This window comes from Triticum aestivum, chromosome 1B (assembly GCF_018294505.1).
Source record: "Triticum aestivum cultivar Chinese Spring chromosome 1B, IWGSC CS RefSeq v2.1, whole genome shotgun sequence".
In the NCBI taxonomy this organism is placed as follows: Eukaryota; Viridiplantae; Streptophyta; class Magnoliopsida; order Poales; family Poaceae; genus Triticum; species Triticum aestivum.
This window is the reverse complement of record NC_057795.1, coordinates 637,949,862-638,021,950: the sequence shown is the minus strand read 5'-3', so window position 1 is coordinate 638,021,950 and position 72,089 is coordinate 637,949,862. Positions and strand designations below refer to the sequence as shown.

Sequence of the window (72,089 nt, the reverse complement as noted above, 5' to 3'; positions counted from 1 at the left end):
ATTTTGCTAGTTTTTGCTTGCTGTTAGTTATAATAATGTTTTGCATATTTAGTTTCAATAAAAAAAAGTCAAGGATATCCTTTGCCATGCTTATTTTGCTAGTATACATGTTGCTGTTTGAAAACAGAAAGTTTACCGCTGTTATAAAAATTCCCTAGAAAAGTCAGAGAATGGTATAACATTGAATCTTTTTTTCATATTAAGCTCTGATAAATTTATTACAGTGGGAATTTTAGTTCATAATTTTTGGAGTCAGGTAAGTATTGATACTCTTGCATTCTTTACAGACTGTACTGTTTTGGCAGATTGCTGTTATAGTTGCATTGTTTGCATATGTTTGCTTGTATAATGATTCTATTTGAGGATAGGAGTATTAAATATGCAGAGGCATTTAGTATGCAATGTTGAATAATAATGTTAGTGATTTTTTACAGTAGAAGATGTTATGGTTTTGCATTGGTTTATGCTAACCTATCTCACGAGTTCTTGTTGATTTTGTTGTGAATGAAGGTTTTGATAAAAAGAAGAGAAACCATGATATGAGAGGAATTAAGGAGACATAAAAGCTCAAGCTTGTGGATGCCCAAGGCACCCCAAGATAATATTTCAAGAAGTCTCAAGCATCTAAGCTTGGGGATGCCCCGGTAGGCATCCCACCTTTCTTCTTCAATCACTATCGGTTGAGCCTAAGTTTTTGCTTCTTCACATGAGTTGTGCTATCCTTGCAATGTCATTTTATTTTGTTTTGCTTGCTGCTTGAATAAGATACCAAGATCTGAAATTTTTTAATGAGAGAGAGTCTTTGCATAGTTGCATAATTATTTAGCTACTCTTTGATCTTCACTTATATCTTTCGGAGTAGTTTGTTGTTTGCTCTAGTACGTCACTTATATCTTTTAGAGCACGGCGGTGGTTATATTTTGTAGAAATTGCTAGTCTCTCATGCTTCACTTATATTATTTTGAGAGTCTTGAACAACATGGTAATTTGAATGAAAACTATCATAGGAAGTGAATTGGATGCTATGATCAATTTGATACTTGATAATTGTTTTGACATATGGAGGTAGTGATATTAGAGTCATACTAGTTGAGGTGATTATGAAAAATACTTGTGTTAAGGGTTGTGATTCCCGTAGCATGCATATATGGTGAACCGCTTTGTGATGAAGTTGGAGCACAATTTTATTTATTGATTGTCTTCCTTATGAGTGGCAGTCGGGGACGAGCGATGGTCTTTTCCTACCAATCTATCCCCCTAGGAGCATGCGCATAGTGCTTTGGTTTTTGATGACTTCTAAATTTTTGCAACAAGTATATGAGTTCTTTTGATTAATGTTGAGTCCATGGATTATACGCACCCTTTCACCCTTCCACCATTGCTAGCCTCTCTTGTACCGCGCAACTTTCGCCGGTACCATACACCCACCATATACCTTCCTCAAAACAGCCACCATACCTACCTATTATGGCATTTCCATAGCCATTCCGAGATATATTGCCATGCAACTTTCCACCATTCCGTTCATATTACACTCATTACTTTTGTCATATTGCTCTTTGCATGATCATGTAGTTGACATCGTATTTGTGGCAAGGCCACTTTCATAATTTTCATACATGTCGCTCTTGATTCATTGCATATCCCGGTACACCGCCGGAGGCATTCATATAGAGTCATATCTTGTTCTAGCTTTGAGTTGTAGTTGTTGAGTTGTAAATCCATAAAAGTGTGATGATCTTCATTATTAGAGCATTGTCCTAGTGAGGAAAGGATGATGAAGACTATGATTCCCCCACAAGTCGGGATGAGACTTCAGACTTTACAAAAAGAAAGACAAAAAAGAAAAAATATGAGAAAGGCCAAAAAGAAAAAAAAGGAAGGCCAAAGAAAAAAAGGAAAGAAAAAAAGAAAAGGAAAAGAAAAGGAAAAATAAAATGAGAGAAAATGAGAGAAAAAGAGAGAAGGGACAATGCTACTATCTCTTTTTCCACACTTGTGCTTCAAAGTAGCACCATGATCTTCATGATAGAGAGTCTCCTATGTTGTCACTTTCATATACTAAGTGGGAATTTTCATTATAGAACTTGTCTTGTATATTCCAATGATGGGCTTCCTCAAAAATGCCCTAGGTCTTCGTGAGCAAGCAAGTTGGATGCACACCCACTAGTTTTCTTTGGTTGAGCTTTCATATATTTATAGCTCTAGAGCATCCGTTGCATGGCAATCCCTACTCACTCACATTGATATCTATTAATGGGCATCTCCATAGCCCGTTGATACGCCTAGTTGATGTGAGACTATCTTCTCCTTTTTTGTCTTCCCCACAACCACCGTTCTATTCCACATATAGTGCTATGTCCATGGCTCACGCTCATGTACTGCGTGAAAGTTGAAAGAGTTTGAGATTATTAAAGTATGAAACAATTCCTTGGCTCGTCATCGGGGTTGTGCATGATTAAATACTTTGTGTGATGAAGATAGAGCAACAGCCAGACTATATGATTTTGTAGGGATAACTTTCTTTGGCCATGTTATTTTGAGAAGACATGATTACTTTGATTAGTATGCTTGAAGTGTTACTATTTCTTATGTCATTATAAGCTTTTATCTTGACTCATTTGAATCTGAACATTCATGCCACATTAAATAAAATTATATTGAGAATCATGCTAGGTAGCATTCCACATCAAAAATTCTGTTTTTATCATTTACCTACTCGTGGACGAGCAGGAATTAAGCTTGGGGATGCTTGATACGTCTCCAACGTATCTATAATTTTTGATTGTTCCATGCTATTATATTATCTGTTTTGAATGATTATGGGCTTTATTTTTCACTTTTATATTACTTCTGGGACTAACCTATTAACCGGAGGCCCAGCCCATATTGTTGTTTTATTGCCTGTTTCAGTATTTCGAAGAAAAGGAATATCAAACGGGGTCCAAATGACGTGCCAATTTTTGAGGATTTTTTATGGACCAAAAGAAGACCACGGAGCATCGGACTTGGGCCAGAAGAGCTCCGGGCTGCCCACGAGATAGGAGGGCGCGCCCCTAGGGGGGGCGCCCCCCTGTCTCGTGGACGGCCCGGAGACCCCCTGACGTGAAACCAACGCCAATAATTCCTATAAATACTGAAACTTTCGGGAATTAACCTAGATCAGAAGTTCCGCCGCCGCAAGCCTCTGTAGCCACCAAAAACCTCTCGGGAGCCCTTCCCGGCACCCTGCCGGAGGGGGAATCCTTCATCGGTGGCCATCTTCATCATCCCGACGCTCTCCATGACGAGGAGGGAGTAGTTCACCCTCGGGGCTTAGGGTATGTACCAGTAGCTATGTGTTTGATCTCCCTCTCTCGTGTTCTCTCTCGTGTTCCCTCTATGGCACGATCTTGATGTATCCCGAGCTTTGCTATGGTAGTTCGATCTTATGATGTTTCTCCCCCTCTACTCTCTTGTCATGAATTGAGTTTTCCCCTTTGAAGTTATCTTATCGGATTGAGTCTTTTATGAGAACACTTGATGTATGTCTTGCCGTGCTTATCTATGGTGACAATGGGATATCATGTGCCTCTTGATGTATGTTTTTGTGACCAACTTGCGGGTTCTGCCCATGAACTTATGCATAGGGGTTGGCACACGTTCTTGACACTCCGGTAGAAACTTTGGGGAACTCTTTGAAGTACTTTGTGTTGGTTGAATAGATGAATCTGAGATTGTGTGATGCATATCGTATAATCATGCCCATGGATACTTGAGGTGACAATGGATTATCTAGGTGACATTAGGGTTTTGGTTGATTTGTGTCTTAAGGTGTTATTCTAGTATGAACTCTATGATGGATTGAGCGGAAAGAATAGCTTCATGTTATTTTACTACGAACTCTTGAATAGATTGATCCGAAAGAATAACTTTGAGGTGGTTTCATACCCTACCATAATCTCTTCGTTTATTCTCCGCTATTAGTGGCTTTGGAGTGACTCTTTGTTGCATGTTGAGGGATTGTTATATGATCTATCTATGTTATTATTGTTGAGAGAACTTGCACTAGTGAAAGTATGAACCCTAGGCCTTGTTTCCTATCATTGCAATACCATTTACGCTCACTTTTATCACTCTCTACCTTGCTGTTTTTATTATTTCAGATTACAAATACCTTTATCTACTATCTATTTTGCACTTGTATCACCATCTCTTCGCCGAACTAGTGCACCTATACAATTTACCATTGTATTGGGTGTGTTGGGGACACAAGAGACTCTTTGTTATTTGGTTGCAGGGTTGTTTGAGAGAGACCATCTTCATCCTACGCCTCCTACGGATTGATAAACCTTAGGTCATCCACTTGAGGGAAATTTGCTACTGTCCTACAAACCTGTGCACTTGCAGGCCCAACAATGTCTACAAGAAGAAGGTTGTGTAGTAGACATCAAAGATATCCAGGAAGGCCTTTGCGGTTTCCTCCGGCTTCTCCTGTTCATTCGCTGAATGTGACGGAGGTGTCGGCTGTGCAGCAAAGACATCATCTAGCATGTCTCTAACCCCATCGCCCTCATAGCCAGCGACGCGTTGTCATATCACCTCCTCTCTACCATGGTCCCGCTGGGTAAAGTTTATCGGCATATTAAATTGGGCATAAATCCATGTATGCGAAGGTGCTTAGTCATCTCACTCTTATCTCTGCGCATACATCTCTTACATTTGGCACACGGGCATTCTAGCACCAACCTCATTGGACTATGGAATATCTCTTTCAAAAACACATCAGTTTTCTCGACCCACTCTGTTGTTACTTGATTCCGACGGTAAAACCCACTATACATTCACTGATTATCTGCCATCTCTGATTTATTGGAAGCCACACAACAAAATTAAGGATTCATTTAAATTACTCACATCAATATTTTATTTTTTACAAGGTTGAAGAGAAACGACATTTAATCCACTTACATTTCTAATAGGTAAAGATGGGTCCTAATCCCAGCCGAGAATGTGTAGATTGAGTACGTTGTCCATGCTATCCAATTCCGAGACAAAATTTCGGCAGCACCTCCCCGCTGTTCTCCAAATACACGTCTCGGCAAAATGCCGAGAGAATGTGCATCCGGAGACCAACAGGAAGGCGCCGCCGAAATCCTGTCTCAGAACGGGGTAGAGCATGAACAACGTACCCAATCTACACATCCTCCGGCTGTCCATAGAAAGCGCTGGACAATCCGAAAGATCTGTGGTGATAAATATGCAATTGAATGCATATTTATCGATGCAACCCTTTCGGGTGGGAGACGCCTAGGTTACACGACTTGATGTGAAAATATAATCTACTGACATGGAAAAAAACGGACGAGGTCATGGAATTATTGCTCACCCTCGGATGTAAAGGATATAGTCGATCAGAGGAGGGACGACCGTGGACCAACACCTCCAACGTCAAAGATCACTCCACAGAGATGAAACACCACAAATCCTGTAAAATTGACCGAGTGAAAAAAAATAGCTCATCACATATCACATAAAGCATTGACACTATATTATGCACCAACATGAAACAACATCTCAAATTGCAAAAAACAAGCTTTATTAAGTATTTTAGAAACCAAGTGCCTCGATTTGCTTTTCTTATATATGAATCAACATGACCAAAATACTAACTTGACCAAACACTTACTTGACCAATATCCATCCATCTATCACAAACTTGCCCAACATCTATTCATCTATATTCACAAACTTAGTAAAAATTATCTAGTATGTATCTAAATACCTAATAAAACTACACAAAACAAACAAAAAAATACATTTTATCCATCTATCTAGCATCCATCTAGTATCCATCCATCTATCTAGCATCTATCTATTCATCCGGCCACCATGAACACGAGCAGCGGTAACAAGGGTTTGTGGGAGGGGGTGCTCACTGGGGCAGGGGACGGCGGCATCCGGTGGTAGAGGGCAGGGGAGGGTCGGGGCGTAGAAGGCCGGCCAGAGAAGAAGCGGCCGGCGAGCTAGCAGCAGGGCCGGCCGAAGCCGTGGCCACGCAAGCTCGTCGGGGCAGCCAGGGCGGGCTGCAGGAGGCCGAGCTAGGGTCGGGGAGCCCTGCGGCCGGCCCGGGGTGGTGACGGTGCGGGGTAGGGGTGGGGCGGGTGGACGGTGGCGGCGCGAGGAGGACGAGGTAAGGGGAGGGGCGCGGGTGGAGAGGGGCGCGGGTGGAGAGGGCGGCGGGGAGAGGCGCAGGTGGAGTGGCGGCGGGCGGCGCGCTGCAGATGGAGTCGGGGTGGGGCGGGTGGACGGGTGCAGCATGGGCAAGATGCAGAATGAGTGGCCAGTGCCCGCCCCTGAGTGGATAAGGCCGTCTATGCCGACGGCATAGCCGTCGGCATAGCTAAGATGTCACGTGGCAAACTATGCTGACGGCTATGCTGTCGGCATAGATAGTTTTTTTTCAAAACATAGATAGCATCTGAAAAATAGTCCCACATCGCCCAAGGAAGAGAAATTTTACTAGTTTAAATAATTGGCTAATCCATACAAAGCAAGCTCTGGTATTCATTAGACTTTCATTAGGAAAATGGACAATTACTCTGAAACTTTCGGTGCCCGGGCATCAGTCAGGTTTCCGCGCACTGAAGGTTTCAGAGTAATCGTCCGTTTTCCATGATGGATGCTGGTGTTTTTATTTGCCATGTGCATCCGTGTAGACCCGGCGCGTCCGTTTCCCCCCTTCAGGTGCCAGTGATACGTCCATTTTGCATCATGCTTTTATATCAATATTTATTGCATTATGGGCTTTTATTACACATTATATATCGGTATTTATGGCTATTCTCTCTTATTTTATAAGGTTTACCATGAAGAGGGGGAATGTCGTCGGCTGGAATTCTGGCTGGAAAAGGAGCAAACATTGGAAACCTATTCTGCACTCCTCCAAAAATCCTGAAACTCCACGTAACTTATTTTTGGAATTAATAAGAATTATTGAGCTGAAGAAACACCTCAGGGGGCCCACACCCTGGCCAGGAGGGTGGGGGCGCGCCCCCTATCTCCTGGCCCCCTGGTGGCCCTCCGGTCTCCATCTTCTGCTATATGAAGGCTTTTACCCTGGAAAAATCATGGGCAAGCTTACGAGACGAAACTCTGCCGCCACGAGGCGGAACCTTGGTGGAACCAATCTAGAGCTCCGGTGGAGCTGTTCTGCTGAGGACACTTCCCTCCGGGAGGGGGAAATCATCACCAACGATCCTCTCATCGGTAGGGGGTCAATCTCCATCAACATCTTCACCAGAACCATCTCCTCTCAAAACCCTAGTTCATCTCTTGTACCCAATCTTGTATCCAAACCACAAATTGGTACATGTGGGTTGCTAGTAGTGTTGATTACTCCTTGTAGTTGATGCTAATTGGTTTACTTGGTGGAAGATCATATGTTCAGATCCTTAATGCATATTATTACTCCTCTGATTATGAACATGAATATGCTTTGTGAGTAGTTACGTTTGTTCCTGAGGACATGGGTGAAGTCTTGCTATTAGTAGTCATGTGAATTTGGTATTCCTTCGATATTTTTATGAGATGTATGTCGTCTTTTCCTCTAGTGGTGTTATGTGAACGTCGACTACATGACACTTCACCATCATTTGGGCCTATAGGAAGGCATTGGGAAGTAATAAGTAGATGATGGGTTGCTAGAGTGACAGAAGCTTAAACCCTAGTTTATGCGTTGCTTCGTAAGGGGCTGATTTGGATCCATATGTCTAATGTTGTGGTTAGTCTTACCTTAATACTTATTTTGTAGTTTTAGATGCTTGCAATAGGGGTTAATCATAAGTGGGATTCTTGTCCAAGTAAGTGTAGTACCCAAGCACCGGTCCACCCACATATCAAATTATCAAAGTACCGAACGTGAATCATATGAGCATGATGAAAACTAGCTTGACGATAATTCCCATGTGTCCTCGGGAGCTCTTTTCTCATTATAAGAAATTGTCCAGGCTTATCCTTTGCTACAAAAAGGATTGGTCCACCTTGCTGCACTTTATTTATTTTCATTGCTTGTTACTCGTTACAATTTATCTTATCACAAAACTATCTGTTACCTACAATTTCAGTGCTTGCAGAGAAAACCTTACTGAAAACCGCTTATCATTTCCTTCTGCTCCTTGTTGGGTTCTACACTCTTACTTATCGAAAGGACTATGATAGATACCCTACACTTGTGGGTCATTAAGACTCTTTTCTGGCGCCGTAGCCGGGGAGTGTAGCGATGTTGGTGAGTGGAACTTGGTAAGGAAACATTTATATAGTGTGCTGAAATTTTCTGTTACTTTTCACTATGGAAACTAATCCTTTGAGGGGCTTGTTCGGGGTATCTTCACCCTGACCAGAAGAGCAAAGAGTTGCTCCTCAACCTACTGAACCTACTGAAAATATTTACTTTGAGATTCCTTCGGGTATAATAGAGAAACTGCTAGCTAATCTATTTGCAGGAGATGGAACATTGCATCCTGATTTACACCTTATCTTTGTGGATGAAGTTTGTGGATTCACTACTAGAGAAAAGCTTATTAGTGGCGCTGGTTTTTTACATACCAGTAGCGCGGGCACCCGCGCTACTGCTAGGGCGCTACAGCTATTATTTAGCACTAGCGCATTTCTGAACAAGCGCTGCAGCTAAAATACTTATTAGTAGCGCTGCTTCCTCCACCAGCGCTACTACTATCAGCACGTAATAGTAGCGCCCTATTTTCTCCCCACGCTACAACTAGGCAAATAGAAATAAAAAATATAAAAAAGCAGTCAGGTGCAATATTCATGGAAATCAAGACAAGTCCAGTGTAAATAAACTAAGTTCACAGAACCATCTCACAAACATTAACGACAGTACCACATTTAATATAACCACACAATCTCACAAACTCATATAGTAGTCAACAATGCATGGATAGATCATAGTTGATAAGTCTACTAGGTAGTCATACTAGCATATATATGCTTTAACAGCCACACGCATGCGTATGAAGTTCTAGATGATGTCGATGACGACCATCATCCTCAAGCCTGGGTGGTGGGTGTTCCTGATAGTAATTAGGATTGCCTGTCCAACATGAAGATTCTTGCCGACGAGGAAGCTCTTCCACCCAACCAAGTTGAAGTGTGTATGACCGTCCATGTCCACGCCGTACGCACAAGTGGTGACGGAGCCCCTTGCCGTAAGGCGTGTTCCAGCAGAGCCTTCTTCATCAGGCTTGATACCACAACTCTTAGATAGGCTCTTTGGCAATTTCTGAATAAGAAAAACATATCAATTAATAAGTAGCCTCACACATTCTACACGAAGCATATATATCATCAGACTCTACACTAAGCATATATATCATCGGACTCTACACTAAGTATATATATCATCGGACTCTACACTAAGTATAACAATAAAGCATATAAGATTCACTAAGCATATAAGATTCACTAAGCATATATATCATCGGACTCTACACTAATTATAACAATAAAGCATATAAGATTCACTAAGCATAGATTCACTAAGCATATAAGATTCAGTAAGCATATAAGATTCACTAAGCATATATATGATCGGACTCTACACTAAAGTATAACAATAAAGCATATAAGATTCACTATTCATATATATCATCGGACTCTACACTAAGTATAAAAATAAAGCATATAAGATTCACTAAGCATAGATTCACTAAGCATATAAGATTCAGTAAGCATATAAGATTCACTAAGCATATATATGATCGGACTCTACACTAAAGTATAACAATAAAGCATATAAGATTCACTATGCATATATATCATCGGACTCTACACTAAGTATATATATCATCGGACTCTACACTAAGTATAACAATAAAGCATATAAGATTCACTATGCATATATATCATCGGACTCTACACTAAGTATAACAATAAAGCATATCATCAAATTACTCTAAAAACTACAGTAAATGCAACATACCATCATATGCCGATCAACCATGGTACTTGTCAGGCGGGTCACGAATGGCACCCCGACGAAATCAGCACGTGGCGGAATGATGTCCCGTAGGTTGCACACCTCCTCCTCTCTCAACTTCATTCTTTGAGCTACGATGGTATCACCAAGTGGGTCCTCATCATCCTCATCATCCTCATAATCTTCTGCTATGTTGATATAAATCACGGCCAGCTTGGGTCTTTCAGCTCTGAAGGAGAAGCTAATAAACTCACCACCAGTGATACGCATGTTGTCGATGAAATGGACCCATCCATCTCCTCCCACCCACGTCATCTTTCGTCCTTTCTCGATCTCCATAGTGTAGGGGACCCCAGGAGCCTCAAATGTCATAGAGTCTCCAGTCAGATTGTTGAATTCTGACCTCACATTGCATGGGACGATCTGTGTACAAAAAGCAAAATGATATATACACGATGCATTAATGCCAATAACACTAAAAACAAAATAGTAGTTACTAGTTTCATATAATTTATTAACGCCGCATGAAGAAAACTATACTCGAAGTAGATGCCAAACAGCGTGCCAGTTGCAAGGCTGCTGGCGCACCTTGACTTGCACCGTCCACATGGTGGTAGTGGTGGCGGTGGCGCCATTTCCCTAAAGCAATATGATTAAAGGATTAACAATCTAAAAAGTGAACATAAAGTTTTCATAGCTAGAGTTCACATGGCAAGCAAAATAAAAACTAAAAAGTAAACATAAAGTTCAGTCCAACAATCACAAATTGCAAAAGTAGAGTGATTGTATGATAAAACACAAGAGTTTCATGCGCGCCTCAAATCTGTGTCAAACTTATTCTGTCACGGACTCAAACAATATTAGAATCCTGTCAGCAAATTGCCAATGAAGCATACCAAGAAAGCTAGCAATCTAGTAAACTAATGTCCCCAACTCTTCAAATGAAGCATTGCTATCAGCATGAAATTTGAACCAAACACACGGTTAAACAATACCAGTAGCTCAATAATCTAGAGATGTAACAAACAAATATATGGCAAAACATAACAATACTTTGATCTCATCTCATCTTCGTTAATCACAACAAAGCACACTAAATAAACTACCCCCTTCTCATATGAGTAATCCTAAATCTTGATGATTTCTGAGTATAGCACTTACAAATTAACTATTTTTCTATGATAGGAACATGAGCTTGTAGCTTTGTCTCTCACATGAACAACACCTAGTGGCCAAGCCCATACTTTTTTGGCCATGAACATCACCTCAAAAAAATCTACATTTGTTAACCAAACCGAACACTAACCCATCTGACCATCAATATTCATTAGGGTTAATTTGAGAAACAACATGGCGAGACACCGCGGCAAATCGATTGGAGCCCCTACGATGAACCCTAACCGAGAGATCGAGAGGAGCTACTGTGGCACGCGCAGGGAGGAGGAGGTCGAGAGGGGGACTTACGTGGCTGGAGCATCGGAGGAGGCGAGAGGCGACCACGCGTGGTGGCAGCGTATGGCACCGTCGATGGGGGTGAGGCGGCCAGGGACGAACCCTAACCGCGGCGGCGGCATTGTCGGGCGGAGGGGATCGATTGTGAGAGGAGGGGGGTGTGGGGGCGCTCGATTGGGCCGGTTTTCTTTAGCTATAGTAGTAGCGCTGGCTGGAGCACCATGCTACTGCTAAGCCCACTGGCTGTAGCGCCCTTTCTGAACAAACGCTACAGCTAAGTGGGCTACTGATTCTGCCCTGCAGCCCATGTAACAGTAGCGCGGCCCAAGCAAACAAACGTTGCTGTTATACATTAGTAGTAGCGTGTTTTATACACAGCGCTACTGGTAATTACTAGTAGCATGGGGTCACAAAAACTCGCTACTGGTAAACTTCTATCTATAAGCATTTTCCTAGTAGTGATTATTTAAGCTTGCAGGTATTCCCGATGATGTTGTCAAAAGGAAGGTCTTCCCTTTATCTTTGAAGGGAGATGTATTGACATGGTATAGGCTATGTGATGATACGGGATCTTGGAATTATATACGATTGAAGTTGGAATTTCACTAGAAGTTCTATCATATGCATCTTGTTCATCGTGATCGTAATTACATATATAATTTCTGGCCTCACGAAGGAGAAAGCATCGCTCAAGCTTGGGGGAGGCTTAAATCAATGTTATATGCATGCCCCAATCATGCTCTCTCCAAAGAAATGATTATTCAAAAAATTTATGCTCGGCTTTCTCTCAATGATCGCAACATGCTCGATACTTCCTGTGTTGGTTCTTATATGCTGAAGACTATTGAATTCAAATGGGACTTATTGGAAAGAATCAAACGCAACTCTGAAGATTGGGGTTCCGACGATGGTAAGGAGTCAGGTATGACACCTAAGTTTTGTGTTAAATCTTTTATGGATACCGATGCTTTTCGTGGATTTAGCGCTAAATATGGACTTGACTCTGAGATAGTAGCTTCTTTCTGTGAATCTTTTGCTACTCACGTTGATCTCCCTAAGGAGAAGTAGTTTAAATATAATCCTCCCATTGAAGTAAAAGTAGTTGCACCTATTACAGTTGAAGAAAAGACTGTCACTTATAGTGATCCTATTGTTCCTACTACTTATGTTGAGAAACCTCCTTTTCCTGTTAGGATAAAGGATCATGCTAAAACTTCGACTGTTGTTTGTAACAGTAATACTAGGGCTTATACACCTCCTGAGAAAATCAAAGTTGAACCTAGTATTGCTATGGTTAAAGATATCTTGGATGATGATTTAGATGGGCATGTTATTTATTTCTATGGTGAGACTGCTAATATTGCTAGACCCGATACTAAGATACATAGACCTGTTGTAGGCATGCCTGTTATTTCTATTAAAATAGGAGATCATTGTTATCATGGCTTATGTGATATGGGTGCTAGTGCCAGTGCAATACCCTATGATTTATATAAAGAAATTATGCACGACATTGCACCCGTTGAATTAGAAGATATTGATGTTAGCATTAAGCTTGCTAATAGGGACACTATTAGACCAGTTGGGATTGTTAGAGATGTCGAAGTCTTGTGTGGGAAGGTCAAATATCCTACTGATTTTCTTGTTCTTGGTTCCCCACAAGATGATTTTTGTCCCATTATTTTTGGTAGACCCTTCTTGAACACTGTTAATGCTAGGATTGATTATGAAAAGGATACTGTCACAATTGGCTTAGAGGGTATGTCTCATGAGTTTAATTTTGCTAAGTTCTTAGACAACCTCGTGATAGAGAATCACCTAGTAAGGATGAGATTATTGGTATTGCTTCTATTGTCGTACCTCCTACTAATCCGTTAGAACAATATTTGCTAGACCATGAAAATGATATGTTTATGAAGGAAAGAAGGGAAATAGATGAAGTGTTCCTTAAACAGGAACCTATGCTGAAACACAACCTTCCCGTTGAAATTCTTGGGGATCCCCCTCCACCCAAGGGTGATCCCGTGTTCGAACTCAAACCATTACCTGATAATCTTAAGTATGCTTATCTTGATGAAAAGAAAATATATCATGTTATTATTGTTGCTAACCTTTCAGAGCAAGAAGAAGAAAGATTATTGAAAACTCTGAAGAAGCACCGTGCTGCTATTGGATATACTCTGGATCATCTTAAGGGCATTAGTCCCACTCTATGCCAACACAGAATAAATGTGGAGAAAGACGCCAAACCAGTTAGAGATCCTCAACGACGGTTAAATCCCAAAATGAAAGAAGTGGTAAGAAAGGAGATACTAAAGCTCCTTGAGGCAGGTATAATTTATCTCGTTGCTGATAGTGATTGGGTAAGCCCTATCCATTGTGTTCCCAAAAAGGGAGGTATTACTGTCGTTCCTAATGATAAAGATGAATAGATCCCGCAAAAAATTATTATAGGTTATAGGATGGTAATTGATTTCCATAAATTAAATAAAGCTACTAAGAAAGATCGTTACCCTTTACCTTTTATTGATCAAATGCTAGAAAGACTATCCAAACACACACATTTTTGCTTTCTAGATGGTTATTCTGGTTTCTCTCAAATACCCGTGCCAGCGGGGGATCAATCAAAAACTACTTTTACTTGCCCTTTTGGTACTTTTGCTTATAGACGTATGACTTTTGGTTTGTGTAATGCACCAGCTACCTTTCAAAGATGCATGATGGCTATATTCTCTGACTTTTGTGAAAAGATTTGTGAGGTATTCATGGATGATTTCTCCATTTATGGATCCTCTTTTGATGATTGCTTGAGCAACCTTGATCGAGTTTTGCAGAGATGCGAAGACACTAGTCTCGTCTTGAATTGGGAAAAGTGCCACTTTATGGTTAATGAAGGCATTGTCTTGGGGCACAAGATTTCTGAAAGAGGTATTGAAGTTGATAAAGCTAAAGTTGATGCTATTGAAAAGATGCCATGTCCCAAGGACATAAAAGGTATAAGAAGTTTCCTTGGTCATGCCGGTTTTTATAGGAGGTTCATTAAGGACTTTTCTAAAATCTCTAGGCCTCTGACTAATTTATTGCAAAAAGATATTCCTTTTGTCTTTGATGATGATTGTGTGGAAGCATTTGAAATACTTAAGAAAGCTTTGATCACTACACCTATTGTTCAGCCACCTGATTGGAATTTACCCTTTGAAATTATGTGTGATGCTAGTGATTATGTTGTAGGTGCTGCTCTAGGGCAAAGAGTTGATAAGAAATTGAATGTTATCCAGTATGCTAGTAAGACTCTTGATACTGCTCAGAGAAATTATGCTACTACTGAAAAAGAGTTCTTAGCAGTTGTGTTTGCATGTGATAAGTTTAGACCTTATATTGTTGATTCCAAAGTTACTATGAACACTGATCATGCTGCTATTAAATATCTTATGGAAAAGAAAGATGCTAAGCCTAGACTCATTAGATGGGTTCTCTTGCTCCAAGAATTTGATTTGCATATTATTGATAGAAAGGGAGCTGAGAACCCCGTTGCAGACAACTTATCTAGGTTAGAGAATGTTCTTGATGACCCACTGCCTATTGATGATAGCTTTCCTGATGAACAATTAGCGGTCGTTAATGCTTCTCGTGCTGCTCCTTGGTATGTTGATTATGCTAATTACATCGTTGCTAAATTTATACCTCCTAGCTTCACATACCAGCAAAAGAAAAAGTTCTTTTATGATTTAAGATATTACTTCTGGGATGACCCACACCTTTATAAAGAACGAGTAGATGGTGTTATTAGACGTTGTGTACTTGAGCATGAACAGGAACAGATCCTACGCAAGTGTCACTCTGAATCATATGGAGGACACCACGCTGGAGATAGAACTGCACATAAGGTATTGCAATCCAGTTTTTATTGGCCTACTCTCTTCAAAGATGCTCGTAAGTTTGTCTTATCTTGTGATGAATGTCAAAGAATAGGTAATATTAGTAGACGTCAAGAAATGCCTATGAATTATTCTCTTGTTATTGAACCATTTGATGTTTGGGGCTTTGTTTATATGGGACCTTTTCCTGCCTCTAATGGTTATACACATATTTTCGTTGTTGTTGATTACGTTACTAAGTGGGTAGAAGCTATTCCAACTAGTAGTGTTGATCATAACACTTGTATTAAAATGCTTAAAGAAGTTATTTTTCTGAGGTTTGGAGTCCCTAGATATCTTATGACTGATGGTGGTTCACATTTTATTCATGGTGCTTTCCGTAAGATGCTTGCTAAGTATGATGTTAATCATAGAATCGCATCTCCTTATCATCCGAAGTGTAGTGGTCAAGTACAGTTGAGCAATAGGGAGCTCAAATTAATTTTGCAAAAGACTGTGAATAGATCTAGAAAGAATTGGTCCAGAAAACTTGATGATGCATTATGGGCTGGTAGACTTCATACAAAAATCCTATGGGTATGTCTCCATATAAGATGGTTTATGGAAAAGCTTGTCATTAACCTCTTGAACTTGAACATAAAGCATATTGGGCTATTAAAGAGCTCAACTATGATTTCAAACTTGCCGGTGAGAAGAGGTTATTTGATATTAGCTCACTTGATGAATGGAGAACCCAAGCCTATGAGAATGCTAAGCTATTCAAAGAAAAAGTCAAACGCTGGCATGACAAAAGGATAAAAAAGCGTGAGTTTAACGTAGGTGATTATGTGTTATTATTCAACTCTCGTTTAAGATTTTTTGCAGGAAAACTTCTCTCTAAAATGGAAGGTCCTTACGTTGTCGAGGAGGTCTGTCGTTCTGGTGCCATAAAAATCAACAACTTCGAAGGCACAAGTCCGAGGGTGGTGAACGGTCAAAGAATTAAACATTATATCTCAGGTAATCCTATCAATGTTGAAACTAATATTATTGAAACCGTAACCCCGGAGGAATACATAAGGGACACTTTCCAGAACGTTTTAGACTCCGAAAAGGAATAGGTATGTGGTACGGTAAGTAAACTGACTCCAAAACAATTCTAATGGCAAATTTCTATCAGTTTTGGAATATTTAAGAATTTTAGGAAGAAAGAAGTAGTCCAGGAAGGACACAAGGCCTCCACGAGGGTGGAGGGCGCGCCAACGCTTACTGGGCGCTCCCCCTATCTCGTGGCCACCTCGTGTGCCTCCCGGACTCCATTTTCTTGCACGTTACGTATTTTGGTCGGTTAAATTCATTATATAAACTCCCGAAGATTTTGACCACCATATCACGCAAATATCCTCTGTTTTTGTTTCGAGCTATTTTTCTGACAGATCTAGAGCACCATGGCGTCACCCTCCTTCAACAATGAAGACAAGGATTCTTGGCTATTGAAGATAGAGCTGAAAAGAGAAGAACCGGAAGAGATCAACAAGGATGAAGGGATCAAGAAGGCCATGGAGGTTCAAGCTCCGGCAGTGAAAGAAGAAGACATCCCTCAACCCTTACCTAACCTCTTTACTCCAACAGAGATTGAAGCTTTCAAGATGATTGAGTTAGCTCGCATACAGAATAAGTATCTCACACAGGAGAATATTTTGTTGAAGGATCATATCGCCGGACTCAAGGGCATTATCCGCAAGTTGGAGGAGCTTTTACGCTCAATGTGCGATTATCCACCATCATCATCATCACCTCCGAGGACATAATTACATGGGTATGGGCACTCCCCTTGGCAACTGCCAAACTTGGGGAGGCGCCCCGGTATCGTATCACAATCACACTCTTATCTTTACCGTTTTATTTAGTTCGATCCTTTTAGTAGTATCTTGATCTAGTAGATTGAAGTTTTGATATCAAGTAGTTTTGAGTTTTGCTTTGTGATCTCTTTATGTAATCGAGTCTGTGAGCTATCTAAAAGATTAGTGTTGAGTCAAGGGCTTTGCTATGTTACTATGATCTTGGGAAAGTAGAAAGAATAAAAGAGTTCATATTGATCTTATGGATAGTGATGACTTCACACATAGAAAGTATGAGGCATAAAAGTTGTTGAGAGTTGATAAACGTAGTTTTGGTCATCGTTGCAATTAATAGGAAGTAATAAGGAAAGAGAAGTTTTCACATGCAAATATATTATCATGGACATCTTTTATGATTGGGAGCACTCATTAAGAATGACATGCTAAAAGAGCCGACGTTGGACAAGGAAGACAACATAATGGTTTATGTTTTCTCACATCTCAGTTAAAGTATATTGTCATTGACCTTCCAAACATGTTGAGCTTGCCTTTCCCCCTCATGCTAGCCAAATTCCTTGCACCAAGTAGAGATACTACTTGTGCTTCCAAATATCCTTAAACCCAGTTTTTGCCATGAGAGTCCACCATACCTACCTATGGATTGAGTAAGATCCTTCAAGTAAGTTGTCATGTTGCAGGCAATAAAAATTGCTATCTAAATAGGTATGACTTATTAGTGCATAGAAAATAAGCTTTATACGATCTTGTTATGGAAGCAATAAAAGTGACGGACTGCATAATAAAGGTCCATATACAAGTGGCAATATAAAGTGACGTTCTTTTGCATTAAGATTTCATGCATCCAACCCTAAACGCACATGACAACCTATGCTTCCCTCTATGAAGGGCCTATCTTTTACTTTATGTTTTTACTTTATGCTTGAGTCAAGGTGATCTTCACCTTTCCCTTTTTCATTTTAGCCTTTGGCAAGCTCCTTGTGTTTGAAAGATCATGATATATATATCCAAGTGGGTGTAAGTTAGCATAGACTATTATTGTTGACATCACCTAAAGGTGAATACGTTGGGAGGCAACACAATAAGCCCCTATATTTCTCAGTGTCCGGCTGAAGCTCCATAACCACAAGTATTGCGTGAGTGTTAACAATTGTAGAAGACTACATGATAGTTGAGTATCTGGACTTGCTGAAAAGCTCTATTCTTGACTCTTTTGATGTTATGATAAATTGCAATTGCTTCAATGACTGAGATTATAGTTTGTTAGCTTTCAATGAAGTTTCTGAACCATACTTGACATTGTGAATTGATTGTTACTTGAGCATAAGAAGTCATATGATAAAATCTATATATGTTGATGTTATAAGAATGATCATGATGCCCTCATGTCCGTATTTTTATTTTTATCGACACCTCTATCTCTAAACATGTGGACATATTTTTCGATTTCGGCTTCCGCTTGAGGACAAGCGAGGTCTAAGCTTGGGGGAGTTGATACGTCCATTTTGCATCATGCTTTTATATCAATATTTATTGCATTATGGGATGTTACTACACATTATATCTCAATACTTATGGCTATTCTCTCTTATTTTATAAGGTTTACCATGAAGAGGGGGAATGCCGGCAGCTGGAATTCTGGCTGCAAAGGAGCAAACATTGGAAACCTATTCTTCACTGCTCCAAAAATCCTGAAACTCCACAAAACTTATTTTTGGAATTAATAAGAATTATTGAGCGGAAGAAACACCTCAGGGGGCCCACACCCTGGCCAGGAGGGGGGCGCACCCACCCCTACTGGGCGCGCCCCCTGTCTCCCGGGCCCCCTGGTGGCCCTCCGGTGTCCATCTTCTGCTATATGAAGGCTTCTACCCTGGAACAAATTGTGGGCAAGCTTACGAGATGAAACTCCGCCGCCACAAGGCGGAACCTTGGCGGAACTAATCTAGAGCTCCGGCGGAGCTGTTCTGCCGAGGACACTTCCCTCCGGGAGGGGCAAATCATCACCATCGTCATCACCAACGATCCTCTCATCGGGAGGGGGTCAATCTCCATCAACATCTTCACCATCACCATCTCCTCTCAAAACCCTAGTTCATCTCTTGTATCCAATCTTGTATCCAAACCACAAATTGGTACCTGTGGGTTGCTAGTAGTGTTGATTACTCCTAGTAGTTGATGCTAATTGGCTTACTTGGTGGAAGATCATATGTTCAGATCCTTAATGCATATTATTACTCCTATGATTATGAACATGAATATGCTTTGTGAGTAGTTACATTTGTTCCTGAGGACATGGGTGAAGTCTTGCTATTAGTAGTCATGTGAATTTGGTATTCGTTCGATATTTTGATGAGATGTATGTTGTCTTTTCCTCTAGTGGTGTTATGTGAATGTCGACTACATTACACTTCACCATTATTTGGGCCTAGAGGAAGGCATTGGGAAGTAATAAGTAGATGATGGGTTGCTAGAGTGACAGAAGCTTAAACCCTAGTTTATGCGTTGCTTCGTAAGGGGCTGATTTGGATCCATATGTCTAATGTTGTGGTTAGGTTTACCTTAATACTTATTTTGTCGTTGCGGATGCTTGCAATAGGGGTTGATCATAAGTGGGATGCTTGTCCAAGTAAGGGCAGTACCCAAGCACCGGTCCGCCCATATATCAAATTATCAAAGTACCGAACGTGAATCATATGAGCGTGATGAAAACTAGCTTGACGATAATTCCCATGTGTCCTCGGGAGCTCTTTTCTCATTATAAGAAATTGTCCAGGCTTATCCTTTGCTATAAAAAGGATTGGGCCACCATGCTGCACTTTATTTACTTTCATTTCTTGTTACTCGTTACAATTTATCTTATCATAAAACTATCTATTACCTACAATTTCAATGCTTGCAGAGAAAACCTTACTGAAAACCTCTTATCATTTCCTTCTGCTCCTCGTTGGGTTCGACACTCTTACTTATTGAAAGGACTACGATAGATCCCCTACACTTGTGGGTCATCAGCCAGCGGCGGCGCCGTCCGTGAGGGGGGCCACACCCCAGAGACGTGTGCCGCCTCTTCAGACATGCCACAACACCACCCTGCATGTATGAGGGCCCGGTACGACGCTCCGGTGGCATTGCTACTCCCCAGGGACCCCATCCCGCCTAACCCTCGAGCGGTTGCCCACGAGATCTAGCCCTTTGACTTCCCACGGACGGGCTTTGACCAGTGGACCTCACCACTCGGTTGTGTCAGGTCAGCCCAAAGGGACACCTGGGAGCAACATCCGGGCCAAACCCACAGCTACATCCCCTCAGTGTAGACCCGACGCGTCTGTTTCCCCCTCCAGGTGCCGGCGGCGGCGCCGTCCGTCAGAGGGGCCACGCCCCAGAGACGCATGCCGCCTCTTCGGACATGCCACAACACCATCCCGCATGTATGAGAGCCCGGTGCGACGCTCGGGTGGCATTGCTACCCCCTCCCCCCAGGGGCCCCCGTCCCACCTAACCCTGGAGCGATTGACCACGGGATCTAGCAATTTGAGTTCCCATAGACGGGCTTTGACCAGTGGACCTCTCAACCCGGTTGTGTCAGGTCAGCCTAGGGGGACACCTGGGAGCAACATCCGGGCCAAACCCACAGATACATCCCCTCCGTGTAGACCGGTCGCGTCCGTTTCCCCCCTCCATGTGCCGGCGATGGAGTCGTCCGTGAGAGGGGCCATGCCCCGGAGACACGTGTTGCCTCTTCGGACATGCCACAACACCACCCCGCATGTATGAGGGGCCGTGCGACGCTCCGGTCGCATCGCTACCCCCCAGGGCCCCCGTCCTGCCTAACCCTGGAGAGGTTGACCACGAGATCTAGCCCTTTGACTTCCCACGGACGGCCATTGACTAGTGGACCTCTCCACCCGGTTGTGCCAGGTCAGCCCAGAGGGACACCCGGGAGCAACATCCGGGCCAAACCCACAGCTACATCCCCTCCGTGTAGACTCGACGCGTCCGTTTCCCCCCTCCAGGTGCCGGCGGCGGCGCCGTCCGTGAGAGAGCGACGCCCCAGATATGCGTGTCGCCTCTTCAGACATGCCACAACACCACCCCGCATGTATGAGGGGCCGGTGAGACGCTCCGGTCGCATAGCTACCCCCCCTCCCGCCTAACCCCGGAGCGGTTGACCACGAGATCTAGCCCTTTGACTTCCCACGGACGTCCTTTGACCAGCGAACCTCTCCACCCGGTTGTGTGAGGTCAGACCAGAGGGACACCTGGGAGCAACATCCGGGCCAAACCCACAGCTACATCCCCTCCGTGTAGAATCGACGCGTCCGTTTCCTCCCTCCAGGTGCCGGCGGCGGCACCGTCCGTGAGAGGGGCCATGCCCCGGAGACGCGTTCCACCTCTTCGGACATGCCACAACACCATCCCGCATGTATGAGGGCCCGGTGCGATGCTCCGGTGGCATTGCTACCACCCCAGGGCCCCCTTCCCGCCTAACCCTGGAGCGGTTGAACACAAGATCTAGCCCTTTGACTTCCAATGGACGGGCTTTGACCAGTGGACCTCTCCACCCGGTTGTGTCAGGTCAGCCTAGGGGGACACCTGGGAGCAACATCCGGGCCAAACCCATAGCTACATCCCCTCTGTGTAGACCCGACGTGTCCGTTTCCCCCCTCCAGGTGCCGGTGGCGGCGCCGTCCGTGAGGGGGGCCACGCCCCGGAGACGCGTGCCGCCTCTTCGGACATGCCAGAACACCACTCCGCATGTATGAGGGGCCGGTGCGACGCTCCGGTCGCATCGCTACCCCCAGGGCCGCCGTCCCGCCTAACCCTGGAGCGGTTCACCACGAGATCTAGCCCTTTGACTTCCACGGACGGCCTTTGACTAGCGGACCTCTCCACCCGGTTGTGTCAAGTCAGCCCAAAGGGACACCTGGGAGCAACATCCGGGCCAAGCCCATAGCTCCATCCCCTCCGTGTAGACCCGATGCGTCCGTTTCCCCCTCCAGGTGCTGGCGGCGGCGCCGTCCGTGAGAGGGGCCATGCCCCGGAGACGCGTGCCGCCTCTTCGGATATGCCACAACACCACCCCGCATGTATGAGGGGCAGGTGCGACGCTCCAGTCGCATCGCTACCCCCCCCCCCCCCCCAGGGCCCCCGTCCCGCCTAACCCTGAAGTGGTTGACCACGAGATCTTGCCCTTTGACTTACCACGAAGGGCCTTTGACCAGCGGTTCACCAATGTTACGAATCGTACGATGAATATTTTTACTAGCCTCTTCTCTTTTTCCTGCTGGCATGACGCTTCGTACTTAGTCTACTGCTGGTGTGCTGGATTTCAGACCAAGTTCTGAATCAGTGGCGATTTCTTTTTGATACTTATTGCTTAATCAAATTGAGTGCACATATACTAGAAGGAATTGGATTGCATGTTTGTGGGCTGTTGCAATGATAACTGCCAAATGGTTTGCTCTTGCTCAAAGTTACAGTGCCAGTTAGTGGATTTTTAGTAATGGAAAGTAACTCAAGTACACTGAATTCGTGGAGGGAAAAAATCATACACGATTTATGGTTGGTTATCTTGATTGCTCCTTACTCTGCAAAACTCAGGGAAAAAATATGGCCCTGTTTTTTACCTTTAGGTGACATGGGCCTTACCAAAGCTATTGCCTTTCTTTTTTGCATAGGTGCATACTTCATTCATGCTAATGAAATCCCACCTCTTTTTTTTATCAAAACCAAGTGCTTATTCGAGATTTATTGTTATTTAGCTTGTAAACAGTGAGCTTGCTGCCTTGGAGTTCTCTTCTGGATCTCCCTCTTTTGCGTCGCAAAATCAAAATCTAGTTTTCAGACAGAATTCCGCGTGAGCTGGTAAGCTAAAAAGCAAGTCCATCTCTTCTTGCAGATTGATCGGGAAGCCACACTCGTGTCGACAGCGCGCTAGCGAAGTGTCTTCGAGGAGTCTCATGTTGGTTGAACAAGGTACATCTGACAATACTCAGTAACTACGCACTCGATAACCGTTCGCTGAAACTCATTTTGTCTACACAGTTCTCTTGTTCCGTAAGACCGTGGCTCCGTTGTAACATGTTTTATCCTGAATGAAAGAAGAATCACTGGTGCAATTTGGAATTCACTTATCCCTCTAAATTTTCATCTTAGTTGGATGATTTTGGTAACGGGTTAGCTTTACACGCTGCATGCATGGATCATCCCTGATTACGAGTGTATGAATGGAACATCGTTGACTTCCTTGAGTTGGTGCCTTTTGTGCCTTTTCTTCTTTTGCTGATGCATTACATGGGTGTACTGCTATACTTACAAGGAGCTCAAATGACGTGGTCATGATTAGTTTTGTCATCTCATTAGACGTGTGTTGTGCATGTTATTGGCCCATATATAACTGAGCTGTATATATACCCTCTCCAGGTGAGGACTTTGACCACAGATTCATAGATTACTTTATCCATGTTGATCAAGAAGTACAACAATAACATCAGCAACGGCAACCGTGTTCTTGGAAAGCTGAGGACGGAAGCTGAGCGTACCAAGACAGCCCTCAGTAACTAGCACCAGGTTCGTGTTGAGGTTGAATCCCTCTTCGATAGGACTGATTCCTCAGATCCACCAACCCGTGCCGGGTCTGAGGAGCTTAACAACGATCTGTTCAGCAAGACCATGTGACCATGAAAAAGGCCGTGGATGATGCTGGCTCCAAGAAGAGCCAGATCCACGAGGTTGTTTCTTGTTGGTGGCAGCACCAGGATTCCCAAGGTCCAATAGCTCCTCAGGGACTACTTCAACGGCAAGGAGTAAAACAAGGGGGTGAAACCCTGGTGAGGCAGTTTCCTTTGGTGCTGCAATGCAGTGAAGCATCTTGAGAGGCAAGGGCGGTGAGTAAACCGAAGGTATGATGAATCTTTTTACTAGCCTATTCTCTTTTCCTGTGATTCTTGTGGCTAACTTTGAGAGTGAAGATAGAAATTTCATCATTTTCTTTCTTGCGACATAGTGAAGTTTTGGAAGGGCTGATATAACAATTCTGCTTTCTCTCTCTGCTCGCGTAGGGGCCTGGACACGCAGCAACAGGAAAGTTTCATATTTCGGAGGGCGAGAAGACGGCCGGATGATTGGGACTGGTGGTGTTTTGCACTCGGGCCTGATTGATGGGTTGTTGTTTTGTATTCAAGTGCTGCTGGCTGGCTCTCCTTAGCTTGTGGTGTGACTGAAGAAGGCGACATCGTCATGGTGAAGCCCGAGGTCATGATGTCGTCGTCGTCGTCGTCAACATAAGCTGGTTTGTCTTGTTCTTTTCCAAATTGTGAACACTTTGGTTGGAAAACAACATTGGAGTAGTAGTAGCTCTTATTAGAAATCATCCATCCTGGATTTGACATTGATGGTAGAGGAGGAAAACGTCAAATTTAACTTTTGTGTTTATGCTCTCCTCTCAGTTATACCATAGCTATGCTTGTCAAATTTCCGCCCTCGTGGGTCAAGAGAATGCATCCTCGGGTTGGAAAGTTTATGATGTATGCCTATAGAGAGCGAGGAATGGTGTATTTTTTTGGATGGAAAAGGCGATGTGATATCTACCCTTGGTACATCGTCTTCCTTTTGGAACTATATGTACTACCTCTGATATTGTTTGTTTTGCTTGCAGCTGCAACAATTGTAAGTGTGGAGATCAGACGCTGCCAAGACCACTTGGTTTCTGTGACGTGACGGTCCGCCCTTGCTTGCGCAAAGCATGTTCTCGTTGTCGTCGTCTCTTGTTAGTAGCCTCCAACAGTTAGTTGATTTTGTTGATGAGTGCAATCATTAACTCCACTAATTCAGCTGCTGAAGAGATGTACCAGGATGGATAGTTAATTAGGTTTCTTTTTTCGTTTTCAGAAGAGAAGATGTATAGTTCCTATCCATGATGTGTCCATTTAGTTTTTTGTTGTGGAACAAACAAACTTAAGTATGATTGTGCTGGTATAATAAAATTTGTGAATTCTCAAGAGCCAGAAGGTGAATACACAAGTGCCAATCAAAAAGGTAATAGCTTGTGCCACAACCATTGCTCATTGACAAGAATAGCACATGAGGGAAGGTATCTGTGGACTATACAGGTAACTTTTGATGGCATGCTGGAAACCTATTGACAACATTTCACCATGCTGGTGACTCTTGATTTCTATGTTTTGAAAAGCGTTTTGATTATAGGTTGTTTGATCAAGGTTGCAAGAGCAGGGAGCACACTCTGAAAGGTTTATCATGTAGAGGGTGTAGCTGGTTTCTGCCGTGGATGCTACATATCTGTCAAATCTGTTGCAGATAACTCCTGCAGTTCACCAACTTCAAGATGATTCACAGGTTCCTTCTCAATCTAGGCCCTCCTGAACCTGAATAGCATTGACCTTACCATTCCTGTGTCCTATCCAGAACTCAAACAATAGTGTAGCACATGAATTAGCACATGCGTATGAATTAGTCTTGTTGCATGCAGTGTATATTGTCTCTTGATTCACGGGTTCTTGAAATTTTTAGTTCAACCAGGACAGAAGGTTTAAACTGGCTGACATATCTGGTGCATATGCGAAAGTTAGCGTAAAATTCACTTTTTCGCAACTTAGAAGTATCCAAATAACTAAACAGGAATAGGTGCGTATGTTTTATGTCTTGCAATACTTGCTGGAATTGTATGTTGTTTGGGCACCATCTCAGCAAGTTCTTGTCTCTTTTTGCGCTCTGAATTCATAATGAATTTTATGTTGACAATTTTGCGGAGATTTAGATCATCTTGCCAGTGTTTATGTCGTTGCTTTTGGAGTGGGCACTCTCCTGATTGTAAAAAACAACAAGGTGCATCATATATATGTATATATGGTCCTGTTTCTCTCCGTGTGTGTGTGTGTGTGTGTGTGTGTGTGTGTGTGTGTGTGTGTGTGTGTGTGTGTCCATACTAATGCACATCCCATGAGAATGAATGTGGATTCCATGCTAGTTAGAGCAGTGGTAATTAAAGAGTTGTTAGATGATATGGTTTGTGTCCAATAAAGAGACTGCAACTAATTGGAGCATGCCAAAACTGCAAGTGCATGTAGATTGACATCAATTTTGCTGGATTATGTACCTGATGTACATGCTTGTTTTCTTTGTTGTGACATAGTGAAGTTTTGGATGGGCTGTTATAATAATCCTGCTTTCTTTGTCTGCCCAGGTGGCCCTGAACCCGCAGCAACAGGAAAGTTTGATCTTGCGGAGAGCGCGAGAGATGGACAGATGATTGGGACTGGTGGTGTTCCGCACTCGGGCCTGATTGGTGGGTGGTTGTTTTGTATTCAAGTAGTAGCTCTTATTAGAAAAAATCATCCATCCTGGAATTGACATTGATGGTAGAGGAGGAAAATGTCAAATTGACCTGTTGTGTTTATGCTCTCCTCTCAGTTGTACCATTAACCAAGTGCTCCTATGATATTGTTTGTTTTGCTTGCAGCTGCAACACTTGTAAGTGTGGAGATGAGAGGCTGCCCAGACCACTTGGTTTCTGTGACGGTCCGCCCTTGCTTGCGCAAAGCATGTTCTCGTTGTTGTCGTCTCTTGTTAGTAGCAGCGAACACTTGGTTGGTTTTGTTGATGAGTAGAATCATCAACTCCATTAATTCAGTTGCTGAAGAGATGTACCGGGATGGGTGGATCCATCGGCATAGTTAATTAGGTTTCTTTTTTCTTTTTAAGAAAAGATGTATAGCTAGTTCCACGATGTGTTTTCTTTTTGTTGTGGAACAAACAAACATGCGATTGTGCTGGTATAATAAAATTTGTGAATTATCAAGAGCTTGGTACTTTGTTGATTTGGAGGTGCATGGACGAATGAACCAGGATCAGACCTGTACTATTGTTATTCTTGTGAAATAAATAGATTTGCTTTGCTTGTGAAAACTAGCTAGCATACGAATTGTCTTTGAGATGGTGAAACAAATATAGCTTGTGAAGACTAGCTAGCATGTGAAATAAATATAGTACATGATTGCCTTTGAGATGGTGAAATAAGAGAAAACAGGTTGCCCATGCCCATTAACCATCAGAGAGGGCTTGAACATTAGAAAGAAAGATGAGATACAATGGTGAATTTCAAACAAATTGGCACCGGAATGAAAAGCAAACAAAGATAAAAACTGTATTGAGTGAGTGGATGTGGATCGTATCCACCAGAAGCTGAGAATCATCATCAAAGAAAATAAATTTAAATGCTCACAAGGTGTACTCCCTCGATTTCCAAGAGTATTCTCGTAAAGAAGGCACAGGGCCAAACCTTAGCCATTGTTTCCTATAACACCCTCGTCTCGGTATCCTTGTCTTGAAATACGGTGCCATTAACTGCAAGCAGTTATAACTCCTTTCACAATTGGCTGCACGACGCCTATGGATGATGCCCATCAGCCAGCCAGGGAGGAAGGCCACCTCATCGATCCGCGCCATGCCTTTCCTTTGGCCATGGACCATATAGCTCAGCCTCACCCTTCTAGAGCTTCTTCTCTCCATCATGCCATCATGTCTTCATTATATATACATACAAGAGGTAGTAAGGTGTCCGCGTGCGGGATGCGCGTGTGACTTGGACTTGGGGCTTGGGTGACAGGCGAGAGGCCATACGCTTTCTTCCTCTGTGAGTGAGCCAGCTTCCTCTTGTATTGTTGTTGCACAGGAGCATAGACCAAGCTAGCTAGGGGAAAGAATGAGGGGGCGGTTCCATTTTGAATTCCTTGCTGGGGCGGGGTTATTCCTCTGCTTGTTCTCTGTAATAATGCTTTCTCTTGCATTGTTGTCAGCTACGATGAGTTTGCCGGACGGATCCATCCGGACCTCGTCGGCAGGGGTTTGTTAACTTGCGATCTAGTACTGGAGCATCAAAGTAATAAGCATATTGATACAAGTAATCAAGCCCCAAAGTTGGGAAAAAGGCCCAAGCCTAGGAAGCAACCCACATTGGCCCGTTAGATGGAAACGTACGTACTTCTTCTGTACCGGATGCACCTGCACCTACAGATCTACTGGATGATCGATTAGTCCTTGCTTGACTGCCAGCCGTCGCCCCCATGCGCTAGGGCATCGCCAGCGTCCGGCCTAGCGCGTGTCCGTCGACTATCGCCCCTGTGTGATAGGGCATCACCAGCGTCCAGCGGTGAAGGGTGTGTTCGTCGATCGTCGCCCCTCGTCAGCCAGCACCTGCAGCCTAGCTATCAGTCTATGCGCCAATTTCATGATATCCCCGTGCCAGGAGATTCAGATTTCACAATCAGAACAGCCGGATCTAAGGTAATCATATTACGTTTCTTGTCTGGGATATCACATGTTATTAATTTTTTTTTTTGCAGGGAATCACATGTTATCACATGTTATTACTTATTACTATTACAAGATCTGCATAAATTCCTAGACGCTAGATGCTATTTGTCTGGACGGGTATAAATTATGTATTGGCTATATATATAACATAATAACAGCATCATCATATTTAGTTTATACACAAACTGCCGTTAAAATATTCTGGCACAAATAGAAATTACAGAACAAGTTTGAATCCAAAGTACAAAATATGAGATTCTGAATTTGTTCCATGTGTTTTTTGGTGTTAGTGCTCATCCAAACTAATAAAAATCTACATGTTTTCTAAGTGGAAAATATATACTATCTCTTGTTTCTTTTATCTGGTCACTGAACTAAAAAAAATTATATGATCAATGTCTTCTTCACCCCCCCCCCCCTATGTTCAAATCCTGGCTCCGCCCCTGTTTGCATCGTACGATGGAGGGGCTTACAATTATACACATACATATACATATCTGAAAAATAATGTCTAAGTATATATATCGGGTACGACCAAACATATACATATAAACTCCTACTACAAATAAACAATATGTACTACATGGGTATGTCAACACATGTATTGTACCTGCTATGTATGTACCTACATGTTAAGAAAACATATGTACTTCACCATATGTGTGCCTGTCATACCGGCCATTACCCTGGCGGCCTGGCCTACGGTCATGGCTATGTATATCTCTCTATCTTAGCTTTCATAATAACTACTCTCTCCATCCCATATAATGTAAGACGTCTTACATTATGGGACGGAGGAAGTACTGATCAGTCTGCTGCATGATCTTGTTGGTACTGGTGTGTTGTGCAGTCGATGCTATGAGTTTGTAACAAGTATTGTAAAGATTGACCAGAGTTGACTCTTGCGTGAGTGGAGACCGATTAGTTGCACCTGAACATCGGTTTCGTCACCCTGTGGAAAAAAACTGACCTTCCAAAACTAAAGATGAGACGAGTAATAAACATATTTGACCACTAATTATTATTTTTTGAATATATATGTTGGCAACAGCCTTTTACATAGAAGTTGAAAAATTCTGGTAGCACTTGTTCCAAGAAGTAATGTATTTCGGAGTAGAGGGAATACTAAATATTCTTGTCAGTACCGTCTTCTCAGAGAGATTACCTATATATAACATCTTATTATTGTTGTTTTTTTATTAAAAGCATATATCCCATAGTGTTGTTTTTTCTTAGCAAGTATGTCGTCTAAAACTCCGAATTTCATCACTGAATCTTAACTCCCTTGGGCATTATAGTGGGCGACCGCTACACTCACATGGAGCATATCTCTAAGTCCACAACAATATGAGCACCTATGTTGAGTGGAACCTGGGTTGACAGGTTATGAAAATACGACCTGAAACTCTAAATACATAGATAAAATTTCTATACCCATATTTCTCATAGAACAAAAAACCTTTAGGTCAATAGATATCTCATCTGCTTTATAAATTACAAAAACAAATCATGAAACTGCAAAATTATATCCGAGAAATACCCTGGCTGGCCCTGCCGGTCATTGGAGTCACCATAGACGGCTAGCTCTAGAAAAATAATTTACCGAAAATGTAAGCACCCATGTTGAGTCAAACCCGGGTTGGCAAGTTTTAAAAGAACAAGCCCCGAAACTTTAATTACATAGATAAAATTTTCATCTAGAGTACATATTTCTCATACAAGATTTTTCTGTAGCTCAATGTACTCATAATTAAGTATCGAGCTACAAAATTCAGACATGGAACCTCAAAGTTGTAACAAATAATTGGGTGAGAAGGAACTAGGGATGTATGCTCTACTTTTCGGTCGACCTGAAACTCATTTGGTAAATTTAACCAAGGTGGATTTTAAAGCAAAATAAATACTTGTATACCACCTACTGTCGGCCTCCTTCTGTGCGGTGTCATCAACAAACACAAGCACGCATTGAGAGTTGGCGGCCATGGGAGCTAATAAGGGAACGCCCGACCAGCGCCCTCTTGTTCAGCCCATGTGCACATTCCTGCATCATGTTCTGGGTGTCGACATTCAACAACCAGATGTACTCGGCACCGCATTCACTGCCACACAGTACAACACACCCTGGAGCTGCAGCCTGAGGTGCTCTATCGGAAAAATACAGTCTCCAGGCCCGCGTGGGCCAGGACCCGATGTTGCCATCCCTCTCAACCGTGCATGCCCCGCCACCATGGGCGGCATATCGGAGCATCTCGAGGTTCTCCCCGACGATCCGGACACGGCTCATGTTGCCAATGACCCGGAGGTTCCTCCTGTTGCTGTTGATGTCGGCTTGTCCGGGCATCCTCAAGTAGGAGAACTTGCCGGTGCTCTCTTTGAGGTGGAGCAATACATTGCTGCCTCCTTAGACAGACCATCAGAGTGAGCCCCCCGCGCGCCCCAGGAACAAGAAGGGCACCCGTAAGTAACCAAGTGCCCCAATAGGAATTATGTCGTCAGCCATGACCCTGGTGCTCAGTGAGACCCAGCGGTCATGTTTGTCTGTTGCAGAGAAGACACGTGCTTGGACGGTTTTGCTACCGTCTTGCTGCTTATCATGGATGAGACGCACCCATAGAACCCTGAAGTTTGACATGTCAAGGCCAGTTCGCCATCGAGAAGGAACACGCCGGGGCACTGCTTGATAGGTCTTCGCGGATGCAGACAAAGTGGGCAAGTGGCGCAGATCTGCATGTCCTGCTTTGTCAAGGGGATGCATTTGATGACACTGGAAGGGAGGTAAAAGGCAAGGCGGCCATCCCGGCTGTCATGGAGCACCAGGATTGATCCGGCTTTAACTGCTGCGTAAGAAGTCAAGCGAGACGCGTGTGGGGTCGATTGGAGGCTTCCCCTCCAGCGCAGCGAGTGGGACGAAGATAGGCCTGATGCCATCGCCACAGTAGTAATGGCGCCCGAGTATGTGTGGCCCATTGAGGCGGAGGAAGCCGTCGCCGGCGATCACGCGGCGCCATGGCCTCCTTGGGTGTGACTAGCTAGCTTGTTTGTTTGTGCAGTGTGTAGCCCTAATTAATGAAGACGACCTTGTGCACAGAAGCGAACCTGGTGGGCGCGCGCTGACTCGGACAGAGCTACACCTACGTAAAAAAATTCAACCATATGCTTATTTTTGGAAGACGGCTCGCAACAACAATTCTTTTAGTAGGTTCTTCTGTAGGATACATACATGCCAACTTGTATAGTACTATGATTTTAATTTAATGATCTCGATTTATTTTGAAACACTGTTTAATAAGATTGCTTACTCAAGGTTGAACTTGCCCTTCTTGTTTCATAGAAACATTCCGGGAGCAAATCATGCAGAGCGGATGGCAGTGCAACACGAGGGACAATATTTAGGTAGGTATTGTTTGTTCTCAAAATAATGATCTCATTGGTACCCAGAAGCGCTGATGGCCTATATTACCTGATTCATTAATAGGCACACACGAGTGCTAATTTTGACAGTTCAACCGAATAGAGGTGGTATTGTTCTGTTCACGGAATAATAATAAAGGGTCAATCCCATAGAAAAATGTTGGACTTTGGTGATCTAAACGGTCTTATATTACTTTACAGAGACATACTTCACAGCCGATATTTATCTGCTATACTGACGGGCGGTTGCGTGAAGGCATCACGCTGTCAAGTTGTCATTCATCTAGTGTTTAACTTCTATGAACATGCATGTCTGTTTCATTATTTGCTGGACTCTGGCACTTCGTTATGTGTTGTGACTGGCGTATTTGTGACTGCATGTCTTTTGTAGCTTGTGGGAGATGCCAGAGAAATAAGATCTTTGTTATTCTTGTCTTGTTGTATGTTTTTTTTTCTTTGTGGGCATATTGATGTATTTTACTGTCGTACATACAACAATAGTCAACTCATTTAGTGTTTGGTTGAGTCCTACTTATTCCTTTACAATGAAATGTTGCTTGTGTCTGGCCACAGGGGTGAAACGAGGCAGAGCGACTAAATGTGTTGGGCTGCTCAGGCAGAGGTGAAGAAAATATACACGAGCCAAAGCTAATATGCAAAGAGGTGACATGGTTTTAGTTTATAAATGATGTTGGCCTTTAGAAATAGAAAGGAACTCCAGACTTGCCTTTTCGCAGATACAAATAAGTTTACATTTATTTTTTCTCCCGACAAACTCGTTTCAGATATCAAGGTGAGGAGTTTTACAAGGCTTCATAAGGATGTAGCCGCCTCCAGTAAGCAGCTCCTCTAGGCTTTAGTCTTGCAATATCTGCGGTGATTCTGAAAGGGTCGGACACTCTTAGTTATATGAGATTTCCTTTACTTGTGAGAACCATTAGAAGTCCTCACGAGGTCCGAAATGCAAATCCGACCCAGCTGTTAACATGTTTACCAAGAGCGGCAACCCAAGATATTTCACCAGGAAAAATTGCACATACCACTAAGATAGAATTTAGGACATGTTGATGGTCAGCTTGGCCACATCGAATAGGAGTCACCATTCTCTTCTGAAAACTAGTGCAAAGACCAGTAGTATTCACTAAAATTCTTACAAGAAAAAAAACATTTTTTCATAACGGATGAATGGTCACTGTGCTAGATGAAAAGTTTCTTTCCAATATGTAGTTGTCGTTCCAGACCAACTGGCTGTGGAGGAACACTAGGTCAGTCAAGCACCTGGAATTTTCCTATACGCCGGGTGTTCGTCTCTTCGCCGAGAGCCAAAACATAGGTACTCGGCAAACATACATACAGACGCCGATAGTCACACTCGGCAACCTTGGACGTTGCTGACACGGACACACGGCGAACAAACAACGCACGATGAACGGCGCAGACGCCGAGAGCGCCACACCGCAAAGAGAAGCCACGTGGCATGCCCGTTCGCAACTGACAGAGCCGTGAGCATGCTCACACGTCATTTTCTGTTACCTATGCCGAGAGCCGTGACGGTCCGCTGGATAAAAACATGTCACAGAAACATTCTTACCTGACATGTGGTCTCACTGGTCCCAGTTATCAGTATAACTTTCAAATTATTTGTTAAATCTTTAAAAAGAATAATATGACGTGCCGAACACGTTAGTTTTTCGTGTAGCTTTGTTGATAAGTTTGTACATGTACCAAACAAAGGACTAGGCCCCGATCGACAAATGCAACTATTACTATTCAACTTGGAAAAATGGTGTAATACAAACACTCCAGTCACTAACAACAGGTTCCGTTTCCACCGGTACCTTGACCAGGATTGGTATGCTCACTAGCTAGGGTGGGTGCTGGCTGGAAACGATCTAGGTCCAGGCATATAGGCGCGCTACCATATAAATAGGGGTTGCAGAGAGATAGAGCAGCCACCTTCAACAAAATACATCCACCTATCATCCCCTTAATTTGCAGCAACAAACAGCTTGTGTAAGGAGAAACCAAGGCTAGCTATGGCGTCCAAAACTCAGCTCTTACTTTACCTGCTCGTTGCATTCTTCTTCTTCTTCCTTGTGGCTTCTCAGGTTGATGCTGGTAGAAAACTAGGTGACTCTCTCTCTCTCTCTCTCTCTCTCTCTCTCTCTCTCTCTCTCACTCTCTCTCTCACACACACACACACGCGCGCGCGCACACACACGCACACAGAGAGTTTTTAGCACACAAATAATATAGTGAAATATGTCTGCTTTTCAGCTGATGATTACACAGGACTTCCACCTATTCCACCTTCCTACGGCGGCATACCACCACCAGCACCACGACCCTAGGCCGGAGTTTGCATCGTATGATGGAGGGGTTTACAATTATACACATACATATACATATCTGAAAAATAATGTCTGAGTATATATATCGGGTACGACCAAACATATACATATAAACTCCTACTACAAATAAACAATATGTACTACATGGGTATGTCAACACATGTATTGTACCTGCTATGTATGTACCTACATGTTAAGAAAACATATGTACTTCTCCATATGTGTGCCTTTCATACCGGCCATTACCCTGGCGGCCTGGCCTACGGTCATGGCTATGTATATCTCTCTATCTTGGCTTTCATAATAACTACTCTCTCCATCCCATATAATGTAAGACGTCTTACATTATGGGACGGAGGAAGTACTGATCAGTCTGCTGCATGATCTTGTTGGTACTGGTGTGTTGTGCAGTCGATGCTATGAGTTTGTAACAAGTATTGTAAAGATTGACCAGAGTTGACTCTTGCGTGAGTGGAGACCGATTGGTTGCACCTGAACATCGTTTTTGTCACCCTGTGGAAAAAAGCTGACCTTCCAAAACTAAAGATGAGACGAGTAATAAACATATTTGACCACTAGTTATTATTTTTTGAATATATATGTTGGCAACAGCCTTTTACATAGAAGTTGAAAAATTCTGGTAGCACTTGTTCCAAGAAGTAATGTATTTTGGAGTAGAGGGAATACTAAATATTCTTGTCAGTACCGTCTTCTCAGAGAGATTACCTATATATAACATCTTATTATTGTTGTTGTTTTTATTAAAAGCATATATCCCATAGTGCTGTTTTTTCTTAGCAAGCATGTCGTCTAAAACTCCGAATTTCATCACTGAATCTTAACTCCCTTGGGCATTATAGTGGGCGACCGCTACACTCGCATGGAGCATCTCTAAGTCCATAACAATGTGAGCACCTATATTGAGTGGAACCTGGGTTGACAGGTTATGAAAATACGACCTGAAACTTGAAATACACAGATAAAATTTATATACCCATATTTCTCATAGAACAAAAAACCTTTAGGTCAATAGATATCTCATCTGCTTTATAAACTACAAAAACAAAACATGAAACTGCAAAATTATATCCAAGAAATACCCTGGCTGGCCCTGCCGGTCATTGGAGTCACCATAGACGGCTAGCTCTAGAAAAATAATTTACCGAAAATGTAAGCACCCATGTTGAGTCAAACCCGGGTTGGCAAGTTATAAAAGAACAAGCCCTGAAACTTTAATTACATAGATAAAATTTTCATCTAGAGTACATATTTCTCGTACAAGATTTTTTGTAGCTCAATATACTCGTAATTAAGTATCGAGCTACAAAATTCAGACATGGAACCTCAAAGTTGTAACAAATAATTGTGAAGGAAGTAGGGACGTATGCTCTACTTTTTGGTCGACCTGAAACTCATTTGGTAAATTTAACCAAGGTGGATTTTAAAGCAAAATAAATATACTTGTATACCACCTACTGTCAGCCTCCTTCTACGCGGTGTCATCACACAAACACAAACACGCGCTGAGAGTTGACGGCCATGGGAGCTCATAAGGGAACGCTCGACCAGCCCTCTTGTTCAGCCCCTGTGCACATTCCTGCATCATGTTTTGGGTGTCGACATTCAACAACCAGATGTACTCGGCACGGCATTCACTGCCACACAGTACAACACACCCTGGAGCTGCAGCCTGAGGTGCTCTATCGGAAAAATACAGTCTCCAGGCCCGCGTGGGCCAGGACCCGATGTTGCCATCCCTCTGAACCGTGCATGCCCTGCCATCGTGGGTGGCATATCGGGGCATATCGAGGTTCTCCCCGACGATCCGAATACGGCTCATGCTGCCAATGACCCAGAGGTTCCTCCTGTTGCTGTTGATGCCGGCTTGTCCGAGCATCCTCAAGTAGGAGAACTCGCCGGTGCTCTCTTTGAGGTGGAGCAAGACATTGCTGCCTCCTTGGACAGACCATGAGAGTGAGCCCCCCGCGCGCCCCAGGAACAAGAAGGGCACCCGTAAGTAATCAAGTGGCCCAACAGGAATGATGTCGTCAGCCATGACCCTGGTGCTCAGTGAGGCCCAATGGTCATGTTTGTCTGTTGCATAGAAGACACATGCTTGGACGGTTTTGCTGCCGTCTTGCTGCTTATCATGGATGAGACGCACCCATAGAACCCTGGAGTTTGACATGTCAAGGCCGGTCTCGCCATCGAGCAGGAACACGCCGGGGCACTGCTTGATAGGTCTTCGCGGCTGCAGACAAAGTGGGCAAGTGGCACAGATCTGCATGTGCTGCTTTGTCAAGGGGATGCATTTGATGACACTGGAAGGGAGGTAAAAGGCAAGGAGGCCATCCTGGCTGTCGTGGAGCACCATGATCGATCCGGCTTTAACTGATGCGTAAGAAGTCGAGCGAGACGCCTTTGGGGTCAATTGGAGGCTTCCCCTCCGTCGCAGCAAGGGGGGCGGAGATAGGCCTGATGCCATCGCCGCAGTAATATTGGCGACCGAGTATGTGTGGCCCGTTGAGGTGGAGGAAGCCGTCGCCGGATCACACGGCGCCATGGCCTCCTTGGGTGTGACTAGCTAGCTTGTTTGTTTGTGCAGTGCGTAGCCTTAATTAATGAAGACGATCTTGTTTGTTTATCAATGCAGCGAGACTTATTTCTTTAGTTAAAAAACTAAGATATGGATAGTAATCGTTTATCAATGCAGTAATTTGAAATAGTAATCGTTTCCAGTAAAAGGCTGAATAGGGATATAAGTAGAAGTACACTACAAATCATACTATTTTGACAAGTGAAAAATAAAAACCAGAACCGTTCTCCGACCCCCAAATCTCCAACCCGCCTCTCCCGTTCCAGGCTCTCGCCGCCGCCGCCGCCGCCGTCTCCAGGCTCCCGTCTCCAGGCTCCCGCCGCCGCCGCCGTCTCAAGACTTCAGATGGTTCCCGCATCACCACCGCCTCCCTTCGCCGGCCAGGAGCGTGGACGGATCAAATCGCCGACGCGGGGCACGCCGCTCGTGGGATGCGCCGGCGGCGCTCGGCGGCAGGGCTCCTCCTCCCCAAGGCCCAGCCATACTTCTCGCGTCGGCAGCCTCCAGTGAGTTCCTCTTCCTTTCCCCTGGCTCTCCCATCTTTGAGAATTTCACCTAAGCTGCTAGGTTTCTCTTCCAGTTCACTGAAGAATGCAGTACGGACAGAGACTACGGCGGGCACACCGCCGGAGCTACCGGAGGAACTCTTGATGACCGTCTTCGGCACCCTCGAGATCCCTGACCTTGTACGCGCTGCTTCCGTCTGCACCTCGTGGCGCTCCGCCTACGCCGCCCTGCGCAGCCTCGGCAAGCACAAGCAGGCCCAGACGCCGTGCCTGCTCTACACCTCTGAATCTGCTGGTGACAATGTTGCGTGCCTCTACAGCCTCGTGGAGAAGAGGGCCTACAGGCTGAACCTGCCGGAGCCGCCTCTCCGCCACCGGTTCATCATCGGGTCCTCATTGGGCTTCCTGGTCACCGTCGACGATATATCTGAAATGCACCTCCTCAATCCTATCACCGGTCAACAGATTGCTCTTCCTTCAGTGACCACCATGGAGTACGTGAAGCCCATCTTTGATGACTCGGGTGCTGTCCACGAGTATGAATACCCAAGTCATTTTGCAAGACGGGCCTTTTTCACGCCATCGATCATTGCTCGCTGTAAGCTGCGAGAGCAACTCCAGATCAAGGCGTTTGTGTTTCATGATACATCCACAGGAAGCTACATCGTGGCGCTCATCCACGAGCCATACAATCACCTCTCGTTTGCAAGAGTACTAGGGGATGAAAAGTGGACCTTGCTGCCACCACACCATCACTATCAGGACTGCACCTACAAGGATGGGTTGTTGTACGCGGTGGATATAAAGGGAGAAATCCATGCCTTCGATCTTAACGGTCCTGCTTTTACAATGAAGATTATCAGGGGGGTTGATGAGGATTTTTATCCCGATGCCATATACATTGTTGAGGCCCCATGGGGTGGTCTGCTGCTTGTTTCAAGATTTAAAGAGTTCGAGGATCCTGCTGAAGATGGTGACCCTGAAATATATGTTCCACATACTACGGAAATCAAATTACACACAGTTGATGATGGCACAGAGAGGCTTGTGGAAATTGATTGCTTGCCTGACCATGTGCTGTTTCTTGGGCACAATGATCCACTTTGTCTGAGTGCCAAAGATTACCCTGCTCTCAATGGAAATCATGCCTACTTTACTGACGATGATGAGTACAATAAAAACCGTAAGAGTAGTCCTCGTGATATTGGAGTAATTGGCTTGGGCAATAATCGCGAGGTGGACCTTGTGTCTCCTCTGCTTTGGTCCAACTGGCCTTCTCCAGTGTGGCTTACACCTAGCCTTACGGTGATGAAACTGCCATCGAATGACCGTTGGCTCAGTGGATGGGATCATGTACTCTCCAGACCATCACCGACTGAGGCTACAGTAGGCACTACACTCCTGGAGCTACCAGAGGACATCATGATGCGTGTCTTTGCCTCCCTTGAGATCCCTGACCTCGTACGTGCTGGTGCTGTCTGCACCTTTTGGCGCTCTGCCTACACTGCCCTTCACAAACTTGGCACACACAAGCAGCCCCAGACGCCGTGCCTGCTCTACTGCTCTGAATCTTCCAGCGAGAATGTTGCGTGTCTCTACAGCCTCGTGGAGAAGAGGGTTTACAGGTTAACTCTCCCGGAGCCGCCTCTCCACAGTAGGTTTCTGATTGGGTCCTCTCTTGGCTTGCTGGTCACCGTCGATGAGAGATCTGAAATGCACCTTGTCAATCCATTCACTGGTCAACAGATTGCTCTCCCTTCAGTGACCACGATGCAGCACGTGAAGCCCATTTGTGATGACTCGGGTGCTGTCCACAAGTATGCATACTCGAGGCACACGGCAAACCAAGTTATCTGCCCTCCAAAGATAATTGCTCCAGCTGCCCTGAGGGAAGTCTTCCATCAGAAGGCTCTTTTGTTTTATGATACACCCACAGGGAGCTACATAGTGGTGCTCATCCACATGCCGTTTGGTCAGCTATCCTTTGCAAGGGTAGGGGACGATAAGTGGACCTGGCTGCCACCTCACACTAATTATTTTGACTGCACCTACAAGGATGGGCTATTGTATGCAGTCACTCTAATGGGAGAAATTCACACCTTTGATCTTAGTGAGCCTGATGTTACAATGAACATTATTATAGGTGTGGATGATGACGATTTTGAGATTCAGGGAGCATACATTCTTGAAGCTCCATGGGGTGGTTTGCTGCTTATTTGGAGATTGAAAGTGTATAGTGGTAATCCTGATGATATTTCATCACTTACACTGCACACCAAAGGAATTAAAATACATGAGGTTGATGTTGCTGCCAAGAAGCTTGTGGAAATTGATTGCCTGCACGGCCATGTGCTGTTTCTTGGTCATAACCAGTCACTCTGTCTCAGCACTAAAGAATGCCCTGCTCTCAAGGAAAATCGTGTCTACTTTACTGACGATAATGAGTACATAACTGAACATAAGGATAATCGTCGCGATATAGGACTACTTCGCTTGGGTAATAATAGCTGGGAAAGCCTTGTGTTTCCTCAGCTTTGGTCCAACTGGCCTGCTCCTGTGTGGATTACACCCAATCTTACAATGATGAAACTGTCGTTAAATAAGTAGGCCGGCTTCAAGAAGGCTTAATAAGATGCTCGCCTAGGTGCATGTAGGCAAGCTGGAGGGCCGATTGCATTGCTTAGGACTATGTGCAGGAGTAGGAGGAGGCTGGTTTCGACAACACAGTTACAAATTCTGGCATCAAATGGCTGATGATTCAGGAGGCTGTATCGTGCTGTTAAGTTATCATTTATCAAGTGTTTAAGCTTCATGGACGTGTTTGTTCTATCATGTGTGGGACTCTGGAAATTTATCATGTCTTGTGACTGATGTGTGTGTGTGGTTGTGTCTTTTTATGACTTCTGGGAGAAGTCAGAGAAATAAGAACTTTGTTATGCTTGTTTTGTTGTCATGATCACTAGAACATTTGCAAGCTGCTGTTTTGAACCTGCGATGTTGTTGTTTGGAGCTGATGAGCAGCTGCTCCTATGAGATAGATGTGTTCCAATTCTTCTCCTTTGTCAGTGTTGTTCATTCATTCAGTTAACTGACTTGCCCTCTGATCTCTGTGATTGCTTGCTGTTCTATGCAAGACAGAAGCCAAGAAAAGGATTTCAATATTCTAGGGCAAGCATGAATGTAAATTGCTGCTTTTTTCAGTTACATTGAGGAATATATGTTTATTATATGTACCACTGTTCTTTTGTACTGTATTTCCTATGACAGGTTCACATTAATTTCGTCTGATAACTCCATGTAGAAGTTATAAGAAAGCATAGGTTCATATGTGAACTGAGTAATGGGGATTTTATTATTCTTTGGCCTGATTATTATATTTTGTCGAAAGGCATTACTTATAGGTTCGTTCTGGACATTGTTTTGATAATGCAGGTAGAAGATCTCCGTGCAAAGAACGCCAAGCTGGGAACAAGACGACGACCAGGGCAAGAAAATTAATACAAACTGCTCTGGTACCCCAGTCTTTCTCTTCGTCTGTGACGTACAAATTGTCGTGCTCTTGTTAGCTTGGTGGAAGCAGGATCACCAAGAGGACCTTTCTGTTGGTGTGCAGGTTGTTATGCTAAGTGCATCAAATAAGAAGTTATTTTTCTTTATGAGTAGGTACTTAGGCTTCTTGTCGACAAGCGGAGCAACTGTGGCAGTGACGTCCTCATCGAGTGAGCACAAGTTCCCGCCCAAGCCGCTATTTTCTTGGCTGCAAAACATGCTTATGATACAAAGGTTTGTGTTTCAAATGGTTTCAGCCTATACCTGTTAAAAATAGAATCAAATTCCAGACATGCCTTTTCATCTACACAAATGAGTTCCCTCTTATTTTCATTTTCACCGGCTCATTTCAGATATCAAGGTTAGGAGTTTTATAAGGTAGCATTACTATTTGTTACCCCACTCCAGAGTAGCGTATGAATGATTTGTTTCGATTTTTACATGAGAAATCTTTTGTCAGTGAGGGAAAAATGAGTTATTGCTCATCGATTCAGCTCAGGGGGGCTGTGGCAGCATGTGTTATATTGGGCCCAAAGTGGTGGGGTTTCTTCTGCCATTTTTGTTAGTTCAGTATCAATTTTGTGCAGTGTATGTGCTCTTCATTAGCACGAGGGATAATAGATCTTGCAGGTAGAACTTTTGGGTCTCAGTCATTGAATATACTAGCTATGTTCAGCAGCAGGGCATTCGTTTTTTTTCTCAGGTTGCTTCTGCTGAATGTGTAATTATCACCTAGGTAATTAATGTTTTTTCATGTAGATAGCCCCAGGTATTATGTTCAGTCAATCAGTTTGTTTCTCCATTTATGCTGCCAGTAAACAAAATTCAGTGGAAGTTAGTAGGATTCAATGTATTATGTGTATAATTCAGTCCAGTAAATGTCCAGTCATCAAATTTTTACCTTCATGTTGGCTCCATACAAACAAAATTTTGTGAAAGTTAATAGGATTCAATGTATATAATGCAGTTCAGTGATTGTTCAGTCTATCATTTCTTTCAGTTCATTGCCTAGTTTTTTTTCAATTTGTGTGGAAATTAATGTTTCTTTTAGTCCTCGTTTAAAAAAAAATTGTTTCTTTTAGTCCAGACTCCCTGAAAAAGAAACTGCACTCCTTTGTGTAATTTCAGACTCCTTTGTGAGATACTTTTATGCCTCTGCATTTTCCTGTGACAGAATATAGGGTTGTATCTCACTTCGCTGTCTGGCTCATGGCACTTCACAGTTTCGTGGTTGTACATGTTTCAGTTGCAGAAGAAGCACACTAAGCAAATTTGATGGGGTTTCAAGTACTATATATTGCCTCGAGGGATCGTTCGTACTTGGACCGACTTATAACATGCTAAAGTACATCAAACATGCATGGATCTTAAAGCGAGGTTCATGGAGTTCAAGCAGCAAAACTAAATGTAAGTGGATCATATGATATAGTTGAATTTCTTGGTTGGCGACACAGTTGCATTTCCAAATATGACGGGATAAAATAACACTAATTGTCAAGATCTTGCTATGCAGCAAGCACCAGATTATGTGGTGTTAGGGTGCAGCTTCAGATACTACTCCCTCCGTCCGGAAATACTTGTCGGCGGAATGGATGTATCTAGACGTATTTTAGTTCTAGATACATCCATTTTTATGCATTTTCGCGACAAGTATTTCCGGACGGAGGGAGTACTATTTTATACTAGTACTTAAGTGTGTCGTCGCTTCACTTGGGCTAGAATCTTGTGTGATTATTGGCCATAATAGATTTCTTTTATCTACTCTCTCCGTCTGAAAAAGCTTGTTCCTCAAATGGATGCCTCGCTCTTGCTCAGGTACTGTGAAGCAGTAGTGATTGGTCATCATAGTTCTAATGGCAGTCAGCAGTACTGAGTATTATTTGTTTGAGAAATAGTACCGAGTATGCGAGACAAGAGATGATCCAGGCTCAAGATAAGAGGCCCATTCCTTCTTCTTCTTCTTCTTTTCGTTTTTTAATTTCTTTATATATTTTTTTTCTCATTTTTCCTGTTTTATTTTTTTCATAAATTCAGAAGATTCAAAAACGTTCATAATTTGAAATTTTGTCACGAATTTAATTTCTTTCACGTTTTCCATTTTTTCAAAAAAGTTCCTCACATTTTCAAAAAACGGATTTAAATTTTTTATTCACATTTCTAAAGTTTGTTCCCATTTTCAAAAAATATCATGTTTCGAAAAATGTTCACATTTTCAAAAATTGTTCATTGTTTTCGAAATATTGTTCATGTTTAAAAAAACCTAATTGTGTTTTTCAAAAAAGGGTTGGAATTTTCAAAAAGTGTTCGCACTTTGGAAAATGTTCAGGGATTTCCAAAATGGTTCACGTTTTCAAATTTTGTCATGTTTTTCAAAAAATGTTAAACTGTTCGCATTTAAAAAAATGTTTGAAATTATAAAAGTTGTTTCTGTTTTTAAAAATATTTTGCAGTTCAAAATTGTTTACAGTTTAAAAAATGTTTGAAAATTTTCAAAAATATTATCAAATCTTGATGCTGCAGTGTGTTCTTAAATATTTTACGCTTCCATCATTCACTAACAGTCATTGAGTGGAGGTACATCGATTGGGAATTTAGTAGTGCTAGGTCGCGAGTTTTAGACCTTGTCATGTCGCTCTTTCCTGGGATTTTCACACCGCGTATTAAAAGAAAACCGCTTCGTGCCTGGTGGGTCGGCGCAGTCGCTTAGACCCTGTGCATCGCGCTCATGCGCCATATATGAGGAACGATTCGGCCCAGGGTCTCCTAGTTGCCTCATATTATTCCATTTCTCTGCGCTACCGACCTAGGGCCTTCCAATTTTTATATTTTTTTAAAGAAAAGGAGGATTACTCCGTCTCTGCATCTGGGCGATGCATGCAACCATTTTATTAATTATTCACAAAGACCTTATAAAGTACTCCCTCCGTCCGAAAATAGTTGTCATCAAAATGGATAGAAAAGAATGTATCTAGAACTAATATACATCTAGATACATTCTCTTTTATTCATTTTGATGACAAGTATTTCCGGACGGAGGGAGTAGTACATCAGCTTGTCCGAAGCCACCATCTTAACAATAATTGTCGCTACTCCTAACCACTTGATAAAAGAGTGCCGATAGTCCGAGCTTAATACCAAACAGACATCGCATCAAAGCCTAACATTTAAGGCCGGAGGCCCCACCGAGCCACATACTGGGTTTGGGATACAAACCGGTCCAACGCACTCTCATGTGTCGTCGCCGCCGTCTTCCACCAGTCCATCTTCAGAGCAGAAACTAACAAACCGACCTTGCCAGGCCTCTCTGTCATCGACGCCACCATGACGCCAGACGACATCCTCCTCCTGTGCGAGTCCATCTTTGCGCATCGGACACCGAGTCTCCACTGCGCCACGCTGTCGAGATCGGCCGCCATCAATAAATAAGATGAAGCACCGCTCTACCGAAGAAGCCGTCCACTGGTCCCTCGAGCCCATGTACACCTCCAACACCTCCAAGAATGACGCCCTAAGGGGGAAACGACACCAGAGCGCCGCCGTCATCCGATCTACTGATCTAGAGTTTTCCCCGGAGGTAGCGGATAGAGGTATGGAGCTTCTCCATGGCGATGCCTTCAAGAATGTAATGACACAAAAGAGTGCCGCCATCGTCGGTCTTGGTAACAAGTCGACAATGAGGTTTTCATCCGGATCTGCTCGACCAACCTCCCACAGACCACCGCCGATCTCCGCCGCCGCGGAGCGAGAAGCCAATCTCGCCAGATCAGATCTGACCAGAGGGCCAACCACGCCCGCAGATGACCAACCCGCCAAAGCCTTCCACGCCGCCGCCGATCCGAGGTGTCGTAGCGCCGCGGCTAGATGCAGCAGCTCCACCACTGTCATCCGCCGCCGCTCGCCGCCGGGAGCGAGCCACCGCCGCGAATGCTCGGATCTGGGGGCACACTTCCGCTTGCCCGGGTGCCCCGCGTCACCCACGCACGCGAGAAGGAGAGGCTCCTCCGCCACCGCTGTCAGACGCCTGGGCTTGGCTTCCTCCAGCTGCGACGGAGGGGAGGGATAGGATGGAGAGTGACCGCTGGCTAAGGTTGGGGCTCCCCGGCCGCCCAAGCAGGGGGCGGCGAAGGGAAGGGATGGGATCTGAAGCGAGAAGACCTGGGGAGGATGACGGCTCATATTCTCCTCCTGCTGCTCTGTTCGGTCCAACCTGAAACTGCAGGCCGCGACTCGTTGATGGGGCTGAAGCTAAACGATGTACTCTTGTTAAAGCTGTAATCCTCCTGGTTAGTGAAGCTGCATTACTGTTTGTTTGCCTTCTCTTCGTGGTGATTTATCATTTATGTTGCACGCAAATTAATCTTCTATTCTCTGGACAAGCAAACACGCAGGCAGCACAGCTCTGCACAGCAATCCCAGCTCCTTCTTCCTCTGCAATAGCTACGTACTTGGCATTAGCATTACTAAATTGTGAACTGAATTGAAAAAAAGGGCTTTATACTGGTAACTAAGTAGTACCACCAGTGTCGCCTCTGCTCTGGCGACACAGGGGAGCCCCCACCGGCGCCACCACCTCTCCCCTCCTACCCCTCCCCTCGTCTCGCCGCCGCTTGAGGAGCCTGCCGGTGAAGCCCGGGCAGGCTCCAGGGAGGGTGGCAGCGGGTCACCTCGTCGGGTGGCGCGGCGCGGGGACCCCGGCCGCTTGGGAGCGATTCGGCGGCGACTAGCGTCGCGGAGGCTGCTCCGGGTGTCCGGCGGCGTCGGCCCTCGGTGTTGGTCCCTTGCTCCGGCGCGGGCGGAGTGACGCGACAGAGGGGCGGCGGAAGGTGCGTGGCGGTCGTATCTGGCCGGCCAAGGTCGGATTCGGAGTGGGAACAGCTGGGCGCGCCGTCAGAGGTGGTTGGCGGGGCACTGGAAGGTCTGCGGTGGCGGGCTACGTTGGCGCGCGAGCGGTGGCGTTGTCTTGGGGTGGTCGCAGAGGGGCCCGGGCTGCAGCTGCACAAGGGGCTCGAGGCGCCGTGATTCTGGCGTCGAGCGGGGTCTGGCACGTCACTCACGACATGAGGTGCTGCTGTGGTTGCTGGCGCGGTTGCGAGGTGCGGCAACAGCTGCACGACGAGGTAGAGCCGGTGGAAGTCGGCCATGGGGATTGTGCGCTGTGCAGTGCTTCGGATCTGCTCGGATTCGGAGGTGTGAAGGAGCTCTGAGCGAAACTCTAGTACTGACCTTGGGTCGGTGCCGGCAACAGCGATGCCATGGCCATGGTGTCGTTCCCCTTCTTAGACGGTGTTGCCATGGAGCTCCATTACACAACTCTCCGGGAGAAATCCCTAGCTTCGGACGGTCAAAGCGGGTGATGACGGCGGCTACATTGTTTCCTTCTTTGATGCATCTTCTTGGAGAGTCAGCATGTTGCAGTTTGCACGGATCTCTTCGTCGTCAGGGACAATGGGCGTCGGGGCAGCGACTTCTGATTGTGCGTCGAGATGGCGATCTCGGGAACAATGTGATGAAGGAAATATGCCCTAGAGGTAATAATAAAGTTGTTATTTTATATTTTCCTTATTTCATGATAAATGTTTATTATTCATGCTAGAATTGTATTAACCGGAAACTTGATACATGTGTGGATACATAGACAGAACACCGTATCCCTATTAAGCCTCTACTAAACTAGCTCGTTAATCAAAGATGGTTAAGTTTCCTAACCATAGACATGTGTTGTCATTTCATGAACAGGATCACATCATTAGAGGATGATGTGATGGACAAGACCCATTCGTTAGCTTAGCATAATGATCGTTCAATTTTATTGCTATTGCTTTTTTCATGTCAAATACATATTCCTCCGACTATGAGATTATACAAACTCCTGCATAGCAGAAGAATGCCTTGTGTGTTATCAAATGTCACAACGTAACTGGCTGATTATAAAGATGCTCTACAGGTATTTCCAAAGTTGTTTGTTGGGTTGGCATAGATCAAGATTAGGATTTGTCACTCCAAGTATCGGAGATGTATCTCTGGCCCTCTCTGTAATGCACATCATAAGAAGCCTTGCAAGCAAAGTGACTAATGAGTTAGTTGCAGGATGATGCATTACGGAACGAGTAAAGAGACTTGCCGGTAACGAGATTGAACTAGGTGTGAAGATAGCGACGATCGAATCTCAGGCAAGTAACATACCGATGACAAAGGGAATAATGTATGTTGTCATAACGATTCGACAAATAAAGATCTCCGTGGAATATGTGGGAGCCAATATGAGCATCCAGGTTCCTCCATTGTTTATTGACCAGAGAGGTGTCTCGGTCATGTCTACATAGTTCTCGAACCTGTAGGGTCCGCACGCTTAACATTCGATGATGATTTTGTATTATATGAGTTATGTGATTTGGTGACTGAATGTTGTTCGGAATCTGGATGAGATCACGGACATGACGAGGAGTCTTGAAATGGTTGAGAGGTAAAGATCGATATATAGGATGATAACATTCGGACACTGGAAGTGTTTCGTAGGGTATCGGCTATCGGGGGCACATCGGACTACCGGAGGGGTTACCGGAACCCCCGGGAGGTTAATGGGCCACATGGGCCAAAGGGGAAGGGGCACACCATCCCACAAGGGGCTGGCGCACCCCTCCTAGGCCGTCGGCCGAGTGGGAGAAGGAAAAGGGGGGAGTCGGCCTCCCCCTTCCTTCCTCTCCCCTCTCTTCCCTATTTCCCCCTCCGGTAAAATGAATGGGGGGGGGGGGCGAATTGCACTAGGCACACGTCATGATCCATGTTCTGGTTTAGTAGTTTCTCCTCCGAAGACCGACACTAAGACCGACACTTGACCCAACCCAGACTGTAGTCCTTAACCATGGACACGGCTATTCGAATAGATTTTATCTCTGCAGAGGGTGTACTCTTTACCAACAAGTAACGGATTCCTTTAGCCCATCGGGACTAATTCCGTCTGCGGTCTTTTAATTGAAAACACACCTGACCGCACACACCAGCCTAACTTACCGGTGTCTGGAATCACCCATGACACTAGTCAAGCAAAACTCTAAGTGGGGAGGGTACAACCTCGAGTAGCATGGGATCACAAAATTTATACCGCACGCAAACTGGGGGAGCTACCCCCTCGGCTACAACCGAAACACCCATGCCCCCGGACCAGGTGGCATGCCTACCGGATGCAGCCGGTATCTTCCACCATGGCCTCTCTGTACGGTGTGTGCTGGAAAGGGGTTGACAACTTACTGAACCATACCCTACCTATGGCAGGGACAAGTGGTAGTACGAAACAAGTATGGGGGTTACCGGAACAAGACTCGATCTATGGTCGACTCAGGAGGTTCAAGTATTCCCTGTATGATTAGCATGACAAAAATATTTTCATCCAACAGACCGAATCACCACTCATCAAACCTCATCATGCCATACCGGGCACACTCGTCTCGACGAGGAACTAGGGACAAGCTCAGGTCTACCCAAGACAGAGACTTTCCCGTTTTCCTTCCGGTAGGCATGAAAGGCATACGAGGATGATCACTATCACAAGCATGTCCATTTCCAATCAGCAAGGAAATCTCCAATATGCACTCATGTGTATGATCGTTTCACCACATAAAATAACGAGTTCTCCGTATCACGGTGGTGTTGTAACCGTATCAAATAACCCACAAAGATATTATGCCAGGGTTCAGAATGCTTTCCTTCAAGTTGCGTAGAGGCAAGGTGCACCTTAAAACTTTTGAAAGTTTTCTTCTTCTCCAAAAATCCTATTTTTGAAAATATTGAATTAAAACATAGTTTTCAAAACAGTGCAAAAAAGTTGTCTGAATTTTTTTCAAATAAATCTGAAAATAAACTAGACAATATTTGAGAGAGGTAGGAAAAAGGATCAATTCATTTGGAGTCCTATTTAAAAAGTTATGGTCAGTCAAAGTTTTAGTCAAACTCTGTTTTTTTTAATAAAACAGAAAAAGAAAAACGATTCGAAACTGAACACGTCGAAGACGTACTTTGGTTTTACGCATCCACTTATCCAGCGTGGACTGGCGCGTGGGTCACTGACAGTGGGTCCAGGGGGCCCACTGGTCAGGTTTGACCAGTCGTCCTTCCCTCCTCTTCCTCTGCCCGAGCGGAGGCGGGACTCCGGCGATCGCCGCCGGTGATTGGCGGCTCCTCGCGGGGCTCCGAGGGCGGGGATGGATCCGCCAGTCCAGGGCGGTCCTCCCGGTGGTCGTTAGGCAGGTGGGGATGGAGGGAGTCGCCGGCGATGAGCTTCGCGGCGGCCGGTGGCTACGGGAGCAAAAGGGGGTTTGGGCTACGGTGGCTCTCCGTCGCAGCAGGGGGTTTGGGCGGCTCCGCAAGATGAAGGGGAGTCGGGTGGTGGTGTTGGATGGACGGGGGAGGGTCTGGTTGCGATGAACGGGGCCGAAAGGCGGCGATGGCTGAGCTGGCCGGAGACGGGGAAGACGGCCTCCCCTGGTCGATTGCGAGCTAGGGGAGCTCTAGGAGGATGGCTTGAGGCTGCCTGGGGTCTAGGAGGAGCTCGGGGTCACCATTTATAGTGTAGCTAGGTCGGTTCCGCCGCTGCTGGGGATAAGATCGCCGGCCGACCACTTCTGATGCGGCAGAGCGACGTGGCGACGACGAGCGCTAGCGGATGAGCTGGTGGATGAGCTCGGGTTGTTCCATGAGCGAGCTGGCGCGCGGCTGTGGCTCGGGTGGCGCCGACCGTGGCAGGAGCCACTATGGCCGGCCGCTAGCCGCCGTGGCCGACCTAACGGCGGCGCTGTGCGGCTCCAGGGATGGCTCTGCGGCGAGGGAGGAGGCGGTCGTGCTGGCTGCGAGAGGGTAGTGGCCAGAACGAGCACGGGGGGGGGGGGGGGCAGTGAGACGTGGCGGCTCGGTGTGCGCGCGTGCAAAACGTGCGCTCTGGGTGCACCAGGTGTTCGGCGAAATGGCAGGGCATGCCAGGAGGCTTGGGTGGGGCTGGGGATTACCAGGTCTAGGCTAGGGTGTGCAAGAAGATCAGTGGACAAGCTGGTTTGATCAGAGGATCAAGCTCACAGTGCAAACTCAAAACCATGTCAAAACTGACCATGCACCCAAGGTGTTTGACAGAATGCCAAGGGCATCTAGGCAACTCTTGGAGTGGCCAAAATCTCCAGATCCTAGTCTCTTTAGAAGATAAAGAGGGTGGCAAGGTTAGTTTGTCAAAGACAAAAACTTGTTAGTGCAATTATTTGAGAAAACCAAATCTGGTCAGAAAGAAAAGGGTATAGTTTCATGGACCAAAAATACTCCCATGGGGCCACTCTCTTGGACTTAAGGGTTTTGCAGGATGGTTTACAAGCAGGAAAAGGAATCATAGCAAAAAGGGCAAGTTGGAACATGGTTGCAGTACAATTCAACAAGCTGGACCAGAATGAAGATGAGGATGATTCACTCAAATTTTGCAAAGAACAATCATGGGTTTTTGCATAAAAATGAATTACATGCATCTACTGACATCTCCAAATTTTTATGTAATTTTTAAAGAAATATTTAAATAGGTTGTAGTGAAATCTCATCAATTGGACCAGTTTTGAAAACTAGGGTTAGAGCTTAAAAACTCAAATGAATAAAAGATATTTTTGCATCAGAGTGATTTAAAAATATCACCTGACCTCCCCAAATTTTGGTGAAAATTTTAAATGCATTTGTCAAATGGTTGCAGTGCAAAAGAGGCCCTAAAATCTTTGAAAAATCATTTTAAAAGAATAAAGCTCAGGAAAACAATTATGCAAATAAATCCACTGATAAAAGAATTGTTTTGTTGAGAGAGTATACAAGTCCAATAATATTTTTGGAAAGTTTTCACTTAAGGTAAGAACTCCACAAAAATCAAAAGAAGGGAGGTTTCTGAAATCAAAGGAAAAATCCAGAAAAATAAAATTTTTAATCTCTTGGCAAATTTTAATAGACAAAACATGGTTAAATTTTTGAGGTGTTACACTCATTCTCATTTGCGTTGTCCCCCAACACCCGTCACTTTCTTTCCTTTTTCAACCAAGATATAGGTCCACTTCCCCCGACCCTTCGCCATCCACCATGCTTTCTTCGTCTTTTCAACCAAGAGACCGGTTGGGTAGCCAGTATCTACTACTTTCCCTCGTTTCCTCTTAGAACCAAGTCCTAGATTCATGCTACAACTTTCCCACTTTCTTCCCTGTTTGAACCAACTCTTAGAGTCGACTGTATGAACTAGCTTTACCTCTAATAGTAGTAAAAGTCTAGGTGGCTTTGGCACAGCGGACGAAAGTAGAAAAAGATCCACACGAAGGGAGCTGGGGTAGTAGAGCAAGGCAGGTTTCAAAGGAATATATACCTGAGGGTCATCGGCATGTGGCAAAGACGGCGTCGGGAGGCCGCATCTTGGCCATAATACCGCAGGGAGGAAGAAGGGGTCGGAGGCCCTCCCGAGCCGGTGCTCTCTCAGAGAGAACGACACGGCTGCCGATCGGGACGCGCGGGCTGCCATTGGTCTCCTCCCTCGCCGCCGATGACAGCGTGAATGATGCACCTACACCCCTGCCCCGGTCGAGGCTGTCCGACCGGATTTGTGACCAGCCGTGAGCTGAGAGAGAGTGTGGCCACCTATGTCTTGCTTAGATCTGGAGAGCATGAGAGAGTGAACGAGAGCAACCCTAGTAAAGCAAGCGCTAAGGCTCCTGCTTATATATATAGTGGAGTTATTTTGTTTACCAGCTTCAAAAAATGCGCTCCTACATGTACCCGCGAGTGGGTGTGAGAGAACTAGTGCGTGCATGCACCGCTTCTCTTCATGAGAGTACAATATACTATGCCCAAAGAACGTTCGCCGCAAGACTAATAGTATAAGTGTGTGACGTGTGAGCTAAAATAAAATGTGCGCGACGTATTTTGTTTTTTAGAAGTTCTGACGGTAGGGTGTGAAGAGCACATATGTGTGTGACGTCTACCTGCAGGTAGACAGTGGGTGCGAGTCTGCGAGAGGATTCGGGAGAGTCGTGACTCGTGAGGGTGCGTGTGCGTGAGAGAGAGGGGGGCATGTATCAATGCAATGCATGTGTCCGTAAATCATTATCTGACAAACATTCGCCACAAGCCTTTTCCTGACGAACATCATAAGAACCGTTAGATCGGCATCCGACAGTGTCAGTTTTGCCATGCCATTTAACAGAACAGTCACTCCTCCTACACACAAATCTTCCACAAGAGTGTTAGCAACTGTCGTATGCTCCTTCCGTTCCAAAATGCAGTGCATATAGATTTATTGAAAATTCAAACCTCGCAAACTTTTACCGAGTTTTTGTGTACCAAATTGCACATTTAGAATACCCTGTATATATCATTTCATTCATCTTCGAGATGTAACTATAAAGATGGGGGAGGACTCTACAAAGAAAGACCATCTTATTACCCGCAGCAATTTTAACCATCCTTTGGTGTCGAGGAATATCATAGGAACTCTATATGATATGATTTTTATAGGATTTTTTCCTTTAGAGCCAATTGGTTCATAGGAATAGATTCATATACTCCACATTTCAAAGGAAATAAACATGATATCATTTCTATAGCTTTAGAGACACTTGGTTCATATGAACGGATTCCTATACTCCCTTAATTTCAAAGGAAAATAAACATTAGCATATATTCAATAGAAAAGTTCCTATGATATGAACCAAATTACATCTCTTTTCTAATCCCTCCTCATAGGAATTAAGATACATGTCATCTCTAGATTCAATAGAAAAGTTCCTATGATGTGAACCAAATGACATCTCTTTTCCAATCCCTACTCATAGGAATTGAGATACTCCATGTCATCTCTTTCCCTACAACTTTCATGTATACATCTTCTATTCCTAAATAGCTAGTACAACCCAGTAGTAGCTTTTTCCCAAGACATGCAACTATGGCACAAGAACTATATAGTGTGCCAATAACTTTGAAATATGGTCGTTGAATGAAGCTAATCCGACAGTGCAGAGATGGCAAATCCGAGCACTACTGGCTGTTGGATATCATCAACATTCCACCAGATCTGCCACATGTACAATTTAGAAGACTCCATGGTTGAACTTAAGCATAATGCACAAACCTCAAAACACAAGCACTTCTCCTTTGTTCTAGAATCTTCTGTATCATAATTGAATTTTTTTCTAAATGAATTGCCATTATTTGTTTATTACTTTATGCTTTACAATGCACGACCCCATGAATCTTAACATTTTTATAAAACTAACTGATTTTGAATGAGATGAACTATAAGAACTAAACAAACATCTACATCATGCATATATGACTCAAAGCTTTACATGTTATAGTGTGTATTTATTCATAATTTGGTTTCGAAATCTCATGCATTCAATGCATGTGTACCTTACTAGTTTTGAGTAGAGTAGCAAATTTCACGCAGCCCTGGGTATATCAAAATGCTGGGCCCATGCATCATTGCCTTTCGGTCGAACCTACGTCCACATTTTTTTGTACGTACTATATCTCCACTGGTCCCCGAACCCAAAATGTTGCCTCGTTCCCGTAAAACCAAGCGGCCCACACATATTTAAGGCGTCGACTCGAACCCGTTTACTACGACGTGGCCCTGCACGCCATAGTACTCCTACAAACCCTACCGCCACACTCATCATCGGTTTTCTTCAAGAGGATGAGGGAGAAGCCAATTTGTAGTGGAGGCGCTTTTAAAAAAAAGGATCTGTAGTGGAGACCCCTACCCTAGGGTGCCCTAGGTAGCTGCCGCACGCATCATTGTTTTCTCTTTTCTTTATGCTCTTGCTCCCTAGAGTGAAATGATGGTTGCTTCGTCCGTCCAGCTTAATGCGGGAAAGGTGGGGCTTTGTGATTTGGTGCATTTTCTACTACTGCGGCGCCACGACCGAGGTGCCACCAATTCCAACCGCTGCTCCGAACTGTAATTTGGTGCATCGCGCGTGGAACAAGATGGTGGATGAGCCACATGTCGGCCAAAGGGGTCTTGTTAAGTGTGTCACCATTTCGTGTGCGGACTGACCCTGCTTGAGTTGCTACGCCAACACGAGAGGAGCAGCCTACCACTTGGTTTTGCTCCTTGGTGAATCCTGACTATATTGATCTAAAAAGATACGTGCTAAACTACCCTCTCCGTCTCGTTTTTTAGGCGTCTCGGTTTATAGGGCGTGCACGTAGTTCTAGGTCATCCATTTGACTAACTAAATATGAGTTACTATGTCACAAGAAGTATATCATTGGATTCTTAAGAGGATGTAGTTGTATTTAAAAGTTGAGGGCGGGGCTTTTCCTGCGCGGTAGGCGGGGCAGTTCTGCCTAGTCGGTTCGACAAAGACGCGAGAAGATGAGGGAGTAGGCTGCTGCAAACGTAGGGTTGTGTGATTTGACAGTGAGTTACTGCTGGACAGGTGGGGCCCCGTGATTTGACTTGCCATTATCATTTTAACTGCGGCGCTACGACCGGCGTGAGTCTCCCGATTCCTGACCACCTCCATATAGGTGCCTCTCCCAATGCTCCACCATGTAGTAGAGGCTGGCTCTTGCATGAGAGCCCACTTCTCCACTTTTTCTTTGCCTCTCTTTCCTCCACATATAGCCCACTATTGTACGTCTTACTTGCTCCTACAGGTGCTAAGCTTGCCACATAGGCATAAAGTCTGATGCGGCAAGTTAATTAAGAAGAGAGAGACTAGTTTGGTGACCCAATGAAGAAACAGTGCTAACCGCGTGTCCCTAGGTGAAAAGACAATTTTGAGTCTATAGCTAATTAAATGAAGCAAACTTAGCAACAAAAAACTACTAATAAGCACCTATGCATTGGGGACTTGATTGCTAAGCCATTTAATGCCCTTAGCACCTCATCTAAGAACCATTTCGTTGGAAGAGATCACTCCTTGGCAAATGTAATAAATACTACTCCCTCTGTCCCATAATATAAGAACGTTTTTGGCACTACACTAGTGTAAAAAACGTTCTTATATTATGGGACAGAGGGAGTACGAAGAAAGAGATAGAGAGAAGTAAAAAAATACACTTATAGCCAACCTTATAGCTAACCTTGTTGTAGTAGGAGTGACTAAGTGATGACATGCCAACATCAGATAGCCTAACGCACCGTGTTAAATCTTCAAGGGCGCGACCACGCGAGCGACGCGACGGTCGTGGTAGGCGCGACCATGATAGGGCTGTTGGCAGCCCTTGGATCTGAGATCGAACGGTCGCATGCTAAGTTGCTGAAAATTTGCAAAATAACCCTCCAAGATAGGATATTCACCCATAGGTCTAGAATCACGCCATGCAACCGTTTGATCTCAGATCCAAGGGCTCTTGGAAGCCCGTGTTATGGGAGAATGGAAAGCCACTACCCTGCCGTTCGCACATTGGCAGTTCGCTCCTACTCGTCCCCGCACGTCCTTTAATATTACGGCGGTTCGCTCCTAGTCGTCCTGTCCTTTCACATTATGGCAGTTCCACTAATCCTAACCCTATTCCCAAATCCATGGCGTCCCAAATCTCCATGATTGGCGGTGATTACAAGGTTAGAACCATCACCGGGGATGAGTTCGACGTCATCTACACCCGTTCTTCCGCGACGGTGAAAGGATGCCTTGCTCGCTTCAGAGGCATGTTCGAAAACTCAGATGATGAGTGGGTCATTGGGCTAGATGTTGAGTACACCACAGTCCTCGGACGAGAGAAGGATCTAAAGGAGGAAGAGAGGAAGAAGCCCGCCGTGATCCAGGTTTGCGTGCATGACTTATGCTTGGTCTACCACATATGCCATGTCGACATTGAATGCCTGGATTTTAAGAACTTCCTCAAGAGCAACCTAGTCAAATTCGTTACTGTAGACTTTACGAACGACAAAAGAGTACTGGGTCAGATAGGCCTCGTTGTAGGCAACCCATTCGACCTCCAGAAGAATGGGTTGCTGCCCTCCAGTGGTCAGCCTTCAATGCTGACCCTGGTAGGAGCCATGGTTCATCCTTCGTACGGTAAACTAGAGAAACCTCATTACACATTTCATCGTCATGCATGGCAGCGGAATGTACTAGATATAGACCACATCCACTACGCTGCAATGGATGGCTACCTTTGTTTCAATATCTACAAGGGTTGGATGTAGAGCAAGAGCCAAGTGCACGGTTCAAGCAAAGAAGTATCGGCCAAGAGGAAGAGGGACAAGGACGAAGTCGAGGACGTGGACGAGGACTCCGAGTAAGGTGGCAGTGTTGTTGCTCACGATGGTTCTAATGTAGTGTCTACCGGATTAGTTGCATAGTTTAATTTCAGGTGTGCTTAGTTTAATTTGAGGGGTGTGTTGTGCTGAGCCCCCAGCAGAACTATGTTATGTTTCTTCTCGTTACTTTAACTCTTCGGTACGTACATACTAGTATTTCTTACATTTCATTTAGCACCCCTTTTAAGCATGTACTAGCTTTTTTAATAGTACTATATGCATAATTTGGCGACGAGCGCTCTCTATATGTACCACCTTTTTTTTAGTTTCATTTTTTGCTCCATGGCACAATCCATCGATACTACTACTGTACAAAAGTATACATTTTTTAAAAGGCTAGAGTACTGTTCATCACATATATAGCCAATTCAATTCTCAACCTAGAACGACGTGCATGCCATGTAAACCGATACGGAGGAAGTATAGTAAAAATGAGGTGATTTTACTGAGCGATCGGCGGGGGGGCATGGCCTGTCATGCGGTCCCACGTGTCATGATGTACCAAGGTGATGCGCGTGCCCCTCTTGAGGCAGAAGCAATACTATGTGGTTTGAGATGATGGCGAACCGAAGTGTGAAATAATGGTTGCTTCATCCGTCTGGGAAGGTGGGGCATTGTGATTTCACGTCTCATTGCTCATTACTACTACTGGGCCGGTACGACTGGGGTGCGTCCCCCCTGCTGTTCTGCACTGTTATTTGGTGCTTGACACGTCGACCTGGTTGCTATATGTCCCACATGTCAGCGACAGGAAGTACATAATTCATGAAAGGGAGCGTCGACGGAGGAGTATACTACAAGACACGGGTTGGGTTTTTGCTACTTCGCGCGATCCATCGATACAAACCCAGACTAAAAAAGGCGAGGGTGATTCTTTTCCCACGCGGCAGGCAGGGGAGTTTGGCATAGTCTATTCGAGGCAAGGAGGCAGGAAGGGAAACAAGCAAATAAAGGTTGAGCGACTTAGTTTAGGAAAAATCTGATTTTACGGAGTACGTACCCACTAGGGTTTATAGGGCTCATCTAAAAAAACATTCGTTTTTCCGTTTGATAAGTCTCGATTCTACTACTAGTAGTAGTACCATCACATGTTGGATTTCGAGGTGCGTTAGATCACCAGATGCAAGCAGTGTCAAGAGAAAACTCACCAATGCATGTAGAAGTTCATGGAAATTTAGTGGTCATTCATGCATTCGTTCTAATTAATGCCTCGCGGTAAACATAACTTCTTGAGAAAAATACTTGTGCAAACTATGAAATTAATTCGACCACTCACCATAGAGATTTTGAAATTGAGTCATAAACTGGAAAGGAGGGAGTAGTAAATTTTGTCTCGATTACTATTTGTGGCCTTGTATAGATGCAAAATGTATTTTTTTATAGTGGCCTTGTATAAGTAAATGGAGGGAGTACTAAAGGACATATATATTCCAAACAATATGATAATCTCTCTAGCCAAGGTAGTAGGGACGAGGAGTAAACGGAGGGAGTAGTAAAATTTTCTCCTCGTCCTGCGAGCCACCGCGCGCGTGGGCGAGGGAGCGGGCATAAGGCGTATAGTAGTACTACTACTACTACTGGTAAGCAAGCTTCACCTCATCATGCGAGCCACCGCGCCTGTGGGCGGGGGAGATGGCGTACTAAGCAAGCTTCTCCTCGTTCTGCGAGTTGACAGGACACATCAAAAGTACTCCAGTGTATAGAGCCTTGCCTCTAAGGTAGGCCCCACATGGTTTGCCTCTTTTTTAACATAACACGTCAAGTCGCAATTTGTTTGTTCACTCGTGGTAGACGATCCTCCCTCCACCAAGTGGACAACTAGTACACGTGTCAAATTACCATGTGGGTTGCCTTTTCATACAGAAATGAGCTCCACCGTGTACCCGCGCGGGTGTGGTTGGGAAAGAGACGGGAGTACATGCACCGTGTGTGTACCTCTTCTCTTCGTGCACATCCCCCACCTACATGGGTGTCTGTGAGAGAGATACAAACCTAGACATAATGCGCCGTCCATCCCCATGCCTCCGCCCAGTCCGACCACCAGTCACCACCACGCCCCACTCCTCCTCACCTTATCTCTCATCTTTCTCCCTCCATTTTTATATACAAGGGGCCACTATCAAAATTACAATTTGCAGATATACAAGGCCACAACACTAATCGATGCAATATTAATGGTGTTTGCCTCGTAGTACTAGCAAAGGAGGACATTAATTATCCCTTGCATGCATGCGGGAGTGTCAGCATTGGCTTGATGTGCATGAAAGAGAAGAATACACGGCAAACAACGAAACAAGGTGGCTTGCAACATTGACATAGAAGACATTAATTTTTGCCTTGGTACCTGTAATATGGGTTTGTGGCCTTGTATACAAAAATGGAGTCCGATAAAATTCTCGAGATACCATTTATCCGATAAAATTCTCGAGATGTCATTAGTTTTTACAAAATGGGATTAGTCCTGCATGGGTCAATCACAACATGTGTTTTGTAAAAAAAAATGCATCTTGATGTTCCGTGCAATGCACGAGCATCTTGCTAGTCCATGAAAACAACACATGGAAAAATTCCATGGCAAACAAGGGATCTGAATCTGTTGGGAGGGGCTGTTTGGATCTTGCCCGGGGTAGCCAAAATATTGGCGACCCTTTTGTCCACCGGTGCCTTTGCCACCAATGAACGAGGAATTGCTTGGTTGCTCATGCAACCTCCAGCGCGCATGTTGGAGACGATCTCGCACGAGCTATGTTTTTATTGTCCCACCACGCCGCCCGAGTTGCCCGCAGACCGACCGGCGACCCGCAAATTACGCCATCCAACCATAGCCACACACATTATGACAGCAACTCAACCAACCAGACGAAATTCACGCAAACACGTAGACAAACTGATATTTCATATAAACAACAACGGAAATCATATAAAATACCGGATTTTCATGCAAACATGACGGATTTCATTACATTCAAATGAACTACGTGGTGCTAGTTCTGGACAGCACAGGTATATAATACCTGGCCTAAATGGTTGCCCACTAATCGATTTGTGTTCCTCATGTACGGCAGCACGATCACCGGACTGCTGGGAGCCCTGGAGGTATATGCTTCAGCGCAAAGGACAGCTCGCTTCCTCACTGCCCAACTGATATCATTGGCTGATGCCGAAGATGATGGTGGCCGGCACCGGTTCGAGTTCATCACCGGCCACTACTTCGCCATGGCCGGCACCGGCTCGAGTTCATCCTAACATTCCCCTCTTCCGTGGAGCCCATGCAGGGTCGACGAAGGTCCTCACAACAAAAGGATCCGGCAAGACACCGGTTGTGTACATCGGCATCGCCTCCACGGTGGCCTTCATGGGACCCAAGCGGTGGCGGCCTCCCGTGTTCTACTTCTCCTTGATGATGGCGGCAGACGCGGAGGCGCTGGCCACCGACTCGTCGCTCTCCACGCACCCGGCTCCTGTCGCTGCTTGCATGGTGCAGCCACCGGCATGGGAGTCTCGGCCACAGAAACGGGAGACGCGGTATGAGGCGGCGCGTGGACGGCAGCAATGACGCCCGTGCGCCGCTCCTTGTCGAGCTGGCCTGGAGCGGCAAGTTGCTGAACCGCGCGCCGGCTTGGGGTGGCAATTGGCTCCGAAGGGCGAGGGGAGGGAGGTGGATCAGCGAGCTGCATAGCTCGTATTCGGCGGGCTACCCAGCCGGCTTGGATGCACAATAACTACTCTTCGTAAGCCATTGTAAGAGTGGAAAAAATGGTGAAGGAGGAGATAGGGGAGCGGCGGAGGTGTGCGATTCTTGGCCGGTGTTTGGCCTCATTTAAATAGGAGATTAAATAGACGGCAGACGGGAGGAGCTCGGCCGGTGTTGCGTTTAATGCCGGCCCGGTCATGAAAGGACGTGTGTCCAGAGTGGGTTTCTCGGCTTCCACACGGGCGGGTTTCATGGAGGCGTTTGAATGCGGCAAGGAGGCATGTTCAGCCGGGCGTGCAGCGAGTGGCGCACTCGACTCTGACGTAGGACACCGCGCCGTTCTTCCACTGACGTGTGGGCTCTTTGGGTACATGGCCTGCATGTCAGTGACCCAACGCAGGCAGCGCACATCAGAGGAACATTTGGTGGGCCAGGGCGATCAGAAGCGGGCATTTCATAAACCGATGATTGTTCATTGAGTGTGATGTCATCTTTTTCATGTAGATAAACCTACTATGTTGATAGCCCGTTCGACACGTTGTGATTCATAAAGACCGCTGCAAATATCAATGTTCTGCTTATCACAGATAAGATTGATTAATACCCGTAACAATCCATGTCCTTAACAAAGGGTGCATGCACGTATAGGTTGAGCGTGTGTCTTGCGTCGTGTGTTGTGTGCATGCAGGTGTGCGAGTGTTGCGTGCGTGCAAGGGTACATTTCAGTGTTCCATGCATGGGTGCGTACGTGCGTGTGTTCATGAGTGCATGCGTACGTGTCAGTGTCGCATGCCTCCATGCATGCGTGTGTACGTTATGTGTACGTGTCAGTGTTGCACACCTGCATGCGTGCGTGTCTTGCATGCGTGCATGTGTACATGCAGGGTGAGGCTACACGTCAGTCGACTGACTTTTTCATCTCTGGTCATTAGATTTTCCAGCCGTTGGATACGAAATCAAGGGCCTCCAGTTTATCATCAAACTCCACCCCCCGAGCCGCCAGCCACCACCGGCCGAACCACCGGCCCCCGCCACACGCGGTCGGCCCGCGCCGCCACGCTGCCCCGCCCTCCCCAAAACTACTCCCCATAGCCGATCCGCCGCCGCACCGGCCATCCCTCTAGGCCCCCCCGCGTCGAGCTTTTTCTCCGGCGGTCCCCACCCCACCGCCCAATCAACATCCCCCCCCCATCGCCGGCGGCTGGCAACCAGAGGTCTCACGACTTCAAATACCCACCAACCACTAATTTATTACCATTTCTGTCCTTCATATACGCGCCGACGGGTGGGCCCTATGGTAATGTGCACTTCTGAATGTGGACCGTTTGACTGGTCAATTGATCATGTTATCAACAAATTACTGAGTTGTATGGTGAGCCAGTGACCGTATGATCACCCTAAAATGTACTCCTATTTTATTAACACAGTACAGACTCAAACTACCATTTCTTTCTTTCATATACGGGCTGACAGGTGGGCCCCACGGTTATGCGCCCCAATGGTGCAACACTAGTTGCGCCACGTGGAACATTTGACTGGTCAATTGATTGTGTCATCAACAAAATACGGAGTTGTACGGGTGAGCCAGTGACCGTATAATCATGACATGTATTTGATTAACACGGTATAGAAGCAAGGGCTCATATATACGCGCAAGCACTCACCGCTACAAGCGCACACACGCGGACCCTACCCCTATGAGCACCTTTGAGAGAGTGGGCCAGCATATGATCTTGAGATTTTACGAAGTCACCATAGGTGCCTCGTAGTTGAGTGAAACGTCTCCTCCCATTGAACGCACATCGCCGGAAAATACTGAAATTAACACAAGATAAATGCGAGCACCGGGACTTTAATCTTCGTGGGCTCGAGAAACCACTGTCCTCCTAACCATCCAACCACATGTTGGTTAGCACGACAAAATGTATGCGGTGACCATGATGAGCTTATTCTTAAGTTTAGTGACCATATCATGCTTTCGCTTCAAATACAATGACCGTAAGTGTTGTCAACAAAATACGGAGCACGCATCAAATGCAAAGTCCGTCAGTGTCATCAACAAAATATGGAGACATATCGTGAGCTAGATACCGTATGATCACCACGAGAATGTATACGGTGACCGTAGTGAGCATATTCTGAAGTCTAGTGACCGTATAGTGCTTTAGCTTGAAATATATTGACCGTCACGCATGAATGTGTCATGGGCATGCATACTTTTAGAGGGTCAAGAGATAGTTTGTGTGCGTATGTGGAAGTGGTGTAGAAAGAGGGGGTGTCCGGTGGAGACAAGGAGAGATATGCCCTTCGTTTCTCTTTCCCGTGACTAGTATTTTAGGAGAATATATAAACATTCACAATGCAGAACAAAAAAATTTGGATGCACCATGCAATTAAATTTCATGTATAACATTGTACTATTGTATATGCTTATTTTCTTTGTGGCCAATTGCATGTGTGGTGTGATGGGCACATCATTTCTAGTTGTGGTGGGTCAAAATGAAGACTCATGGGTCAGTTCCATCCTGCGCCACATATAGGTTGGACCGAGACGCGTTATATGAAGCCCCATGTGGAGGACTCGGCGTACAACACTAAGCTACCAGAGTCGCGGAGGACTCTATCCCCACTGGTGATAAGCCGACTATATATGATTTTTAACCCTAGGCCCCCAGTATGTTATAGAAGCTTGGGGGCTAGTTCGTTGATAGTATACACACACGCACAATGCCTGGTATTCACGTGTACTTTGTACACACCCCTATCACTAATATACAGTACCAGGAGTAGGCTCTTTCTTCAACTGCAAGGGTCCGAACTAGGGTAAAACTTTGCCTCGTATTTCCATCCAGCCTAACAGTCAGGGATATCCTACCGAATGATATGATGAAATCATATCTGCCAACTACTAAGAGAGAGGTATGTCTAGGGGGGGCAATGTGTGCGAGAGAGGCCTAAAGATAATGTGCGTGCGGGAGACACGTAGGCACATATATGTGCGTATAGAGGGCTAGTAGAGACCGTGCATGTGTATATATGCATGTGAGAGAAATAGTGTTTTCCAACTGAGATTAGTGAAAAGAGTGTTACATAGTAGTCAGAGAGAGAGAGAGAGAGAGAGAGAGAGAAACAGAGAGAGCATGTGCGTGAGACACCCTGACACCCCGAGAGAGATTGTGAGCATGTGTGAAAGAGAAATGCCGATGCATATAAAGTGTGTGCACTTATGCGTTAGATAGAGAGATATATAACGCGTTTGTGAGAATGGGCCGAGGCATAGTGCATCTACGTGTAAAAGGCAGTTCTATGCATTAAATTAAAATATAAATGGCATTATTATTTTTGGATGAGATCATGAATATTGCAAATTGCGTATGGACGAAAATCGGTCTATCAGACACCCATACTCTATTGAATTCTAGCATGTGCATGTGTTTATTTCATATTATCGATCCATAGAGTGAGAGTGGTTTGAATTACAGGCAATGGATGCTTTTGCAATTCATATATAAACATTAATTAGTGCACTCCATGTTGTTAGTGTGAAGCACTTTATACATTTTTCACTTGCATGGATACATTCCAAATTGCTAGCTATGAAATAGAATACATGTCAAATTCAACATAAAGGGGGTTTCGAAGATTCGAATTCATAGGAAGTGCATTCATCTATTTGAACCTGAGATAATGGCATTTGTAAATCAGATGTAAAAGGGGGCATCAATCTTTGTCGTGAGTTTGAACATGCTATATATATTCATACGCATGTCTAACTTTTTTTTGTAACAAAGGAGATTATATCTGGAACCATGCATGAACTGAGGTAAGTTGCATATTTTTTAATATATACTCATGTACAATGTATATTCAAATGTACCCCCTCCATTCCAAAATAATCGTAGCTTTAGGATTTTCAAGAGTAAAGATTTGTGAAGTTTGACAAATCCTGAAAGTTCAATTCAAGAGAACCAAGAAAGTTAATGCTTCTGCTCCCAAATATTGAACGAAGCGCCAAATAGACCTCTGGTCACCTGAAACCGCGCGAGACTAATGTTTGGTGGTAGGAAATTACTGTCCTGACTCTGGCCCATGTAGCCTATCGGCCCGATGTCCAAAGGTCTAAACCGGGGTAGGTTTGTAACTTCACCAAGACGCCAGTCTCAACCGCCTCCGAGAAGCATTCATACGCTGTGGGCGCCTAAACACCCATGCGCTCGGCCGAAATCTATCCCGCCCACATTTGGGACACCTGAGATTATTGTCCTACCCCCAACCCGCAATATGTCCGAAATTTTAGATGGGGGCAAAGTTTGTAACTTCCCCCAAATTACAAACAAGCGCGTCTCAAACTGAAACATTGTTCCCCCTTAGTTCCCCGCCTCCCTCCGTTTCCCCATTCATACTCTGTGGGCGCCAAAATGTCCTCTCCACCAGCCGTGAAACCCCAACCTCCTCCGTACTCCACCCCATAGCGGCCAATCCACCGCTGCCCTCCTCCATCACGCCGGAGCCGGTACCCCAACGTCGTCGTCCAACACAACTGCAACCGCAACACCCTCAAGGACTTAGCAGCTGAAGCCGAGGCAGAGCTGCCTCCATGACGCCGACGCCGACGTGCTCCGTACCAGAACCACTCCGACCACGTCGTCCTGCGCCTCACTGATGTTGCTCCACTGTCGCAACCGTCCATCGCACCGGAGTTGTTCCCGTTACACCGTCGTTCGCCACCTCGGATCTCGTTCCCCGCCGCCGACAGACGGCCATCGCACCACACTCAACAACTTGGCCATGGGTTTGTCCAAGGCTCCATTGTCCTCCACAACTTCTCGTTTCCAGCGAACCACAAGAAGATCGTTGGAAAAACAGAAGGAGGACACAGCACTACCAGCAGAAAGAGGTACTCCTCTTCCCTTATTCGTGCAAATCTTATGTCTCTGCTCACACCGTATTCATCCCACGAAAGAAACTAGTTGAGCGCTTCTTACTGCATCTTCTTCATGATACTAAATGCACAAGGTTTCCTCCCTTTACTATTTCACCTTTGCTAGAGATCAGTAGCCCGCCTGGATTTCAATTCAGGGTCAGTCAAACCGCAATTAAAAGAAGCAGCACCCGCTTAGGTGCGCGGAGCACCTAGTCCACTTGTTCCCCGGGGAAGCAGCGCATCGGTGTCTATCATAGGGGTGTGGGGTGCAGGAGCTTCTTGCGCCCGATCTGGAGGTCGCCGGGCTTGAATGGACGGCCGGGGGCGGTGCCAAGCACGGCGGTGCGGTGAGGTCGAGGGGAGGGCGCAGGCAGGGGAGGAATACTGGGCCGGCGGTCGCTGGCGTTTTGAGGAAGATTGTCAACACTGACTGGCTGGAGGTAAATGAAGGTGATCTGTCCGTTCTTTGTACATCGGACGGTGCAGAAAAAATGGACTAACCTATTTGTTTTCAGTCGACCGTTATTTTCATAGAATCCTGTAGTAATTTAGTGTGACATGCATGTTATAGAGCTATCATATGTCTCCCGTCATTTATTTCTCACTGACCTGCTATCTGCTACCTTTACACTATACTAATTGTGCACACACTTCACCCATACTCACACTATTGTTTTTATGCATGGCTATTTCAGACTCTGACGCGGTGTTGATGAATGCAGAAAAGAAAAGACAGAAGTCACTCCAGTGTAATTTGAAGATAAGCACTAAGCGTTTCAGCGCTCTAAAGGGTGCAGTGTCAGTAGTTGGAGACAGTAAACGTAGCTCTGCAGTTGATGATCTCAATTGCCGCACACAGCCATCCCAGGTGCTTGCTTTAACTTTGCGCTGTCAAATGTGGTTGCATGTTGCATATGGTGTCTAGCTTGTATTGCTTCCAATTTGGTTAAATCGCATCTGCTTACTTTACCCATTATACCTTTGATAATGACATGCCTTCTTGTTTTTGATACATACTACATATGTCTATTAACCATATTCGTACGTCAAACTAATGCTCTTTTGTATCCCTCGTCAATCACTTATGATGAGACAGTCAACCCAGTGGGTTACTGTGAGACGCCCTACTCGTTTAAAGAGTGCAGTGTCATCCTCCCCACATGATTCTCAAGAAACAGCAAGGCTAAACGAAGATAGTCAACATAGCTCTCTAGTTGATGACCACAATTCCCCCACACCACCATCGCAGGTGCTTGCTCTTACTTGGCAGTGTGATATGTAGTTGCATGTTGCATATGGTGTCTACCTTGTAATGCTTCTAATTAGGGTAAATTGCATCTGCTTAGTTAACACATTATACCTCTGAATATGACATGCCTTCTTGTTTTTTGGTACATACTACGTCTTTCTATTAACCATGTTCTTACATCAAACTACTTTTCTTATGTATCCCTCATCAATCACTTCTGATGATACACCTTCAAGTTGACAGTGTAATATTGGTTGCATCTTGCATATCATTTCAAACATCTATTGCCTCTAATTTGTTGAAGTGCCACTTATAATGAGACACATCTAACTTGGTAGAGTGATTTTGGTTGGTGTCGGTGTCAAAACCGGCGGATCTCGGGTAGGGGGTCCCGAACTGTGCGTCTAGGCGGATGGTAACAGGAGACAAGGGACATGATGTTTTACCCAGGTTCGGGCCCTCTTGATGGAGGTAAAACCCTACGTCCTGCTTGATTGATATTGGTGATGTGGGTATTACAAGAGTAGATCTACCACGAGATCAAGGAGGCTAAACCCTAGAAGCTAGCCTATGGTATGATTGTTGTTCGTCCTACGGACTAAAGCCATCCAGTTTATATAGACACCGGAGAGGGCTAGGGTTACATAGAGTCGGTTACAATGGTAGGAGATCTACATATTCGTATCGCCAAGCTTGCCTTCCACGCCAAGGAAAGTCCCATCCGGACACGGGAAGAAGTCTTCAATCTTGTATCTTCATAGTCTTGGAGTCCGGCCGATGATGATAGTTCAGCTATCCGGACACCCCCTAGTCCAGGACTCCCTCAGTAGCCCCCGAACCAGGCTTCAATGACAACGAGTCCGGCGCATATGTTGTCTTCGGCGTTTGCAAGGCGGGTTCTCCTCCATGTTCCATGTGTTAGCCGAATAGTGTCCGGTTTCTTCATAAATGTTGCGCTCCTTGGCTTCCACGTCCAATAATGGCCCTCTTCCACGTGTTGTATGAATGCGAAAAGCCAGGGTATTTTTACGTTTTACCCCCCTAGCTGTGCGAATAAGCCGCCTATAAGAGAGGCGTGGATCCAGATCCGAATCACACCATCCTCCTTCCGCAAGTATTCATTGAAGCGCATCTGACAAGAATCCATTCCAACATGGATAGTCGACGCGGCTCCTCTTCTCGCGCTCCCAGTTCTCAGCCAGGAGATTGGAGGAGATGCTCAGTCCCGCATAGCGAGTTAGTGACGCTCCAAGCAGAGGGATACCTTCCCCCAGCCTTTATGGTTCCGGTTCGAGCCGGACTGGCCACCTACAAGGGTGGGAAGCAGGCGGAGAGCGTCCCCAATCCCTCCAAAGGAGAGCGGGTATGCTTCGTCCCCTACTTAATAAGGGGACTCGGATTTCCCATACATCCGTTTCTCCGGGGGCTCCTGGAGTTCTACGGACTCCAACTTCACCACCTCACACCTGCCTCCATTTTGCACATTGCAGGCTTTGTAGCTGTTTGCGAGCTATTCTTGGGCATCGAGCCCCATTTTGCGCTGTGGAAGAGACTGTTTTGCCTCGTACCCCGTTCTCACGAGGGTCGATATATCAAGTGGGCGGAGCCGAAATATGGCGCATCGCCGGGACCGGATATCTATCCGGAACCCCGAAGAAGGCGTCCGAAGACTGGCCTTTGGAGTGGTTCTATATGGAAGACGCCCTGCTGCCTGATCCAGTCTGAATCGGCCTTCCGGAGTTTAGCAACGCTCCCCTGAAGAAACGCCTGAGTTGGCGCCCGCGGAGCCCTCAACGGGAAGATGATAGGAGCGTCCACTATCTAATGGGACGGATACGGTTACTGGCCCATTCCGGATTAACCATGATTGGAGTCATGGCCACATGCATTATGTGAGGGGTGCAGCCGCTCCAATATAGGGGCCACCCCATGTGGGATTTCAACGGGGAGAATGACGCCACCCGTCATGGCCTCAAGGGGCCGGGATCGGCCGCCGATCTGGTGAAGATCCTGTCTGGCTTGTACAAGGGGGAGAAGGAGGACTTCCTCCGCACAAGTCCATTGAATGGATTCTCCATGAATAACCCTCAGAGCTGCGTAAGCGGACGTTTATATATCTGATCCGTGCTTTCAAAGATAAGTGTCTTACTTTATGATTTCGACGCAGGAACTGCGCCGGGATGTGGAGGGCATAGAAAGCCCGACTCCACAACCCGAGGATCCGGGAAGATCCCTTGATCCGGCCGCCGAAGAGGATCCATACATAACGGTGGAACTGATTGACGGGGTGTTCCACCAGCTCAGCATAGACAATGCTCTAGTCGCCATTACGGCTGACTACCCCGGTTTATCCCCGGCTTCCCAGGTGAGTACGACCGAAGTCCTAACACCGTTACCTTTTTAATGCTTATTTCTGACCACCGTGTACCAACGGTGCTTCGCAGGAGGTGCCTTTACGGCGGGAAGCCGAGCCCGCGGCGACCGACCAACCAAGGTCAGTGCGGCCCAGCAGGCGGAAGAGGAGTGCGGCGCAAATCGAAACGTCGCCGCAAAGGTATGGCGCACCATTGTCCTTTAAGGGAAAGACTCCTGGGAGGTATATTAATGCTCGTGATTCTTCCAGGAGAAAGAGCGCTCGCCGGACTGAGTCTGGAGAGGTTGCCAACCAAGCCTCCGCCAGCCAAGCTCCAACGCCTAGTCCGGAGAGGGAGGCGAGCGCAAGGCGCGAGCCGGATGCTCCTCCAACAGAGGATGCCGACAGGTTGTCCGCCACCAGGTCTGAGGTGGAGAGCGCCATGAATCACAGGCGCCGTCGGACAGTTCTTCGTGACGCGTGTTTCTCCCCAGAGGCGTTGAATGCCTTTAATGCGGGAGACGCGCACCTCCGTACTGCTCAAGATGGTTTAACCAGAGCCACGGAGCACTATGTAAAAGACATACGGGTGAGGAATTTTAATAGTTATATATGCCAGTAGCCCCCGAGACTTAAAATAGTTAAACTAACTGATTTAAGGATCATTTGTTATGCAGGATCTAACAGAGAAGAATACCCACCTGTCCCAGGAGCTTCAAGAATGCAAGGCCCAACTTGAGGCCGTACTAGCCGCTGCCGGGGGAGCCACAGAGACCCCCTCTGGTAATTCGTATTTCGAAAAGAGAAATAGTTTATGAAGTGCGGCGTGTGTATAGTCTGACAATAATATTGCAGGGGGTGCCGGACTAGATCCGGACAAGCAACATCTGCTGCGCCAGCTGAAGGCCGGCGAGAAGGTGCTTATGAGGGTGCAGCAGGAGAGGAACAAATTCCAAGATGCCAACACCCAGCTGGGCGAAGAACTAAAAGATGTTCGGGTCCAGCTGTCTAACTCCGTAAAGGAGAATCGGCAGCTTCGTCGCGGCATTTATAGTAAGTGCTTGAGCAAACTCTTTTGAAAAGAAGAGTTCGGCGAGGAAGTCGATTGACAGAAATGTGTCTGTAGGTGTGCTCATGGGTCGTCCGGCGGAGGAGATGCCTGGTTCCATGGGAGACCCTCTTCCCGAGCTGCTGCAACTGCACGAACGTGTTCGGCAGGCGATGAGCGGCGTCGTTCAGGCCTTATGGCCTTCCGTCTCCCTACCCGAGGGTCTTGGAGGGCTTGCTGAGAAGCTTCAGGGAGTACAGCGGTGTCTCCGTCTGTGGAAGATATCAGCCTGCCGTCAAGGCGCCAGGGAGGCCTGGGCCATGGTGAAGACGCGGTACCCGAAGGCTGATCCAAACCACATGGCCGAGGTCGGACCTGCGGGGCCTGATGGGAAGGAGATCCCTGTGAGCCTGATGTACGGCCAAGTAGAGTTGGCCGCGAAATATTCCCAACAGGACTGCAAATTAGACAGCCTGTTAGATGGGATTGAAGAGGAGTACAATCAGTCAGTTTGACGATGTAATTTAAAATGACATGTAAAATGCCTTCTAGCCGGATTGTAGATCGTTTGTCTTTGCGGACCTTTTCGCTTCAACCTCGGGACCCAACAGTCCGGAGTGTGTCTGAATACCCTTACGATTAAAAAAAATCGGGGCATGCATGGAGACAAGGCGTAGGGGTCATAAGTGCTTTATCAGACAAGTGCCCAACTAGCTATGTTATATTACATGGTTAGTAAGAAACATCTTCCAGGGAGAATAGTTCCGTTAGGGGTTCCTTTCCCTGGGAGGCATGCCCTAAAGTGCATGACCGGACTGCGGAAAGAGCAGAAAAAGCATCTGGGGGCAGGTAAATAAATAAGTAATAAATCATCTTTCAGGTCACCGACCGAATATTCCCTTAAGAACGCTAGCCTTCGGCTTCACCCAGTCTGAGGTACACATCCGGCTGACCCGGCAGTAACAATCGCAGAGGTGCTCCCTTTACCTCCTAGCCGAACAAACGGGAACGTAGGGGTAAGCACAGGAGCCAGGCAACCCGGCTTGACCAAAACTTAAGTCATATCGATGCATATAATGGTGAGTAAAAGGTACATGCGGAAGTATGACACCTGTGTTGGGCATGAAGCCCATATAAATAAGCTTCTGTTAAAGAAGCCCCCAGGTATAACGAGTGCGAGTAGAACATCGAGTGAGTGCGAACAAAGCGCAGATCAGCCCTCAAGAGGCTTGTACTGAAAGAGGGAGGAAAAAGGAGGGAAAACAAAGACAGCGAAAAAATATGAAAGGTGGACGGAGGAAGGAGACGAACTCTGAGTCCGGCGCTAGGCATAGAATCTTCGGAGACGGGTTGCGTTCCATGGGTTTGGCTCGATTCGGTTGTTAGATGCATTGCGTAGACGGTATGCACCGCCGGTAAGGACTTGGTCGATGATGAAGGGACCTTCACACTTGGGCTTAAGTTTGTCCTGTTTCTTGTCCGGCAGGCGTAGAACTAGCTCGCCAACATTATAAGTTTTGGCCCGTACTTCTCTGCTTTGATATCTTCGAGCCTGCTGCTGATAGAATGCGGAACGGGATTTTGCCACGTCGCACTCCTCCTCTAAGGCGTCCAAACTGTCCTGCCGATCCAACTCGGCTTCTCTTTCTTCGTACATGCGCACGCGAGGTGAGTCATGAATTATATCGCAGGGCAAAACTGCCTCGGCGCCGTATACCATAAAAAATGGTGTGAATCCGGTAGTGCGGTTTGGCGTGGTCCGCAGCCCCCAGAGTACGGAGTCGAGCTCCTCTACCCAGTGCGTGTTAGATTCCGTGAGGGACCGCACTAATCTGGGTTTAATTCCGCTCATGATTAGACCATTTGCTCGTTCCACCTGACCGTTAGTTTGAGGGTGGTAGACTGAAGCGTAGTCGAGCTTGATGCCCATGTTTTTGCACCAGAGTTTAACCTCGTCGGCCGTGAAATTCGTGTCGTTATCAGTGATGATGCTGTGGGGGACGCCAAAACGGTGTACTACCCCGGATATGAAGTCTATCACAGGTCCGGATTCTGCCGTTTTAACTGGCTTGGCCTCTACCCATTTGGTGAATTTGTCCACCATGACCAATAAGTATTTGTGCTTGTGGGTTCCCCCTTTAAGGGGTCCAACCATGTCAAGCCCCCAGACCACGAACGGCCAAGTGATGGGTATAGTTTTGAGGGCAGTGGGTGGCATGTGGCTTTGATTAGCAAAGAGCTGGCAACCAACGCATCGTTGGACTAAGTCCTGAGCGTCCTGAGCATCTGCCCGGGCTGTCGGCCAATAAAATCCTGTACGGAAGGCCTTGCCTACAAGGGCCCGGGCTGCAGCGTGGTGCCCGCCGAGTCCGGCGTGAATTTCAGCCAGGAGATTTCGCCCTTTCTCTTCGGAGATACACCTTTGAAGGACTCCGGTTGTGCTTTTCTTATAAAGTTCTCCCTCATGGACCTTGTAGGCTTTAGATCGCCGAACTATGCAGCGGGCCTCATTTTGGTCTTCGGGAAGTTCCTGCCTGATTAAGTAGGCTAGGAATGGTTCCGTCCACGGGGCAATTACTGCCATTATTTCGTGGGCTGAAGGTGTTATTTCATTGGCTGAGCCACCGATTGTGTCAGAATGTTCTGTGTTGGGTGGTGCAGT

At 45.5% G+C, this 72,089-nt stretch overlaps 1 protein-coding gene across 1 annotated transcript; it reads left to right on the top strand.

Moving 5' to 3' along the window:
• Window positions 1-36,798: 36,798 nt before the first annotated feature.
• Window positions 36,799-40,313, top strand: LOC123080955 (uncharacterized). The gene is made up of 3 exons (XM_044503910.1): window positions 36,799-36,811; window positions 37,036-37,339; window positions 37,414-40,313. Exons 1-3 carry the CDS (start codon window positions 36,799-36,801, stop codon window positions 39,944-39,946), a joined length of 2,850 nt encoding a protein of 949 aa, XP_044359845.1. The 3' UTR covers window positions 39,947-40,313.
• The last annotated feature ends 31,776 nt before the right edge of the window (window positions 40,314-72,089 follow it).

Coding starts and splice junctions, on each gene's coding strand:
- LOC123080955 (XM_044503910.1), top strand. Junction 37,340..37,413: donor TCTCGCGTCGGCAGCCTCCA/GTGAGTTCCTCT, acceptor TTTCTCTTCCAG/TTCACTGAAGAATGCAGTAC.